The sequence below is a fragment of the Xenopus laevis genome, chromosome 8L, assembly GCF_017654675.1.
Source record: "Xenopus laevis strain J_2021 chromosome 8L, Xenopus_laevis_v10.1, whole genome shotgun sequence".
Taxonomy (NCBI): Eukaryota; Metazoa; Chordata; class Amphibia; order Anura; family Pipidae; genus Xenopus; species Xenopus laevis.
Window position 1 is genome coordinate 96,005,641 of NC_054385.1, and position 72,089 is coordinate 96,077,729.

The 72,089-nt window shown below is 40.1% G+C and overlaps 1 protein-coding gene across 1 annotated transcript; it reads right to left on the bottom strand.

Moving 5' to 3' along the window:
• Positions 1–16,371: 16,371 nt before the first annotated feature.
• On the bottom strand, positions 16,372–49,612 carry peli2.L (pellino E3 ubiquitin protein ligase family member 2 L homeolog). Its single transcript, XM_018230751.2, has 6 exons — positions 49,003–49,612; positions 31,368–31,497; positions 23,576–23,677; positions 21,704–21,898; positions 19,777–19,965; positions 16,372–17,412 (listed from the first exon to the last, which is right to left on the bottom strand). Exons 1-6 carry the CDS (start codon positions 49,077–49,079, stop codon positions 16,846–16,848), a joined length of 1,260 nt encoding a protein of 419 aa, XP_018086240.1. The 5' UTR covers positions 49,080–49,612; the 3' UTR covers positions 16,372–16,845.
• Positions 49,613–72,089: the final 22,477 nt, after the last annotated feature.

The window sequence follows — 72,089 nt, forward strand, 5'->3', positions numbered from 1 at the left end:
GGTGGGCGGATCAAACGCGGGACTATAAATAGAGTGGCTGTCCTGGGTTGTGTAGGAATCAGGGTTGGGAGGTCTCCGGTAAGGGTCGGATGCGGTTCCAATTTTTTCTGACATGTACATCACTAAACCAAAAGTCCATTCCTCAGTTGCAGGAAAACACTACTCGGACATACATGATGTACTGCTTTACTATGGAACAATGGCTACTGCAAGTGGAGGATTTTAAAAGATGTCAATATCACTATAGCATAGACAATTATTCCAATTCTAAGCTACTCTTATTGGCAGAAAAATGGGACCACCAATGCTAAACTGCATGCAGCTCTTTTATGGAATTATCCACTGTAACCATCAGAGTGCTGTGGCCCTGGTGGACCTTGATACTGGAATAGGCAGACAAATGAGGACCATGCAATGGTCACCTCCAGCCTGAAGATGGCAGCCTTAGAAAGTTCAGAAAACAACAAGGCTGATGCCATGTCACTCACTAAGTAGAGATGGGAAAGAGAAAGGCAAGGCAAAAAGACAAGAAAAGAGCACGCACAGATCTGGCAACAAGGAAAGATAGATCCCCTCGGATCCTTAGGATCCTGTTCCAATAGGCCTTCACTCCACCATTGCAGATCTAGAGCCCAGTAAGAAGCCAGAAGGTTCATTTATCATTAGTCAGGGCCTTTCTCTGAGCAAAGTAGTTTAGTCAAAGTCAAAGTAAACTTTATTGTCATCTCAGCAGTATACGAATACACAGTGAGACGAGACGACATGACTCCAGCTAGTACATATCACAAAAAGGCACTTTAGGGCTAGTCCACATGAGGAGATACGGGAGATTTTGTCACCTGGCGACTAATCGCCTCGTCTTTTGAGTGACTATCTCCCCGAACTGTCTCAGCGTTTTTCCCCATAGGCTACAATGAAAAGTCGCCTGCGCTAATGCTCACTGAGGCAACACTGCGACTATACAAAACGCATCGCCGCATGTGCATTAGCGCAGGCGACTTTTCATTGTAGCCTATGGGGAAAAATGCTGAGGCAGTTCGGGGAGATGGTCGCTCAAAAGATGAAGCAATTAGTCGCCAGGCGACAAAATCTCCCCGAATCTCCTCGTGTGGCCTTACCCTAAAAATACATAATAAATATGTAAACATGAAATGTGCAATATATTGCCAGAAATTTTATATATACATAGTAAATACATGTAAACCTTTAGAATTGTGCAAATAAATTAACAGTTCACAAAGTTAAGTTCACAGTTCAGGTGTGTCTGGAATGTAGTGAGAGGGTAGGCAGTGAGTTGAGGAGTCTGATAGCTTGCGGAAAAAAGCTTTAATGCTGCGAAAGCGCCTGCCGGATGGGAGCAGCATGAACAGTCCATGTGAGGGGTGTGTGGAGTCCAGTGCAATGCAGGAGGCCTTTCTTGCACAGAGCTTGTGGAAGATGTCCTACAGGTTCTAGTGCCTGTTAGGGTGAGTCACCCCTGCTGAGGTTCTATCCAAGAGGAGAGCCAGTATTAATACTGCAATTCTTGGGAATACCAGATGGAGATTCATTCAAGGATTACAAACCTAATGTACTAGATTTCATGGTTGTATGTGGCTACTATACTGCTTTGTTCTTTACTGATATCCTTTGTAGTTCTTTTATGGTTCTGATTTGCATGTTCTTAAAATAGAGAATTCTGCATTCACTCACATTATAACACAAGAAGTGTGGCATTTTTACTTTATACCAGGAACCCATACCTTTGCAGGCTACCCAGAAGGTAACAGATCATTTGGTACAGTACTTATGAGCACTGAAGATTCCCTACCCATTCTCAACCTGTACTGGTTTTTTTGAGACCAACATCTCTCCAGAAGAGTTCTCAGAAACAATGCTTGGTTCCTGCACTTTTTTTCTGGCTGTTGGGAGACCCTTTCCTGTCTGTTGGTGGTATAGCTGCCTTATCTTTGCTCATCCCAAGATTTCATGCTGTAGATGAGGGCATGCTTACAGTCTGTGTTGATGGATGCTATCTCATGGCAGACAATGACTGCCCTATGTGCTTAGGCCTAGTATGTCCCATCTTTAAAGACAAATAAATTTAAATCACTGGCAGTCAAATGGCAAATAAATACCAGCTATACTGAAAGATAAACAGTAACATTATTATCCCCTGGGGTCAAATTACATTTCCCTTACTCCAACCAGTTCATAACTTCACTAAGCACACCCGCGTTGGCTGAAGATCTGACAGGTTCTGTAAAGTTCCTGCTTCCACCAATATATCTTTGGGAAACACATGAGACAGCCATGAACTCAATATGAGATAATGATAATTCCCTTTCATGTAAAGTGTGAACAAAGAACTCAGCTCAGCTGGCCTGAGAGGCAAAAGTTCCATATAAAGGTTAACAGAGCATGTAATATCCCACCTGGAGGCCTTCAAAATAATCCCTTGTATTGTTAAATATCAGTTTTAAAGGGTCTAATTGCAAAAACATCTTGGTAATGTAGACCACCCACTACTGCTACTAAATGGCGTTATGTTTCTAACACTACTATAAAGGGCTATGGAAAAAGCTGACGAAACCTGCATTTCCAACTGAACTGAAATATATAAAAATTGCAACATACAAGCTCTCCATTATGCCCTATCACTACACATACTGTACCTGTAACTATGCAATGCCAGCCAGTTTCAAATCTGTATTGTGATGAACCCTATACCCCACACACAGGGGCAAGAGGCAGAGGTTTGGAGAAGATGTGAAAAGAAAGATATTAGTACAGGTATGTGACCAGAATGCTCGGGACCTGGGGGTTTCCAAATAACAGATCTTTCTGTAAATTGGATCATCATACATTAAGTCTACTAGAAAATCAAACCCAATAGGCTGGTTTTGCTTCCAATTTGGATCAAGTACAATGTACTGTACACTTTAAATGAGACTGTGAAATGGGTAAACCCATCTTTCTTCCTTTTTTATCTTCTCTAGCTTTCTTTCTTCTTCTATCTTTATCCGACAAATTATGAAAAAGTTAATAGAAAGAAAAAAGAAAATCTTTAAAAAAAAAAAAGGAAAATAAGGAAATAATTTAAAAAAAAAAATTGGATTATTTGGTTAAAATGGAGTCAATGGGCGATGGCATTTCTGTAATTTTGAGCTTTCTGGATAAAGGGTTTCGGGATAACAGGTCCCATATGTACAGTATATGTTACTATCACATTTACAGGTGTATATTGTACATCAGTAAAAAAGATCTCTGTTAATTGACTTGTTACATAATATTGAATTTCTTTGTTGCTCTTCTGCTGGACTCTGTAGGCTTGCTATGGGAGAAGGGTGGGATGCCTGGCTATTTAGTATATTATATGCAGGGAACTTATTGTACAGACATTAACTTTACACTTATTTCCATTTAATTACTCTGTATAAGGATACAGTGCCTTACCTCTGCTTGGGGTTAAATATTTCCACTGTTCCAATGCAGAGCCCACTGAGCACCGGTGTATATACCTTATTTAACTATAGATACCTTATTTAACTCTAAACATCCATGAAGGTGTGTATTTTCCCTTTACAGTTGTCAATGCCAGGCTCCCATGTAGCACAGAACACTGCTTGCTCCTCTATATTTAACCTAACATGAAGTCACCTTGGCCGCTCTGTGCTTTCCCTTCCAGGAAATGTGTTGCTTTATTGACTTTCTCTTCAGACTGCCACATGCTCTCACATTGTTCCGAGCAGCATTATGACCGCCTGGATTAGCAGGAAAAATAACAACATATGGAGTATCAGCAGGGTCATCAGAACCATTTTTGAAACATGTAGAAATTGTTCAAAAAGAAAACGCAGCAATGCAGCATATTGAGAGCACGAGTTTTACCGTTCCCGTTTATTCTCTAGGTGCACATGAAATAAAAAGATACATAAAGTGTACACTGATTATATGTAAAACAGGGCTTTGTAGCTTTTAGAAATATTTGGCCTTCTCTGCAGCGTGGGTGGTACCTGGAACATATATGACTTTTATACTGGCCTAACGATTCTTACCTACATCCATGTACCCTGGATATTGTTTGGTTTGCCCCTTGGGCATGTTTGAAAATGTCAGTCAATGTACCATCATAGAGTGTATGGTGCATTGACCAGGGTTACCATCAGGGGGTACAGAGGGTACTCCAGTGAGGGGCCCCAAGAGATATGAAGAAGTAAACTGTGGATCACAAAGGTGGAGCTTATATGGAGTGAAAAGGTTTGAGTGGATTATGGGGAATTTTGATATAATGGAGTGTGACTGAGGAAGATCAGGGCATGGCCATGTGCATGTGTGACGTGTGTGTGGTATCCTTTTTTATTGGGGCTCCATTCTATTTGTTGGTGGGGTAGGGTTGCCACCTTTTCCCCCCAAATGTATTGGCCAGTGTGGAGGTAGGGTGGTGATGTCACAGAGGGTGGGAAGAAGGGTGGTTCAGGGGGGTGGAGTGGGCATATCAGGGACAGGGAATGGGCATGTCAGGGACAATGTGTGCGTAGGGGTCCATGTGGAGGTGCTGGTCCTGGAATGTGGGTCAGTTATTTAAAAGTAATTGGAAACGGAAAATTACAAGCCCTGGCCCTACAAGGTGATTTACTGAATAGACCAGTGAATTACCAGCCGAATGACAAACCTATGGTGGGGTCTTCTGCCCAGGGGGCCCAGGTGACTGGTGGACTAATAATGGGGCCCCCTAGGAGGGAGGGCCATGCTAACATAGTAGTATGAGGCCCCACAATTACTGATGGAGGTCCTGATGTCTGTAGATGAAGAAGGGAAGAAGAGTGGCAGTTCCTTTTCGCTTCCTGCTGATCACTCAGGCTATTGGCCAGAACAAGTGTAACAATGGAAACGTGGCCATACCATTATCACTGATCCACGAGTAACATAACGTAAGCTACACTGTGCCCATTGCATGGCTTTTAAGAAAAAGCCTGGGGACAACAGGTAGATTGTATGTTGGCTGACTATGATAAGTTAGGACTTAACATTGCTCTCTACCACCCCAATAAGAACCCTGCTTATTAAAATGCTGAGGGGTGATGCTTATATACACAGATAAATGATTCCTGTCATTCCAGCTTGTGATTTCTGACAAGAGAGAGAATGAGACAAGATTGGAGTTTTCAGCATTATATTGAACTGTGTGCTCAGGAGAAGGTGTCCTGGTAAGTTTGGGATAATTCTCCTGTTTTAGGAAATTAATCCCTTTCCAACAAATCGGCATGTGCCTTCTGGTAATGATTACATCCATATGAGGTTTGATGTTCCATCTTCTGATTGGTGAGATTTGCGTCCTCCAAGTGCAGACTCGTGAGCCGAATAGATTTGTTGAATAGCTGATTACAAGATGTAAATTCTATACTGATAATGGATTTTCCTTTTGGGTCAGCCCGGTTTACAATTTCCAGTCAATGGTGAGATCGATACAGACTTGAAGACAGAAGATACAGCTTTAGAAAAATCAGTCAATAAGGTTGTAACACTCTGACTTCTGCATATTGTTGATATATAAAATATTAATATACCTTTGTCTAACTAGAAGGGTAAAGCTCTTTACGGATGTTGTTCATCATTCCCATCAGTCCCTGTCCCAGTGGAGCTTACAGTCTAAAGTACAGTCTAAGGCCCTTTTACTGGCCGGTTGGGGGGGGGGCAAAGATACAGGTGGCAATCTGTGATATAAAAGGGGTGGACTCCGTGGCGTAACTAGATATTACTCGGCCCCACAGCAAATTATTTTTTTGGGCCCCAAAATGTCTAGTTTGACCTGTATTACCAATATTTATTGAAATTGTATATGAATGAAGGCCTATACCTCTTGGGCCCCCCCGCACCCGACCCTAACCCACCCTCTCTTAGCCTGCGCCCACCCGCATATGACTTCCGGGTTGATTTCATAGATCCGCCCCGCCAATGACATCCAAAAAGGGGCGAGGCGAGCAGGCGCACGGCTATAAAGCCAAAGCTGGCATCTGAAGAGGAGTGCGGGGTCGGCCCGAACCCGCCCGACCCGCGGCTAAACCCGAGGGTATCAACCCGGCCCACACATCACTAACAGACAGCTTGAGGACTGATTATGGACAGATCGGAGAACAAAAAAGTTAAGAATGGGGACAAAAGTGAGCAGGCCAGAGGCTCACCTTAAGTGTTTTATAAATATACCACCAATTACACTGGCAGTAGATTTGTAATGTCGGCCAAACCTTGGCAGGTTCCTACATTGACTAGGCTGGTAAAATACTGGCTCGGTGGCAACGCTGTTGCAAATATAGATTCGTGTAGCTTAGTTAGGATCAAGTACAAGGTATTTTTGTGTTGTTACAGAGAAACAAAACATTTAATTATTTGATTAAAATGGAGTCTATGGGAGGTGGCCTTACCGTAATTCAGAGCTTTCTGGATAACACTTATTTTGTAGGTTTTCCTTTTAAATTGATGGGAATAACTGCAGGCAGCACTCAATGGGGCAGTTGCAAATATACACAAAAGAGCAGGAGGGCTCAGAAAAAGAAATCACATTAGTTGGTTGGTGAGTTACTGCTGCATGTTTGCTGTTTATGCTCCTTGGCAAATGTTAGTTTGACTCCATAACAGAAATGGCACATTGTCAGGGCCCGGCATGGCTGCATGTAGCTGCAGTATACAAATAATGCTCAGCCTTGCCAAAAAGAGTCAACACTTTGGCACATTTTGTGTTTGAACAGATGGCTGGGGAATGGGGCCTGCGACGGATAAAATGCACATATTTTCCAATACATAAGAAGATCTGTTCAATTCTTGGATACAGGATTTTATTTTCTCTTCCATGGGTTGTAAATTGATTTTGTCCTATATCTCCACTGCATCATAAAACAGTCAAGGGCAAGAAGACTTTTCATTTCCACTGAAAGAACAGGGTCATCAGCAGAGCACTAATCAGGCCCGGACTGGCAATCTGTGGGTTCTGGCAAATGCCAGAGGGTCTGCTATAAGGTGCCATAGAAAGTCAGTATTTAGTGGGCTGGTGGGGGATGTTTGGGCCTCTGTGTACCTGAAATGCCAGGGCCTATTTTAATTCTCAGTCCAGACCTGGCACTAATGACAAGCAGGGAGTCTCACAAATACTAGCCCAAGCCCAGCTTTCAGCGGCCAATTCACATGCATAGGAGCAAGATATTGAGTATCTGAGCAAGGCTACAGCCTCCTTGTTGCACCCCCATATGCAGTAAAGCAGTACCTTAAGGAGAGTGTGACATTACTATTTTAATAACTAGATATTTAATTCTTTACTGTCTTTTCTCATTGTATGGAACAGTGCTACTGGCCCTTTAAATAATGGATGGGCCAGTAGCACATCCTCTTCCTATATGTCTGCCTTTATCTCTACATTCCAATACTAATTTCCACCCCTTTAAAAAGTAAACTTGCTCCCACACTTTTTTCTTTAACACCAACAGCCCAAAAAGCCAGTTAAGAGCTGCACTTAACATGTTCTATCCAGTGCAATAGACAGTCACAGGGGTGTAATCACAAAGGGAGGGAGGGCCAGGAGTATAGGGGGCCCAGTAAGGGCATCATTCATTTTCAATAGTTATTTATTAACAATTTTAGAACTACAAGATGGATATCACAGTCAGAAATATGCATTATTATTTCCATCAATCCATTTGAAGAGCAATTTCAATATATATCGGTAGAGTAGATCAACTTACCGATGTTTTGGGGGCCCTAATTTGAATTTGCATTGGGGCCCAGTAACATCTAGGCACACTCTATAACAGTACAGTAAAGGATTCATCTGTTCCATCAGACATTTCATACCTTGGTAGGAGTAAGAACATCTCGCCCTAGATTTATTTACATACTGCACAAAGTGTTCTTTATTGTGGGCATGAAAATGTGTTGCCACCTACAGCAGCCTCTAAAGATAAAAACGCTGTGTGTTTGTGTTGACATAAGGAGCAGCTGAGCAGATAACCAACATCAGTGAACGTTGTGTTTAAACCCACCAAATACATTGCGTCTTTGAAGTGTTTGCACCTGGGGCTCTGCCATTTGTCCTATTCAGTAAGACTGTCACCTGCCGACTGCCACCTGCCTTTCAGTTGTTTTGACCTAATTTTATATAAATAGATATATATATAATTTCAGAAAGAAACTGGAGTTAATTTACCAACATGCCAGTGCAGCTATTCTAGCAACTAGATCTTCCCATTAGTTGTCTAATTTACAGTTGACTGATAAAAAACTAAATGTTGATATTTGTAACTGTAAATCAGTCCCTACTTAGTAAGCTTTGCATTATCAATGAACGTCTCCCAGATTAGCAGGCAGAGCTTTGTGCTTATACTTCCACTTCCTGCAGACGCAGACTCGAATTCTATAAAAGACAAACTCATGAATATTAAATACCGGGATAAATGGAGTGTGTGATTAGATTCTTTCAGAAGATCAAACGGTGGGACTATGGTGTGGCTAAACACGACCATTACTTTCTCTTTCCTCATTTATTATTGAAGTGTTATATAATGTTTCTAAAATTTAGTTTGGGCTTTTCTTAAAGAGCAATTAAAACCCACTCTCTCATTTTGTTTATACTAATGGTCTGGGCTGGACCCTTAATAAAGACAGTTGTTATAATGCCCTACACATGAGCCCACTTCCATTGTTAGAAAATGTATGGGGGAAACCAGTTACCCCAAAAAAAATTTTTAGGTCTTTTGCAGGCTATCACTCTGAAAAAAGGAAAGGTCGCCAGTGTTTTTTGAACTTTGATGCTTTTTCCGCTCACAGAATATGATGTAAGTAACAGAAGATTGAGGAAAATCCGTAAAATCCGCAATTTACTAAATTTGTGGAGTAACGTCCATTCTCCAGAGCGAATTGTCACCAGACCATAGAGTACGAATGAATGCTAACGATGGTCCCGTCCGCTAGCGAATTGGCGCCTGCACCTGTTAGTGAACTGGCGATGTCCCTGCTGGTGGCGACGCTGGTGAAAAGTCGATATCGTTGGCCACTTTGCCCTTTAGTGAATCTGCCCCATAGAAGCAATCATTGGTTGAAAGGATCTAACAAGATAATTCTGTTATGAGAATATTGGCTAATATTGGCAACAGCCATGGCCAATCTGGCAGAAATTGCTGAAAATAGCTGACACTGTACTTTCTATTGGACAGTGCCCGTAGCATGAATTTTCATACTCCATTGGTTGCAATATCCGTTAGGAGCAATAGCTGGGCTTTAAGCCTTTCTGCAATGGCTCTTATTTGCAACACAGAAGAAGAATTGTTCTGCCGCTCCCTATACTGTATATATATTACACAAAAGCCATGAATATCCTGTAAATTATATCCTTATAAACGGTGAGTTCTGATGTCATCAGTTATAAACGGTGAGTTCTGATGTAATTTCTGTCACATGACTCACTGAAATTTGTGTATTATAATAAATAAAGTACCCCCAGTTGCAAAATATGAGGATATTAGAAGTTACCTTGGAGTTCCATGACCTGTATAAAAACACTCTGCCTTCGGCCTCGTGTTTTAATATGGTCATGAAACTCCTCGGTAACTTATAATATCCTTATATTTTACAAGAGGGGGTACTTTATTCACTATATAGCATTATGGCAGCCTACATCTAGCTGCAGACCCGGGCGGAAATGAAATGGGCAAGAAGACAAGCTTCTATATAATGCATTCCCAGATGTCTGCTAAAGTGAAATATTGAATTAATTTACTTATGTGATGGCTTAATCCAGCTATAACATTTTAAATGGCCATTTCCGAACACTCAGTCAGTGTTTTCAAGTGCAGTTAAGCACACACAGGCATGTTATTTCTGAGTCAAAAAAATCACTTAAAATGCTAGAGGAAAAGATCCTTTCACCATGTTCCCCAAACGGCAGTAGCATATCAAAGCATAGAGAATATTTCTCTGATCACAGATCATAAAGCTGGTTAGAGGCATGTGAAGTGCAAGGGGGAAGCGTCGGAGCTGTTCAATAAGTAATTAAGAAAACAAACCCCACTATGGATTTTTGTTCAGTAACACATTGAGTAAGCAGTGAAAGTATATCGTCTCTATCCAAACACACTCACACACACAAAATGTGTTCCAAATCAGTGCTTAAAGTCTATGTGCCTGTCCCCCTTGCTTTTCTAGATAGGTGGCCATATATAAAATGTTCCAAAGCTTATTGATGAGCAACATGAGCAGTAAAAAACTGTATTAACTATTGATTGAGCATGAAATTCTAAATGGAAGCCTAGATGGCTAAAATGATGTGTCAATAGGTGTGAGTGTGCATTGTTATGTCAGTCAGTGTAGAAGTGAGCTCCACTGCTAATGATCATCACCATCAGCAGGTCATAAAGAACCAATTCAGCCCCCATCTCGGATATGGGTGATCAGCCATCTTGATTGACCATTTAACACAGGGCTGTCCAACAAGTGACAGATAGGAGAGATGTTGCTCTCAGTCTACTCATCCACTTCATAGACTTCTTTTCATGACCACATCATTTTACTGTAATTTGACCCTCAAACGTTTCATCAATTAGGTCGGTGGTTCCAAAACTGTGTGGACTTGGAGCAGAGGCAGGAGGGGCCTCTACTTCAGCCCAGGGCCAGTTAGGGTGAGAACTGGGGAGAATGGTCACTTTCTCTTCTAGATACACCTGAAAGGCCAGCTTGAGTGCTAGATAGCTTGAGATTTAGGTTGAGCATTTATTTGTTGCCTCAGTATTCTAAAACTACCGAACATTTCCTAAATCTGCACTGATTTCATGAGCTACAGGGAACCCTGACCAAATGCTGCAATTTCAAGCAGGGTTTGAACTGCAGTAACTATATTTGACAACCACTACTACTTCTGGTAGCAACGCAGCAGGAAACATCTGTACAGGTGAGGTTATCCAGATCCAAACAAGTAAAAATAATAGCATTGACGGGTATACCCGGCATATAACTAACATTGACCAAATTCACCTATATCAAATGTATAGATTAGAGATCCCCAACCTATATTAACATGTGAGCCACATTCGGTTGTAGAAAGAGTTAGGGGGCAACAAAAGCATGAAAAATGTCCCTGGGGTGCTAAATAAGTGTTGTGATTGCCAATTTGTTAGCCTCTATGTGGACTGGCAGCCTACAGGTGGCTCTGTTTGGCAGTAGACAAGTTTTTATACAGGGGTTGGTGAGGAATATGTTGCTCAAGAGCCACTGGTTGGGGATTACTGGTATAGATATTGCAAATAACAGACCCCAATAATAGGCATAGAATTGGGGTTCTGGATCAATAATGGTACAAGTGTGCTGAACACATACAGTTATACCAAAGTGGTCAGACACCTGACTGCATAACATTTCATTCCAAAAGCCAGGGTATTGGCATTTTATTCTTCTAGAACATCTTTTCCCTAGACAATAGAATATTATTGGTGAGATTTGCTTCAATCTAACCACAACAACTTTACAGAGGCTGGACAAGGAAGCCTGGCTTGCACTCAGCATTCAGATTCATCCCACAGATGTTCAGTTGGGTTGAAATCAGGGCTCTGTGCTGGCCAGCCAAATTCTTCCACTCCCATCTCAGCAAACCCATTCTGTAGGGACCTTGCTTTGTGAATAGGAGCATTATTGTGCTGAAACAGGAAAGAGTCTGCCACAAATTAGGAAGCATGGAATGGTCAAGAAAACTCCTAGAATAAATCCTTAACCAACAGACAGTTTATAGCATATTAAGTGGCCTATTAAAGAATCTAACCAAATTGGAATACACGTATCAGTAAACATTGCCCTTTTATATTTTACCTTGCGCTGCCATTTTGTGATGGTCTTTGTGCTGCCTTAGGGGTTGCCTGACCAGAAATACTGCAGCTCTAACTGAAACAGGAAAAAGTGTGGGAGCAAAACACAGAAGTTTGGCCAGTAATTGGACCATTTGACCCAACATGTATGGTTTGTTTTGTGCACCGTGAATCGCAGGATCCCAGTTCTTAAAATGGCAATTTTTTATTTAGAATGGCACAAACTACTTAATGGCACAACTCCTACTACTCAATGGCACAAACTACAGTACTTAAAAGGTATATTTCTACGAAAATGGTTGATTTAAAAGAATCAGGGTTTTACATATGAGCCGTTTTATGCCATATCTTTTTATAGACTCCTACATTGTTCATGGGTTTAGTTTTTTTCCTAAGGTTTGTTTATATTCTTCCTCCTTCAAATCTCACTGTTGGGATTATACATTCATTCAAGCAGGTAGCATTCTCCCAGCATCCTCCAAACCCAGGCACGGACAATGGGGAAAACACAACTTGTGTAGTCCTGTTGATACACCACTTCAGTTGAAACTTGCCATTGAATATGGTAATAATGTTTGTGTGGAGTTATTTGCACATAAAAATCATGTGGCGTTGCATCTGAGGACATGTAATCTTAGAAGAGGATGTTCGGATCCTTTTGGCCATATAGTGTAAAATAGCAGGTTCAACAAAACAGGCACATGTAATGTAGATACAGGGTGCAACAAGATCATACATTTTTCTACATGCACAGAATGTATATTTCATAATAAAAAAAACTGCATAAACATTAGCCTCTTGCACTTGCATAGGAAATGTGTAACCAAATGGTTTCTTTTTTTCGGTCCTGCACTATAGAGGAGATCTGGGTTATCTTTATAAAGTAGCAACAAGCATTTTTATGCAGTTTGGTTAATGTCCATTCTATATTTCACTCCCAAGAACAACGTATATGGCTGATCTGCTTAATCAGGCGATAATGATATGAAGGGTTATGATAGCCACTTGTATGTATGTAGCTTCAGCAATGACTAGTACTACTACCTCGTTCGGTTGGTGCAAAGCTGCTTAATTAGCAATGGTTACGTTTATTGTTGTTCAGTAGTAAGATTTGAGCTAATTCCAGTTAGCATTAACAGATTTTAAATCTGGTATCTGAGCAGATCGGATCGCTTTCTATTCGGTCTTTGTATTAGCTTCATAGCAATCACTTGCTTGGTGGTGTGTAAAAACAGTAATAGCACTTTACAACAGCTTGTCTTGTAATGCTTAGTACACCTAGGGGGTAAAATATGTGACTCCATGTTCTTACACATGAACAGTCAGGAAAGGAGAAGGAAGGTTGAGGTTGGGTCCACAGTGTTGACTGTAAGTTTAAGATCCTGTTCAAAAAGCAGGAAAAACTTTATTTACAAAACTATTTTTAGGACTCTATCAAGAGTGTAACACAAGGTTTCTCCAACCTGTCCAATAAATGGTAACTGTCTTCTAAATTAACAGCAGAGAGACATAAGCAAAACATTGGGCAAATTCGGCCACTTGTTGCAGTTGGTTGATGCTGGGGGGAAAAGAAAAACAGTGTCCATCAAGTTCAATCATTTTGTCCAATTAAATCAATCCTAACATCTAGATAATTCATTGGAAATCAAAAGAATAATCCTCCAATAGTTGGAGGATTCATTTATCATTATTCATGGAGAAATTACAGGAAAAAAACCTAAATATTTGCACATTATGATGAAATGACTATTTTGGAGTATCCAAGTGCCTGTATAAACGGAATACAAAGACTTAAAATCATGTGAAATAAGTTACAGGGTTTTTGTTTTTTTGTTGCTTTTTTTTATTTGCATATAAGATTAAGATTCAGTTTATGATTCGTGCATATCCTTTATGAAAGATTTGGTATTTGTCCGAATCCAGAAAAAGCGGATTTGGTGCATTCCAAATGGGCTGAATGCACAGAAACTGTTCAAGCAAAAATGTATAAGGTAGTAGCCCTTTTAAGTACAATGCATAGGATATCCTCCTATTCGTTGATTCTTTAAAGGGATATTGTCATGGAAAAAATGTTTTTTGCCACAAAACACATCAGTTAATAGTGCTGCTCCAGCAGAATTCTGCACTGCAATCGGTTTCTCAAAAGTGCAAACGTTTTTTTTTTAATATCTAAATTTGAAATCGGACATGGGGCTAGACCAGCTGCCCCCAGTCATGTGACCTGTGCTCTGATAACATTCAGTCACTCTTTACTGCTGTACTGCAGCAGTAAATATCAGTGATATCACCCACCTCCCCTTCCCCCCACCAGCAGCCTAACAACAGAACAAAATACCCAAACAGCTCACTGGTAGTTATAAGAACAATACTTAATAGTAAAAATCCAGGTTCCACTGAGACACATTCAGTTACATTGAGTAGGAGAAACAACAGCCTGCCAGAAAGCAGTTCCATCCTGAAGTGCTGGCTCTTTCTGAAAGCACATGACCAGGCAAAATGACCTGAGATTGCGCCTACACACCAATATTACAACTGAAAAAAATACACTTGCTGGTTAAGGAATTACATTTTATATTGTAGAGTGAATTATTTGCAGTTTAAAAAGTATAATTTAGAAATAAAAACAACACCATAAAAATCATCACAATCCCTTTTGATTGAGTTTCCAGAACACAGGTACATTTTCATAGCTTCCTTTTAATTTGAGATTATTTATTGTAATGAATAGAAAATTCTGCTGAGGGTTTCTTTTAATGCTTTATTGTTGGACATTTGCTAAATGTAATGAGAATTATCTGGCAGTGGTCTAGTTAAAGGTTTGCATTATCGGTAAACGTGAGGGGCAGTTTACACTTATGGTCAACATGTGTTTAATAAATAAGATTTGCATTGGATACGCTTTCCACTTATTGAATTAAAGGGCAAGAAAAGCCCAAAACAACATCTAAATACAAAATACTGCCCACACCAACTATGGAACCTAACTACTCTGTTCACAATTATCAAAACCTATTACAGGAGGCTTATTGCAACTGGCGGCTAGTAACCCTAGTGGGTGCTGCCCGGGAGGCTCAGATGAAAAGTACCCCATCCAGCAGAGTACTCTATCTGCCGCTAGCACATTTGGCTGTTGCCTAGTTGCAAGCATAAGAGCATAGAGGAGGCAATACTGGAGAATTTCATGCAGAACCAATTTACAGCCTTAAGGTGGCCATAGACGTAGAAATCCGCTCGTTTGGAAATGTCGTCAAATGAACGGATCTCTCCCCGATATGCCCACATTGAAGTGGGTGATATTGGGCTGATCGGATCATGGGCCCTATGGCCCAACGATCGAATCATAATGCATCCGATACAGGCGGGTGGATCGCTGGACAGCATACAATCACAGATGTGGCCTCAATCTGTAACCTGCCCGATTGAGATCTGGCCTACTTTCAGCCAGATATCGATCGGGGAAGCCCGTCGGATGGCCCCACACATGGGCCAATAAGCTGTTGGCAGCTTTTATAGGCCTGTGTATGGGGCCTTTAGCTGCTTTCCAGTCCTACCAGGGGTGGTGCTTGCACTGTATATTTTAGCATAGCCAAGAATTTTGCGACTAGATAAACTATTGCAATAACCCTCTAACACCAGCAATTCAAATACGGTTTTGAACATTCACAAAATAGGCAAAGGCAACTTCATTAAATTGCTGTGGTTTTCTTAAAGCGATACTGACACTTTCCTATAAAAATCATAGGAACGTGTCAGTATCAAGTAGATGCTGCTCCCAGAATAGTTCACCTCAAAGCCCTCTCAAAGCTTCCCCCAGCCCCGCGAACCTGTGTGCAGCCGACCCGCTGACACTAAAAGATCTTCCGCGTTGCTTCAGTGACACTGGGCTTGGGGCGGAGCGTTCTCAATGTGCCGCCCCCAGCCCAGCAGCACTGAAACGCTATAGAAGATCATTTAGCAGTGTCGGAGGATCAGGTTAACGCAGGTTTGCGGGGGCTGGAGGCAGCTTTGAGGGGCCATTGATGTGAACTATTCCGGGAGCAGCATCTATTTGATACTGACACGTTCCTATGACAGCAGAAGAGAGAAAAAACTGCAGCACCTCTTATTTGCAAAATGTGAAAGTTTATTTTTATTGGTCAGTAAACAACAGGCCTGTTGGTGCTGCAGTTTTTTCTCTCTTCTGCTGTATATCTGGCCCATGGCAAGGGTCTGTACACTCCTCTGCACTCTGACCCAAAGGGACTCTTGAGAGGTGGTTGAAGCACACACATCTGTAGCCTATGATCTTTATAGGAACGTGTCAGTATCTCTTTAAGGCAAGAAACTATATTTATATCAAAAGAATTGCTTTAATATACTCATTTGGGGGGGGGGTGTCTCATTGATTCCGTAAAGATGCAGATGGCATGTGGTTAATAGAAATCAATTCTAACCATCAGTAAAAAAAAAAAAAAAAAAAGAATTAGACAGAGCATAAAACAAACCTGTATAATAAATCCCAAAAGAAGAGACATCTGACCAGTCTGACAGAGTGTAAAGAATAAGACTAAGCTGCCTCCAAATATATTTATTTATGCCAACAATAACAAAACTACCTGCTGGATTTTGCAGCTCCAGGCTGATTTTTTTTTTGGTATCCTTTAAGCCAAAGAGAAACTACATTCTGGAGTTTATGCCCTGTAAAGTAATGGCATAAACCAAATCAACGGTGTTAATGACAGATGGAAAACAGCAAAGCATTTCTCTTTCAAACAAAGGATTTGTATTAAAAGTGTTTTACAAACATAATCTAGTCAACAAAAAAAAAAAAAGGAAATCAATAGCTTCAATGAATAAGCTGCTGGTATGCATGCCATAGCATTGACATCAGATCTATTCCAAAACTTTGGAATAATTTGCTTCCCGTTAATAAAATTATAAAAAAGGTAAATTCTAATATTAGTGGTGAAAACTTCACAGTATTTTTTTTTTTTTTAGATTTTCTTTTATTTATTAACAAAATTGTTATCGCCTCTTATAAATAACATTAGTCAACAGGGCCCTGGAAAATAAGTTTGACGCAGCTTTCTTCACCAGTCAATTGTATTGCGCAGAAAGGGCAAGCAGCATGAAACGCGTGTGTACCATGTGGGAGCGGAATCAGCGACCAGTATTTGGCAGATTTTTCTGAGCAGACGTGTCCACAAGGTTTGAAAGCATGAGTAGGAGGTCCAGCATCTACATAAAATCCTGCTTCACAACCAAGCCATAGAGGCACATAGGGACCAATTGTTCTACACATGGGACATTCGCGTTCATTGGCTTCTGTGTCACTGCGATGACCCCAGTTATGATAGCCGTGCACATGACCACACTTGAGGTAAGCCCAAGGCTGCTTCTCTTCTACAACATCTTTGCGGTTGATACTGGGAAAAGCTAAAGTGTTTAATCCAACAGGGCACTGAGGCCTGGCAGCATTTATTTCCTGTCTCAAAGCTTCAATGTGTTTTTGAGTCGGTGTATGGAGCAAACCATCTGCTGTTCGCCAAAGAAGGGTGGCACCACATAAGTCAACAAGAGAACCATCCTGAAGAACATTGGTTTCATTCTCCACCTAAGAAAAGAAAAGAACATCAGCATAGTTTGTAATGACTTCAAAGCAACTGCCACATTTGTAGGTTTTTAGCTTCATTATTTGAACTAGGGATGCACCAAATGCCGAAATTCAGCCAAATCCAAGCCTTTTTTAGCAGGATTCAGCCAATTCCAAGAGGCCGAACTGACTAAGAACCCTATATAACAGTAGAAATTTGCTGTGCGTGCGTCAGATTTTTCCAGCTGTGCCTTGTGAATTAAGGTTTGGTAGCAAAATCCATTCCCAAGGATTTAGGGGCTTGGCCTAACCTCTAACTACAGGGTTTAATCTAAACATAAAATCAGCTACAGTAAAAGTGGCCATAGATGTAGAGATCCGCTTGTTTGGATGTCCACATCGAATTCAGCAATATTGAGCTGATCCGATTTTGGGCCCCAGGGCCCGACGATCGGATTATAATGTATCTGATTTGGGTGGTCAGATCACAGGAACGCATACAGCAGGGGTCCCCAACCTTTTTTACCCATGAGCCACATTCAAACGTAAAAAGAGTTGGGGAGCAACACAAGCATGAAAAAGTCCCTTGGGTGCCAAATTTGGGCTGTGATTGGCTATTTGGTATCCCCTATGTGGACTGGCAGTCTACAGGAGACTCTACTTGGCAGTATACTTAGTTGTGAGAGCAACATCCAAGGGGTTGGAGAGCAACATGTTGCTCACGAGATACTGGTTGGGGATCACTGGCATACAGGCATAGATGCGGCCGCAATCCGACTGGATTTTTTAACCTGCCCGATAAAGATAATATCGATTGGGGAAGCCCTTTGGATGGCCCTAAACACGGGCCAATAAGCTGCCGACTCGGTCTGTCGGCAGCTTTTATCAGCCTGTGTATGGGGGGCCTTAAGGATAAAGGTAACATCAGACCTGATACCCATGTTTGTTTAGGCTTATTTGTAACCATACCGATAGTTCTGCAAAGAGTAGAAAACTGATCATTTTGAAAAGATATATATTTTTAAAAGAGTGAGACCATCATAGTTTACCAGAAGGTACTCCCCAGCTCTCTAATCACTTGAATAAGATTTTTATGGATATAAATAGAGTTTCCTTCATTTAATAAATATACCCCAAAAACCCTATATGGGGGGAATAAATAAATAATAATAAAAAAATAAAAAAAAGCATAAAACCTCCCTCTAAAAGTGTTGGCAAACTGTGTATTCACTACTTGGCCAAAGGCTGGCGTTAGCTGTGCCACACAGAAAGCAGGGAGAGTCAATCCTCTATAACTGAACTCCCCAAACGTCCAACATGATGTGAGGACTATTCTGATATAATCCCAGTCACTTGCTGTGGAGAGCAAAAGAGAAAACCCTGGTGGCTGGTGTGAAGGCAGTCTAGATCCAGATAACAGGAAAACCCAATGCACAAATCCTTCTCACCTCGTGGGCCAACTGGAGAGCCAGCTATCATATCTTAATCAGCTTGTGTGTAAGAAGCTTAATAATGTATAAATCTCTAGTCTAGGCTTGGTCTCCACTGACACATATTCGTGCAGGGAGTATATTTCATTTACTTGAGTGAATGGAACAATTAGCTGAAGTGCAGGCTGGTAAAGTTTTGGAAACTGAATCCACAGCCAGGCTTGTTTTCTGTTATTGCCAATCAAACCTCATCAAATGTATGCGCCTGAGGAGCACAACTTTATGTGCCAGTGGATTAACAAAAAAAAATAAATAAAAGCAACTAATGCTGAGCCCACAAAGGCTGAGAATGGGTTGGATATCAGAGAACTTCTGCAAAATGGGCTAATTTATCATTGCTTAAGTTACAACACTTGCATGTCGTATAATTACATTTGCTACATATGTGTAGGGATTCTTTTTACTGTAAAGAGTGAAACAAAATTGCATTTATACAGCTTATATTGGTTGCAAATTGAATCCACCTTTAATCCAGGGATCATCACCATCTATTTTTATAGCGCAAGAAGCACTTTACATTCGTTTATAACGAGCAGGGTCTTACAGTAATAACTTAAATACACTTGTAAGACACTATACATTAATACCCTTTTTGTAAGTTTCACATTTTGGTAGCGCATGGTTTATGGTATCTATTGCACTTTGGGTAGGATTGCCCATGGAAACCCCTAAGCAATTAGGTTTGAGTGGTCTACTACCATTTACAAAACAAAATCAAAGATCTGACTGGTTGTTACTAATAACTGCACTGGTGCAATTTAGCACCTAAATCAACCCTATTAAGTATGCTTCTAACATTTAAAAAGCACGAAACAAAAACATAATCCAAATAATAATCAGTGCCTAATGCAGGAGGAGTGTTTGATGGAAATAGAACATATCCAAAATGACTTACAAGTTTGCCTCTTTGTTGAGCAGATCTGGTTTCTCTTAATGTATAGACATCTCCACAGACTGAAATTTCCCGCCATACACCAGGCCTGGATTCTTCAGTAAACCCTCCCTTCGGATGCATCACAAGAACCCCATTGGTAGTTAGTCCATCCATATGACCATCAGGATTCTTCCACTTGGCAGCTTTCTCCTAAAAGAAATACATATCAAGTGTTATTTTCTTTCCCACATCTCTAAAAGCAACATGGACTAAACACAAAGTTGATCCAGCCCTCACCTTGTTAATTACAAATTAAAACACAACCTCTCCATTTTGTTATTTACTTATATTGCACCATCCAGTTACATGGTCTTAAAGGGTTAAAGACTAAAAAAATGATCAGGGGGCTCTGCTGACAAGGACCTAACATTTATTTTTATTATTAATTGGCTGTTAGGCCTTAGACTGAGGGCAAATGTAGTGTTGGCTCTGCTGCTTTCAGCCCACATTTTTTTCTGCAGAAGGATCTGACCCCCTCCCCAGCTCCATTTATCTGCACTGAAAAGTACAGCTTCCCCTTTAGTGCAAATACACAGAGCGGAGGTCAGGCCGAAAATGCCTTAGTGCTTTAGTGTTTTTTTGGTCAATCTCTATTCCGTGGACGTGTGCTCAAATGGAAGCTGTACTTTTTAGGGCAGATAAACGGAGCTGGGAAAGGTAGTGGCTCTGCTTCTCTCAGCCTACAAAAAAAAAGCAGGATGAGAGCAGCAGAGCCAACGCATTGTGCATCCTAAACATCCAAAAGTCGACCGTGAAGCTTAATACATTCTCTGACCCGGAGTCAAGTGTCAGAATCTAAACATAACCATAATTACAAAGCAAGCAGGTCAACAAAAATCTAATAGAACTGCTTGTAAACTGGTCAGGTAGGCAAAGCAAGCCCTCTATATCATTGAAAAGGCCCTGCAAGAAGATTTTGCTGAAAAGGGAGTAGATTTGCACTACCCCACTGTGCAGCTTGATCTGCAAGGACTCGATCTGTGATCACATGACAAATGCCAAGGACTGTTATATGCAACAACACTTAGATAAGCCAGATCACAATTGCAACCATGTGCTGTGAACTGATAAAACAAAAAAGTAACTCTTTGGTTCATGCACCAAAGCTATGTTATGTCTGGATGAAAAAAGAAGGATTACAAGAACAGAACACCTTGCTGTCTGTAAAAGGGGCAGTACACCCCTTGCCATTTGTTTTCATTAAAAAAAAATCTATTTTTTTTGTTATTCCTTGATATAAACAGGATGATTAAAGCTACTCCATGTTTGGTCCTAGATAAAGAGGTAACTTCATACAAACGTAGGGGTGGTGTTTCAGCCTCCCTTTAGACCTCAATTCGGGAGGGATAAACACCATCCTGAAATATTTTGATTTCCTCCCTCTCTGCGTCCATAAAAGGATAGTCCCACTTATATTTCTAGCAGATTTGGGGAGATTAGTTGCCCGTTAACAAATCTCTTTTTCTTCAAGGCGACTAATCTCCCCGAACTGACTCCCAGAATGTAAATAGCCAGCGGGATGGCACTCAGAGCACTTCGTTTTCCAAAGTCACCCGAAGTTGCCTCATGAGGAAACTTCAGGCGACTTCGGAAAACGAATCGCTCCAAGTGCCTTCCCGTCAGCGATTTACATTTTAGCTGGCGGGAAGGCAGTTCGGGGAGATTAGTCAAGAAGAGGAGAGTTGACACCAGGTGACTAATCTCCCCAAATCTGTCTGTGTGCCCTGACCCTCAGCAGAAAGGCAAACAAGGGCAAAGGATATACTGAATAGATTATTATACAAATCATGTAGCATTACAACAGTGGCAAAATGAAAAAAAAAAATGTCTTAACATGTGGTGGTGGTGATGAAGTTTGGTCATATTATTTTTTACAGTACATACTTACACCAAGAAATATATTTTTAGAGGAGTCAAATCCTGCAGCAAATATTCTAGCGGTGTACGGTGGGTTCCTATCGCAGACTATCCTGCAAGCAAATCTGGAGATTGTACTTTGTGTGATCTGTGTTTCATCATTCTGGTTGCCAGAAATCGTGTCAGTTACTACAAAGTCAATGGGGCTTTCTGTTGACCTTCCAATCTAGAAACAATAAATAAAAGGCATGCTTTAACTTGAATAATGTATCTAAAGACTTACATATTGCGATGGTTTAAAGAGTATGGAATGTTTAACCATTACTTGCATTCTATAAGTAACTAGCAGAATAAAGAAAACACTTCAGTAAATGAGAGGTGGAAGCACAATAAAAGTCGATGCTTCTTAATATAATTAACATTCTAGAACAGTTAGGATTAAATATAAAAATCTAAAGCAAGCCTAGGTGCTCAACATTTTGGCTACTATAGCCAAAACTAGCGATTTCAACGTCTGAGAACAAGGATTTTTAACAGGAGCTAGAGAATGACAAAGATGTCTCAGCTTGGCGATCTCTCAAGAAGAACCGTGGCTAATATATATATATATATGAAAAAGTGTTTCATGTCTTCAACAAAGACATAGCAACGTCCGAGAGACCACTAAAAACTGGCAGTAGAAAAGCATCATGCATGCAGATATGCAGAAGGAGATGCAGACATGCATGATGCTTTCCTGCTGTCCAGAACCCAGAGCAATTCTGATAGTTTTAAGTAAGGCAGCCTTAAAAGGTCCAAAATACATGAAAACTATACATAGCAATGAAAAAGAAATTACATTTATTAGGTTTTTTTTTTGTTAGCAAACACCATATGCACAGTTTTTCAGGCATCTGATATAATAAAGCACACTGTTTAAATCAACACAACAGTCCAGATTGTGAGTATCTCTAAGAGACCTAAGAGGCATGAAGCATATGTGAGCCATACACTAATTCATTGCTGTACATATGGAGTGGTTAGATATATGAAACGCTTGAATAAAAAAAGTTTTCATTTAAATGTAGACTAATTAACATTAGGAGATTTTTGGAATTGTGTACATGGCAACTTTTACCCCTTATGTGATATAAGGCACTAAGTTTGCCCAGGAGCAGTAACCCATAGCAACCAATAAAAAGTTTGCATTTAAACAGGTGACCAATGAATCGTACCGACTGATTGTTTGCTATGGGTTACTGCCACTGGGCAAACATAGTGGGGCTCATTTATCAACACTGGGCAAATTTGCACATGGGCAGTTGCCTATAGCAACCAATCAGTATTAGCTTTTTGAAACCAGCTGCAAGTAGAACAATGAATGCAGCAATCTGATTGGTTGCCATGGGTTACTGCCAATGGGCAAATTTGCCCAGTGTTGATAAATGACCCCGAGTGCCTTTTATTACATAACCCAGGGATCCCCAACCCTTTGAACCCGTGAGCAACATTCAGATGTTAAAGTAGCTCGGGAACAACGCTAGCAGGAAAAATGTAAAATTATATGTTTTTATGCAATAAACACTTGCCACAATTCAGTAATTCAAAAATAAGGCTTGGTTTGAGGTCACTGGGAGCAACATCCAAGGGGTTGGACATGTTGCTCACGAGCTACTGGTTGGGGATCACTGACATAACCCGATAGTATCTTTTATTTGACCAGTACACAAGCAGCACATATCTATTATTATCTGCTAGACAACAATGGTTTTGAGCTGTGCAAAATGCTGCTCTTTAAAAATCAGTTACTGAAAGTCTTGCACTCAGAAGCCAATGTAACATATCAGGTTTGTCCTAATACACAAAAATCTGTTCAGTTGATCAGAGTCAATAATTTGCACAAATGAAGTACCGGCTTTTGTACCTGAAACATATCCGTGTCCTTGTCATGGGTGTATTCCACCACAACAGTCTGACTTCTGGATAATGTGAATGAGATGCTGTGTTGGCCTCTGCTGCTGATTGCCTGTAAAAAAAAAAAACAACAACTCATTGGCGTCAACAAATATTTTGGGAAACCCCATGTGTGTACATAAGCAACTAATTCAACATGATTCTCTTAAAAGAATACAAACTTTGCTTTGTCTGAAATCAATGTGAAATAATGTATAAAGTCATTTATTATTGTTCACAAATATTTATATAGCACCAACATATTCTACTATGACGTTCAATAGAAAAGTGTATACATCAAGCAAAACAGAGCACAAACACAGTATACACAGTACCAACCAATACAATGGTGCTCCCCTTTGGAATTTACAATCTAGTTTTTGGAAACAAAGGTTTTACTTTACGGCTTTTAAAGTTATTGCCATTCTTGCACGGTGAATATAATCCCTGGTTTTCAACTTTTTATGCCTTTTTCTGGCAAACAGCAGAAGCCTGCCTTGCTTTATGGCAGGGATTTTACTTGTACTCCCAAGATCAGAGCCAGCGCTGCTTGTGATAAATTAAAATGTGTTTAACTGATTGTCTATTGACATGTATGCCATGAATTCAATATATTGTGTTTTTAATGTTTTTTAAGCAAGTAACTTTGTTAAAAGGCAGATTTTACAGCTCATGAGTGCAAGCAGCCAGAATTATAGGCACAAAAAGGAAAGAAAGAGACAATAAATGCAAGTAAATAGTTGTACGGGTATGGGATCCGTTTCTGGAAACCCATTATCCAGAATGCTCCGAATTAAACAAAGGCCATCTCCCATAGATTCAATGTAATCCAAATTTTAAGAAAATATTTCCTTTTTCTCTGTAATAATAAAACAGTAGCTTGTACATGATTCCAACTAAGATGTAATTTATCCTTAATGGAAGCAAAACCAGCCTATTGGGTTTATTCAATATTTACATGATTTTCTAGTAGATTTAAGGTATGAAGATCAATTATGGAAAGTTTCGTTATCCGGAAAACCCCGGGTCCCGATTATTCTGGATAACAGGTCCCATACATATGCTAGTAAAAGTGCTAAAAAAAATAAATTAAATTAAATTAAAACAAAATAAAATAAAAAGGATTCCTTACAAAGGCATTTTTGCTTGACTGTGTGATTTGGTTGTTTTGTCACCCTCTTCTGAGGGTTAAAAAGTGCTCAAAACTACATTTTCTCCAGGATGATTGCAAATAAACTATGTTACGTCAAAAACTATTTTCAATGTATACAATGAAAGGGAGAATTTTACATCGTAATAAAAGGGTGCAACATAAGTCCAACTTATTCTCAGTGCCACTACTGTTTATTTAATCAATAGGAACAGTCAGGTCATAAGAATAGTTTCCATTCATGGTCATCTATTATGCACCATTTCCTAGAAGTGATTAAGAATTTATATCTTTTTTACATGACAATTTCTATTTATCAGCACGAGAAAAGTTAATGCACACAGCGCTGAGAGCAATAAACTCACGTAATCAGCTTGGGACTGCATTGTGTCTTTTATCGGATTGACTACAGCTATTCATTTCAAATTGTATAGAGAGTTGGTAAATTAGGAAGCCAAAAGCACAGTCAACAACTTCACCCACTGAATATTCGGAAGTATTTTTGTGTATATATTTATCTAAAGAGCAGGAGTGCATAATATATGGGTACTGTAGAGAGCACAGAAAAAATGCCAATTACCGGCACCTCCCATGTCTCATATCAATATGCACACTAGGGGGCAGATTTTCGAGACGCAACGCAAAGGAGTATATGCCCAAGAATATTTTTTTAACCTCAAATTGTTATGATTAAAGGGATAGCACACCCTCTTTTGAACATTGGTGCAAAGAATAGGGCTTGAGCTGAACATAATTTTTGGCTATTCTTCTGAATTAAGAAATATCTGAATTAAGAATATCTGTAAACGAAACTAAAGCCTCATTCTTCTTCCTGATCCCAAAGAGCAAAAGCTAAACAAATCAGCAGCCCACTGAGTCTCTGTACAAATAAACCCTTCATTTCCCCAGTTACAGCCTGTTCTCTATTTAGATAAAGAGGGGTTCGTTGTACACAGGTTTTTCAGTAGGCTGTTTAACCTTCTTCTTTGGGATCAGGGGGCTTTAGTTTCATTTTCTTGCCCTGTTTTGAATGAAACAATGACATTACTACTTTGTCTTGGCCACAAAAAACAAGTTGGATGAATTGTCTTTGTTTTCCTTGAACTTGAAAACTAATAAATCTGACCCTAAGGGCAGCAGCACACGGGCAGATTTGGTGAAATTTAGTCGACTGGCGACTAATCGACTCTTCTGTGGGGCGACAATCTCCCTGAACTGCCTTCCCAGTCTTCCCTGCTTCGCCAATGCACCCGCGACGTTACGATTTCCGAAGTCGCCTGAAGTTTCCTCATGAGGCAAATTGAAATTGAACTTTTGATGTTACTGTTCCTTTAAGGGGCAGATTTCCTGACCAGTGAAATAGGGGGATCTAGTGGGATAGTACAACATTTTTTGAATGACAGAAAAATATTCAACAAGTTGCCACAATTATCAGTGCACTTACTGCTTTCATGGATGGGTCAGTTTGTCAGAGTATGTTCAGCTGTTATATAGAATTCAGCCTGGATAGAATGAGAGCCTTTCTCAATGCATTTCAATAAACAAGTGCCCTGCAAAGTGGCTGCAGCCAGATAAAGGACTTAAATAGTACTTCCAAGAGCAATGATACGCGTAGAGATTTGTCACCTGCAAGCATTAAAGTGCCTGAAAATGTATTTCAATACAGAAGAATGGTGATTATGGCAGATCCCCACATGTAAAGTGTTTTCAGTGATCCCCTTTTTTTTTTTTGGATTAAAAGGTATTTTTAGGCATTTTGTCACCTGCAGGAGAAGCAATAACCAGTGGGTGACATAATCACTGTGTGTTGTTGCCCTTGGGAGTATTTCTTTAACAGACTACAGCCACTTTGCATAATAAATTATTTGTGAGAGAATATGTCTTAATACATGGTCTTTGGAGAGAATGCCAATTCATTTTTAAACAGTTAGGTTGAGATTGCTGCATAGACACTCTAAGACTTCTATTATTAATAAGCTATTTATAAAGCACCAACATTCTCTTGCCCAAAGTTGCCTCAGTGAGGCAACTTCGGGTGACTATAGAAAACGCATCGCCGCGTGTGCATTAGCGCAGGTGACTTTTTATTGCAGCCTATGGGGAAAAACGCTGAGGCAGTTCGCTCAAAAGATGAGGCGATTAGTCGCCAGGCAACAAAATCTCCCCGAATCTCCTCGTGTGGCTTTACCTTAGGCTAAGGGCACACTAGGCGATAGCGCCGCGATTTGACTCGCGGCGACTTTTCGCCGCGACTTTTAATCCGCAATCGCTGTGGAAACTTTGGCGCTGGCGTCTATGGGGAATCGCGAGTGTAAAAACACACGCGGCGATCTTTTTTCTATTGTCGCTCGAAATCGCCTCGCTAGGCGATTTCGAGCGACAATAGAAAAAAGATCGCCGCGTGTGTTTTTGCGCTGGCGATTTGACGCGATTCCCCATAGACGCCAGCGCCAAAGTTTCCACAGCGATTGCGGATTAAAAGTCGCCGCGAAAAGTCGCCGCGAGTCAAATCGCGGCGCTATTGCCTAGTGTGCCCTTAGCCTTAAGGGCTAGTCCACACGGGGAGATAGCGACGCGTTTGCGGTCGCGGCGACAAAGCGCCGCGACAGTCGCCGCGACCGGCGCAAGCGACAGTTTTGTATGGGCGCCTATGTAAAAACGCCTGTGCTAACCACACGAGGCGATGCGCTTTTCAACAGTCGCCTGAAAAAGCCTGGCGAGGCATTTTCAGGCGACTGTTGAAAAGCGCATCGCCTCGTGTGGTTAGCACAGGCGTTATTACATAGGCGCCCATACAAAACTGTCGCCTGCGCCGGTCGCGGCGACTGTCGCGGCGCTTTGTCGCCGCGACCGCAAACGCGTCGCTATCTCCCCGTGTGGACTAGCCCTAAGTGCTGTTCTTAGATCTTCCAGGGAGCTGTTATCTTGTGTTAGGGAGCTGCTATCTTGTTACCTTCCCATTGTTCTGTTGTTAGGCTGCTGGGGGGGGGGTATCACTCCAACTTGTAGTACAGCAGTAAAAAGTGACTGAAGTTTATCAGAGCACAAGTCACATGACTGGAGGCAGCTGGGAAATTGACAATATGTCTAGCCCCATATCAGATTTCAAAATTGAATAACAAAATCGGTTTGCTCTTTTAAAAAATGGATTTCAGTGCAGAATTCTGCTGGAGCAGCACTATTAACTGTTTTGAAAAAAACATGTTTTCCCGTGAAAGTATCCCTTTAAATTGGCCAGAGCACAAGCCTACCAGGGTGTAATAAGACCCATCAGTCTGCTGGCCCAAACCAAATCTGGACATGGAAGGCCACCTCTAGACAAGACAGAAATCATCTATGGAGATTGGACAGCTCAGCAATCCCTAACAATAAGCAAGCCACATGTGTTGCTACTTATTTGCTTTTACCTTTCATATCTGTGGCTTTCTTGTACCACTTAAGGGTCTGTCAAAGTGTGATCAAATGCTTGGCCCCGTTTTGTTTGTTTAAAAGTCCCATATATTGAATGTTGTTAATTACTAAATAGAGTTAACCTATCTTAACTGCACATGATAATGCACAGAAGTGGCCTGTAAACACAAAGTGGGGCAGATGTATCAAAATGTGAAATTAGAATTCACCAGAGAAAAACTCACTCACATTCTATTCATTCCAATGTGATTTTTAGAATCGTATTTATTAAATGGTGAACTCCATTGATAGCTACGATTCTAAAAATTCCATAGGAATGAATAGAATGTGAGTGAGTTCTTTCTCTGGTGAGCTCTAAATTCACACTTTGATAAATCTGCCCCATAATCTTATGTAACACTTTACAAACAGCAACTGCTGGAGTTTCCACAGCCCCAGTGGCACCTTCGGTCTAGGATTCACAGCCATTTGTTATTGCTGCAGTGATCAAAACACTGTCTATACCAGCAGCTGCTTGCCAATCCCATCAATAGGAAACTATGAAGCATTATTACAAAGTTATATCAAGTGACCAAAGGAATATGTGGAAAAGGTGTGTTTGGCCTTTAACGCCTACCTAGAGATGTCTGCTCCAAGAAAGGTGTTGCTAAACAGAGAGCATGTTTTCTTTGTTTAACAAATCTTGCTGTTGAGTTCAGGGAGCTGGAATATATTGCAAGGGACAAATGGGCCAAATTCACATATAGGGCATATTTATCAAAGTGTGAAAATAAAGCTCATCATAATTAGCCAGAGGGACATTTTAATATGCTCAGTTTATGCTAAACATAGAAGGGTGAAGACACACAGCGCTTCTAGTAGCAGCTACTTTTTGTGGATACCAAACGACTAAAAAATATCCTGCCATAGACAATACGGAGAATTACCTCTGCTAAAACACATGTATCTTAGCAAAGCCAATTATCACTTTTGTCCATTTTGTATCAACGACAAATAACTGCTACTGGTAGTGATGTGTCTTCACCCTAACATAGCTTGTTTTATTGTTTTCCAATGTTCCCTCTAAAGCTGGCCATAGACGCAAAGATCCGATCGTACCAATCAACGTACGATCGGACTTTCCCATCTCCCGACCCTCCACTAACCATTCAGATCAAAGTCTTACCATTCCAATAAAATAAGAAAAGAACACCCAATGTTCTGCCCCTGACAGCAATCGTAGGATACTTATGTCTGACAACACTAGTGACAGTCTCCCACTGAAAATCGTACGATCGGCAATATACGCAGAGATATTATCGGCAGGCGACAGAAATTTTCTAACCTGTCTGATCGACCGATCTCCGACGGACGAAAAATGTCGGGACTCTCCACACATGGTCCGAAATCGTACGAATCCACGATTCGTACGATCGGATCGTTGCGTCTATGGCCAGCTTAAGGTGTGCACACAAATTTTGAGGCCAACGCTCACAACAAATTGAGGTAAGAACAAAGAAATTTGTGTGAAAACACAACATTTTGCATGTATTCTGACCTTTGCACACAGTTTTTAAAAATGCACACAAAAGGTTAAGAATTTTTTTTGTGCACATAGTAGAGGGAATTAGAGGAAACATTGTAAAACATTTAATGTATTTTCACCACTGCGAATTGTAGCTAGGGTTGCCACCTTCTCCGGAAAAAAAATACCGGCCTTCCAATTTATTTAAAATATTTCCATGTTAATAGCATTGGGATCAACAATCATTTTTACCGGCCAGGCCGGTAAAATACTGGCCAGGTGGCAACCCTACTTTTGGCTGATACCAAAAGCCTGTGACTCTTTGTTTCACTCCCCCTATAGCAACTGAAATGCCTACTGAACCCCCACACTGGCCAAGGGAGGTTATCAGATCTCAATCAACTGTACTCATCTCAAGCATTCAAAATAGTTAAGGGCTCAACCAAAGAAAGAAGTCATCAAATATGATCAAAATAATGAGAAAAACCTCTTCTGTTAACTATGGAGAAATTCCACATTCAACATTTTTACAGCCACAAATTGCTGATATGTTAACAATTCTCTGTCACAGTTGACTGGGAAACAGTCACATATAGGCAGATTATCTCCAAAATAAAAATTTATTTTGCTAAAAAAGGTAATAATGGGAAGTTGAACTATTATGTTGTAGAAAAGGGGCTAAACAATTTCAACTGACTGCCCCATAACTGTGTACACTATAGTGGAAAATGTTTTCGTATACACTAGTGATGCAGTCAGTCAAGTATTCAGCAGAATCCCAGTACTTTTTGCAGGATTCAGATGAATTTTTAGGGCCTGATTTTGATTCAGTAGATAGAACTCATGTGACATCTGGGCAAGTGAACGGGACAATTTTTGGTTCACAGAAGGTGTTTTTCCCCCAACTTTGAATATGCAAATACATGTTACGTTCAGTATTCAAATCATTGAATACAGTTAAAATTTGCCAAGGATAATATTCAAGCTCCCCTCAAAGCCAAGTAGTACAGCAGATCCGAAACATTAAGAATATAATTTACAGAATATTCCTGGCTCTTGTGCATTACATATCCTGCTTTAACTGTATTCCAGAAGATTACAGTTTAGAAATATATACAATACACTTAGGGTCCCTATTTATTATGCGGTGTAAAACAAAATTCTCAGAAATAAATTGTGTAAAAAGCAGTGTAAAACGAATGGCGAATTTATCAAGGTGTGTTTTATTTTAAACAGTGTGAACACCATATTTCACGCTATTAATTTACACAGCTTCAGACCTTTGAAGTAGGGATGCACCGAATCCAGGATTCGGTTCGGGATTCGGCCTTTTTCAGCAGGATTCAGATTCCGCAGAATCCTTCTGCCCGGCAAATCCGAATAATTTGCATATGCTAAGTAAAAAATGTTTCCCCTTTCCACCCCTAATTTACATATGCAAATTAGGATTCGGTTCGATATTCGGCCGAATCTTTCGGAAAAGATTCGGGGGTTTGGCCGAAACCAAAATAGTGGATTCGGTGCATCCCTACTTTGAAGTCACTCTAAGAAAAAGACGCATAAAAAAATTTTATGCTGATTTTTGACGAAGCCTGGCGATGTCTGGCGAATTTGGTCTACAGTTTTTTACATCGGATATTAAACCTCCCCCTTAATTGTAACAACTACAACAGAGGGTAAATAAAGGACATTACTCACCTTGGAAGCCTGTGGTGTTGAAATCACATGTACACTGCTGGCCCTCACCCCATTAGATTTGGGGCGTTTGAAGAGTGCAAATCTGCTTTTCCGCCTTCCTCGATCCCCATTTGGGAGACAGCCATTGTACCTGTAAATAAATACATTTTTTTTAATGATATGATTGCAGTTCTATAGACGTATATAAAGGAAGGATCAAAAAAAAATGTGTGTTCATTTAGGCCATGTCCCCATGTACACAAGACTGCCTCATCAAAGTCATGTAAACTGGGTGCTATGTTTCACTGTACGTTTCAGTTTGCAGAGTTGGTTGCACAGCTTATAATATACAACGGCTTTATTTCTCTGCATATTTCCAAGGCTACACATGTGAGCTACCATATTCCTTGCATCTCTGAGGGTATTCTCTAAGCAAAATTGGAAGATATTAGGGATACATCGAATCAACTATTTTGGATTCGACCAAGGCTTTTAAACCAGTAAAACACAACTACTGCACAGAAAATGAAGAGTTATTCTACCTGCTATATTGTTACTTGTCTATACCATAAAGTTGAAGTCTTCTCTGGTTAATAAACCTAACAGGCAACCGGTTTCCCTTTGCAAGAATACCAGCAATTTGATTAGTATTTGTAAATGCATAATAGCTCAAAATTAAAAAGGCCACAGTATGCCAGGCAAAAAAAGCCTACAAAAATAAAAAAAAAAACAAAACAGGAAGATCAGCTTCATTAATTGACAAAGGTGTCTATTGTATCTCTTATGAACTTTTCTGTAGCCTTTGATACTCCCACATACAGAGCTGCAGAGACTTGCAAAATGGAAGAGAACATTGAAAACGGAAAAGAAACAAATGCCCCATGTCTATGATTTTATTTTTAACATTTCTTGGAAATCCCCGGATTGCCCTGCCAAGCAAATTGTGTTGAAATGACCATTGTATGTACCAAAATTATATTGAAAAAAAAAAAAAAGTCTCAAAAAAGAACACTGGATAGAAGCCTTAATAAAAGGGCAATATTATTTGCAAGGGCCTCGTCACACTAGAGGCTGAAACACCATGGACTTTGATAAAATTCTGCCAACTGCAGTGATAAGCACATAAAGCAACACAAGGGTTCAGGGTTGCAGGTGTGTTTTGTTGATGGAAAGCTGGCTATATATATATATATCCCCAAAATCAGATGGCACACAAAGTTTTATAGGATTTTAAAGGGGACCCGTCACCCAAAAAAATTATTCAAAATCCTTTTTTATCACATTAGTCCAGCAAACTGAACTTTAATAACACTATATAAATTATTTGAATCTTGTTCCCTTCAGTCTGGAAATTCATAATTATAGCAAGCAGGCAGGAGCCATTTTGTGAACATTGTTATTAAGACAAGCCTTGCATCTTCTCAGAATCTTATTTATGAACCAGAATGGGGGACCCGATGTCCATCCCCCATGCACTGGCTACACAATTAAATGGTAAAGAGAATGGGGGTATATGTGGAGAGCAGTGACATGTAGGAAGTGCTGAATGGAAAGTGAAAGTAATTGTCTGCCCATGGCATAGAGGAGGGGCAGACAATATTTGATTGACAGCTGAGATTTTTAAATGAGCTTACAACAGCTATGAATGCTTTAATAAAACATAGAAATTGTTTTAATGTTTAATTTGAAAAGGACTTTTATTATACAGATTTTTATGCCTGGGTGACAGGTTAACTTTAAGTGTGCTCTGGATAAAAGTTGGTACATTGATTGGGCAGGTCTGAAACTGAATTTGCGGATACTCTATATCTGGATGAAGGGGTGTAGCCGAAGCCCCTCTTAAATGTTCTAATTGTTCAGGCTATCGGCACAAAGAATCAGAACAATAAAAATATTGCCATACAGTGCATGACCCATCATACTGTATCTGTCCATTAGCAGCATGACTAGCTTTAATTATGCAGATAATCAAAACTCTTATTGTATAGCAGGCCTTCACTAGTTATAGAATAAATATACTCCAGGCAATACAGAGATATTATCATTAGCCGAAAGAAATCATGTAACCTGTTTAAATGACCAATTGCCAAGGAGCAAAAAACGTCAGGACGATCCACACACAGTCGGAAAGTTGCACAAAACGATTTGTACGACTTTATCTTTAGTTCTATGGCCATCTTAAAACTCCCAATTTAAATAAGCCTACTTGCATATCTGCACTTCTTTCACATGATTAAATTTAATCCCAATCACAAATTTCTTTGCATTGACAAGAGGAGCAAAGATCATGGGAGGAAGGGTTGTTGGATACAGTCATCCCAAGACTATCAGAAACCTACACACACACACACACACATACACACAAAATGGCACTATATGTAGGGGCAGATTTATTCAATGTTCGAATGTGAAAAAGAAACCTCACAAATTTGAATTTAAAAGCACCAACTCGAATGTAAAAAAAAAAAAAAAAAAACATTTAAAATACATAAAAATTTATCAATGCAAAGGTCAGATCCTAACGTTAAACTTTAAATAAAGGCTATAATGAAAACTGTTTCTATTCTAAAAATGGACAGTGCTGCCTATACAAGCAGCTCTATACAGATGTACATACATTAGACAATAATTAATCTTTATCTCAGACTATTTGTCCTCTACAATGAATATCATTACCAAATGTCAAAGAATTGCCTCTGTTAATTATCATTAGACTGGCATAGTGACCCATCACTGAACTCCTGTGTGTCAGCAAAGAGCGGCCAGTACACATAATAGGTTCGTCTTTTCATTATTGAGCTCAACAGGGGAGGAAAAGAAAAAATGCAAGTGCTGCAGATTGACCTCTATGGTTGGCTGCAGATGTCTGACAATCTGTGGATCCGAAAGTGAGCTGGTAAATTCTGGCCCCTGTGATGAAAACACAGATGGGACCCAACAGCCGACAGTAGGAAAGCGAGGTGACTCATGATCAGCATTACACCCGTCCGTGGCAAGTTCTTTGATTTTTAATAAGGACCAGTAACGTCACAAAGTAACATTATTTTGTGTTCACTGCATATAACAAGTCCTAATACGGTCACATAGTAGTTAATGTTTAGTTCAGTACTATAATAAAAAAAATACATATTGCCTAATTAACACAATAAAAGGTATGTTCGGCACAAGTCCTAATTACTGAACTAATGTTAAAAAGGGGGTAAAAAACTCCTGTAAAGGGATTATTAAAGAGGAATTATTCTGAGCCATCCCACGCCATTTGCGACATTAGAATCACTACCAGTAAATTATATAACTTGCAGTGATTCGGCTTAGATGCGGGAAAGTGCCTTCCTTAGCAATTTCCCACTGGTAAATCGAATCGCTACGAGTCCTTGATGAATATTAAACTAACAGAGCCCTCATCAACAGCACTGTTGCCCCCTAAGATAGAGAGCTGCATTGGGTTGGGAACCTGCGGGTACCCTGCCTTGGTACCCGGGTAAAGTGCAGCTGTGAACCCCCCACCTACCCCTGATGGCAATATTTTCCCCTTTCCAGACTGATCCACTTTCTGAGTGATGGCACTTATGGGTTCCTATGTAGGATGGCATACCTCCCAACTGTCCCGTCCTGACTGCTCAACCCACATTCCCTTGTTTGTACTGGAAAGTCCTGATTTTCTCTGCACTGAACAGCCGTAAAAAGTAATAATGTTTCTAACTTAATTGGCTTTTGCCAGAGAGCCCAGAACAGCCACAGCAGCAGATAAGATACTCTTGTAACAATCTTGAGAAAAGCAAATAAGTAATTGTAACAATATGAGATAACCGATCCCTTGGGAGAAGTTAGACTCACAGCTTAAAGGGTAATTCAACTGTAATAACTGAACAAAAAACACAAATACACGCCAAATTTTGTAAAATGAACATGGTAATTAGGGGGTGTGGTCACAAAAACGGGCATGGCCAAAAAAATTGCCAAGCTCCGTGTGACAGCTTTCCCCCTGCCCTCTTTTTATTTTCAAAATTTTGGGAGGTATGGAGTGGTAAGTTAACCCCTTGTGAGTAGGCTTGGGTAGCAGATCCAGGTCTGGAACCACAGAGGACTTATGTAATAAAAGGCACTAAGTTTGCCCAGGGGCAGTAACTCATAGCAACCAATCAGCATGTGCATTTACTGGTCACCTGCATAAAAGCAAGCATCTTATTAATTGCTGTGGGTTACTGCTCCTGGGCAAACCTAGTGCCTTTTATTATATTTACAGCAGTTAAACAGCACAGTGTTGAATAAAGATTGTGTAGTGAAAGCTGCTCAGCACCAACTGGGGTAGTGCACCATTCAAGCAATAGTAGCAGGTGTCAAATTCAACAGAAACAGTATAGGCAAATAGTACGAATGTGATAACTGGTTCATGAACAAAATATTGCATGTGCTATAGCCGTAACATGACATAATATTCTATAATGCTCTTCAAAATATACTGGCTATTTCATGAGTATAAGCAAAGTAATTAGTATGTGTATAGGAACAATCATGAAAAAAAAGCATCCTGTAAGAGTTTATTCATATTGGGCCACTTTCCAAAAATGTAAGACCTATGAATAATGTTGATGCAGAATTTACGTGCTACTTTGTTGACTTAATGCTAGTCTTACACTGCAGACAAGGGGAAACTAGAGCAACTAGAAATTGGCATGCAGGACCTTGCAATTTAAAAAAAGAACTTTCCAAACAAAAACATACCAAAATAGGAAGAGTGCAACCACTTAGAGCAGTGCCATCTACATTTTCCAGGCAGTAAGCCAATCATCCTATAGATGACAAATCTGTGCACCAGATAATATTATACAAAAAGGTCTACAGACCCAATGGGCAGGCTGGGGACAATAAAGATTCCCCTGAAAGCCATATACCGTTCATGGTCCTCAGGTTAAAAGACATGGATAGGACCAAAGGTAATAGACAGCTTTACTAAAATGGATACATACTTTTTGATCCCACCGTTCCATCAGAAAGACAATTGCAGCAAGATTAAGAGAAAGTTTCATAAACCTTAGTGATGGAGGACGTCACTGTCTCTGTCCTTCCCTCTCATTCAAACAACCGGCAAAATATTTTCTTTTCATTTACTCACATTAGAGACTACATGCAATAAACAAAGCAATAGGTGCATGCGAACAGACGGGCAACAGTGATGATGACAGCAGAACAATGTCGGAGAATTGTGATATATATGAACGGCATGGACTGTTGGAAAAGGACTGTTTTGAAAATAAACAAATATAGTATTTCAGTTGGGGCATTTACCCTCACTTTAATGGCTATAAGGAGGAATTCTCTGCCCATTTGACCACTCATGCACTGGGTCAATTTAGACGTATTAGATCCGTGGTTATCACACGCAGGCCATCAGACAAGGGCCTCATCAACAAAACTTATTAAGGGCTCTTACTGACGAGCGGTTGTAGCTGCGCTCCTGCGTTCCGTTTTTCTGCATTCAGCTGCAGGGGAGCGCAAGAATAGACGCATTACATTTTTTCCAATGGGGTTGTACTCACACAGGCGCGTGTAGGCGCCGAACGTAGGTTGAGACGCAACAGACTGCATTTTTCCTGCATGTGAGTGCAGCCCCATTGGAAAAAACGTAATGTGTCTATTCCTGCGCTCCCCTGCGGCTGAACGCAGAGAAAACAGAACGCAGGGGAGCGCAGCTACAACCGCTCGTCAGTAAGAGCCCTAAAGGTCAGCTTAAGAGAGCAGCAATAACTCCCAGCTTTACCTATTAAGTGGGGTAATAATTCAGTATAAAGCATTCTCAGAGGCCCGGCTATAATAAAATTTCAAAGAATTTTATGGAATCCAAAGATAAGTAACATAAAAAAATTGAAATCACTTTGATCTAAAATAGTATTCATTCATTCCTATCCTGTAAATGTCAAAATGTTTTCCCAGTTTTTATTGCAGTGTGCTTGTCATCAGACCTGTGATGTTTAGCCATCTTTTATCTGTTGGCAAAGCAAAGTTGTCCTTTCTATGAAACTTTAGATAATACATATTATGCCCCAAAAAGCTTAAAATTATTTAAAACAAAAACATGACAGAATTTTGGAAAGAGCAGATTACAACTTTGTATGTCATTTTTATTTTCTAGTGTTACTGGCCCTTTAAGCAGACTGGTGACTATAAAATCACTTAAGAGGGCTACATCTGGTCCTCAGGCCACCAGATGGACAGCCTTGATCTACAGCAACACAGCAGGAAGTAATAATGCCAATGTTAATTGTTTCCCCTGGCTTGTACACCATATGCAACATGACTGATCTTAACTTGTATTCTAGTATAAAAATATTTTTGGAACATGCAGTATAGAAGCAAGCTGCACTTTAGCATTACAGGCCTTCCATGATGTTAAATATGTGAAGATTTATTTTTAAGTAAGTAGCATGACCAAAAAGCTGCTGAAGGTTATTTTTAAAGAAACATTTGTAAACATGGATAGCTCTAGCCTACGTAAGCAGTGCCAACACTTCAGTATGCTTAAATAACATCCAGACAAGAAACACTATATTTGGTAAGCAGCTGCAACAGTGACTTGTCTGCCAGCTAACCTACTCTAGACATTGGGTGGCAGAAAAGCAGAGGTTTCTAACATAAATATCAGCTTTCTCCTCTGTTTAAGCAATGGGGAAAAATAACCAGGCAATGGTCTTTGTCAGAACTGGTCGGTCTTTGTCAGAACTGGGCCGGTCGGGACACCGGGAAAAACCTGGTGGGCCCCTCCGGCCCAGACCCGATCGCATAAAGCAACTGATAAAGGTGCACGTGTGCATGGTATGGGGGGGAGGGAGGGACTAGGGGAGAGAAAACTTTGCTTATGGGGGGGCCACGGGATGGTGCGGAGTCCCTGAGGCTGCAGGCAGGTTTTGAAAGTTTGAACACATTTATTACAGTTTTGCAAATGAAGGTGAATTGCCCCTAAAGCTGCAAGTCACAGTTTCCCCAAGAGATCTGCTTATCTTAAATTGTTACAAAAGTATCTAAATATCTATTCTGGGCTCTCTGCCAAAAGCCAATTAAGCTAGAAACTTTGATCTATTTCTGGCTGTTCAGTGCAGGAGATCAAAGAGAAAGTCGGGACATTTCAGTAACCAATGCGGGTTGAGCTGTCAAAATTGAGACTGTCCCATGAAAGATGGGACAGTTGGGAAATATGGCTTTGTATTACCGCCAGAATGGGGAGCTTGATGCCTATGCTTAGGATACACAATTAGATGGTGAGGAGGGAGGGGGAATAAGAGGAGTGCAGTGGCATCTAGTAAATGCAGAATGGAAACAGAAAGTAACTGCCTGCTGTCAGTCATATATTGCCTGCCCTACCTCTATGTCTCGGTCAGTAAGAGAACTGGGAGCTACAAAATCACCAGTCTACACCCCACCACATGGACTCCTAAGGACACCTTTAGTCAGTATACATAGTTTAAATACCAGTTAGAATTCTCCACTATAATAAATAATGAATATTGGAGCTTTGTCACAGGGACACACAACAGACATTGAATAATGAGTTTTTTTCAACTAACAAAGTTATTTCCATAGCGGAGAGTCACTTTGGTGTAATATTACTGCTAGATAAAACCATGCAATCATATTTTATGATAATTTGGACATCAGAGGGCCTTGTTTGATGACAAACCTCAGGTGAGGTATCCTTGGAGTAGTGATATGCACGTCTATCCACATAAACAGACACAACAGATACACAAGGCTCCACAAACAAAATAAACAAAGCCAATAAACATTTAAAAATGTAAAACCCACATGGGGTATATTTAGCTTTTAACCTATTTCGTCACTCATGTAAAGACATAGAATGTTCTGTCCACCGCGTGGCACTGTGCCTTTCTCGAATTATTTATCTGTAAGCAGCTCTGTCAGATGATCTCTCAGCAGATTTATAAACAGAGGCTCCATTTATTGGGGGCAGCAATGGTCTCTGCAATCATGCCGAAGGCAAAGTGGATATTTCCAAATACAGCAGGCCATAATAAAAACTGGAAAATATTCCATAAACAACTCTGGGCTAGGTAACAAAAAGTTACATAAGTACTTCAAAATCTCTTTCAAGTGAAACTGTATAAATGGCTCCCATTTCAAAACATCAAAAACTCTTATCTTAAAGTTTCTAACATTGAACAACTTAAGGGCAGGACTCCACAGACGATTCCGCCGCGATCCGACATGCTGTGAAAAAATGCAGGCGTCACGTCGGATGCGACGGAAATAAGGTAATTCTATTGTCGGATTGTGGCGCAGTGTTGATGCGACACAACACAAATGTCGCAGTGTGGCACAGAATGTCATTTCAGCAGTTTGATAAATGCTGAGCTATCTCTGGGGTGCAGGCAAAGTCTCTGAGGTGAAGGAACTACTAGTTCTTTTGATGCTAGTTTTAGGTGGAGCTGTTTAGTTGAATTCCTCAGCACATTTTATGATTCTATGATTACAGTATGAGAGAAAGTTGTGCATCCAGTTCTGCCCTTGGGCTAGCACGTGGGGCCAGTACAGGCAGCTCTCTGCCTGACAAGTGTTTAGGCCAAGAATCATTAGTACCGGCACTTTGTTTATCAAGCACTAAAATATGTCCCAGGAGAAACACCCTATGTGCCATTGCACTTAAACTACAAGTCCACCCCCAAAATTAAAATTTCGCTTATAAAAGAAAACATAATTCTATGCAAGTTATTTAGATATGTAATAATTATTAAAAGCAATGTTTGTCCCTTTGTATTCTCTGCTCTGGAGACTGTTGATACAATGTAAGTCAAGACAGCTGACAGACCTGTCCTTGCTGGGGAGCAAAGTCTTTTGCAATACTGTTTAAAAAGTAACAACCGGGAGTTGACTTTCAATAGCGAGTTTTCTTACAAATAACGTTAAAAACACTAAAACGTTTAATAAATGTATATTGGAATGTTGCTTAGAATTACTGTATGTGTTTTTTTATAAAGCATTTTTTTTTATTTTGGGGTTGGACTTGCCCTTTAAGTACAATGGCACATAGGGTGTTTCTTCTGGTACATATTTCAGTCGCTTGAGAAACAAAGTGCCAGTAAGGCAAACATATAGGACTGATCCCACACATTATCATATTGTATCCAGTATCTGGCCGACGAGCTTAATAAATGGATACATACTGTACAAGGGCCTGTACACTGTATGGTCACCATTCTATTGTTCTGGTGGCGACAGCTCAAACAATTGGAATAGTCGTAAGAGCAGAGCTGTGGCTTTTCTTTTCTCTTCCTTATCTACTGATGCACCATACACTGGCCAACATGGTGCATTTTTAACCTGTCCACATGATGAACTGACCACTATCCATAGTACATATATAGGTCAGAATCATATGACCAGCAAACAAGTATTGTACCTATATAGTGAGTAGATTTATGCAGCAGTTTGTTAAAGGACCAGTAAAATCAAAAACATTCATATGTTTTAAAGTAATAAAAATATAATGCAGTGTTGCCCTGCACTAGTAAAACTGTTGTGTTTGCTTCAGAAACACTACTATTGGTTATATAAATAAGCTGTATCAATGGGAGCAGCTATTAAAAGGAGAAAAGGCTCAAGTTACACAGCAGATAAGCTCTGTAGAACATGTGATCTGTTATCCATTTTTTAGCCTGTACCATATAGCCTTTTTTCAATTTCCACCATTGCTAATCAGCAGCTTGTTTATATGAACTATAGTAGTGTTTCTGAAGCAAACAGATCAGTTTTACCAGTGCAGGGCAACTATACAAGATATTTTCATTACTTTAAAACACCATCAGTTTTTTTGTGTTAATGGTCCTTTAAGGATTTTGTTGTCATAAAGACAAGTAATACTGTGTGTACACAGTTATGGCCTCATACCAGCACACCTCCCAGAACAGAATTAAAATGCATAGAACCTATTAAATATGTATGTTTCATCTTAATGTCTGCTCTGGCCTTGTTTTTGGTCAGATGGGCTCTCCTGCCTTCCATCCAGTCCAGCATTAGTCTAGTCTAGAGGGAGAAGGACCAGGGAGTGAAATCCAGTGGTATAAATGCAAAACAGTGCATAAAAATGTCTTTCTTTTTAACCAGCTAGAATCTTGCAATAAGAAGCATCTGCAAACACAAATGTTAGTATTTGTTAATCTGCAACCACATCAACACATGTTCACTTGCACAAATACGATGGCATAGTTAACTCTCAAGTAACAGATCTCGGGGCAGATAAAGACATATCCTCTGCAGCTAAAGGAAAGCTTCTTTTCACCACTAACTCAAGTTCAAGTAGTCAGTCATATTCTTTACCTAATATGAGCAGAATTAGGTCATTCAGAGTAGTTTCTATGCATAGCTTTAGGTCAGACACTCATTGGTTGCTAAACTGCCCTGCACTACATTATCCACTTGTAGTCAGTACATAACTAGCAAGAATCACTGGTGACTGCTGCATTCCCCAACTTTCTTCCTATGCCAGCTGACAAAGCTCCAGCATCCCTTCAGGCTGGCCATGCCCTTGCAAAAAAAGGGAAAAATATAATCCCTATGAAATACATAGTAGAGCACTACACAATTTATAAAAGCACCCTCAGGCCATCCCATCAATTCAAGCAAGCGTTGACCTCCAGACAAACTGCCAATATAGCCCCAGTACATGAAAGGCAAAAGTAATTCCAAAATGCTTTATATTTTAACCATTTTGAATGGTGGACTAAAAAGTATTCATACAACAACCCCACCCCCCCCACCCCCAGCCAAAACTGCAACTGCAAACAAAAAAACATAGCTGACCAGTTTAAATGGTACAATTAAGGTATACAAAAAAGTGTCATCATAAATATATACCATGACAGCCCAGCAAAGAAATGCAAGTATTCTGTATTTTCTTTACAATTTATTCACCACTGCATTGAGATTTATAGAAAAGCTATTTCGTGCAAAATAACGTTTTATGGAAAATGGCGAATAGTAACAATGTTTTAAGTCGCTGGACTTCTTCATCTCAGTGTAAACACAGGCAAGTCACTTAAAAAGGGTCACTTTCTAATAAACATAAGAAAACCTAATGATCCTGCTGCTAAAAGAAATTGCAGCATAAAGTATATTGCCCCTTAGGGCAATGGGACATTGGACATTTTGTTGCCTGCACTAAGTTGTCTCAAAACAACGAAAAACACCTCTGCATTTAAGTCAATTGAAACCAGTTTACTCCCGTAATCATGTGAAATTGCCTCCTCAGGCAAAGTTGCACAACTATGCAAGTAAACTGCTTTACAGGCAACAAATCTAATTGGTTTTAATACTAAGGTGTTTTGTTACCTGCACTGGAGGCAATTTAGTACAGGCAACCAAACTTCCCATTACCTTTAAATAGGGATGCACCGAATCCAGGATTTGGTTCGGGATTCGGCCTTTTTCAGCATGATTAGGAATCCTTCTGCCCAGCCGAACCGAATCCTATATGCAAATGATGGGCAGGGAGGAAAATCGGGTGATGTTTTCCCCTTCTCACCCCTAATCTGCATATGCAAATTAGGATTCGGATTGGTATTCGGCCGAATCTTTCGCAAAGGATTCGGGGGTTCGGCCGAATCCAAAATAGTGGATTTGGTGCATCTCTACCTTTAGGGTTAGCTCACACAAGGAGATTCGGGGAGATTTTGTCGTCTGGCAACTAATCGCCTCGTCTTCTGAGCGACAATCTCCCCAAACTGCCTCAGCGTGTTTTCCCATAGGCTATAATGAAAGTCACCTGCGCTAATGCACATGCGGCAATGCGTTTTCCATAGCCGCCCGAAGTTGCCTCCGTGACAACAAAAGTTCACGGACAATTTGTTAAGCAAACCACACTGCCTTCTCTGATTTTCCCAGTATCCCTTGCTCTTCCCTGGGACAGCATATTATAAGTAAAGCATATTAATTACTATACTGTGCTTGCAGCAGCCTGAATCAGCTCAAATTAAGCCTGGTTCAACAATGTTTTCAATTAAGTCACCTTACCAGTTTCTAAGAGATTGAAGCTAAAGGCCTCATGCTTCCCATACACAAAGCACATCACCTGGCATCACCATGTAAAGTTTTATACACATCTAGAGAATTAGTGCAAAACCATTGCACTTATTCCTGTACGGAATCAGGCACAGAGACTGCGTCTGTGAGCTGTAAAGTCTTATCTAGCAACCAGCTGTTCAGTGATCTCAGTGCAGCAGGAAGTGACACAGCAGCTAGTGAGTGGCTGACAGGAAGAGGAAGTCGCAGATCCTCGCAGAAGAGAAAAGCCTGGCAGAGAAAACCACACAGTGGACAGAGAGAGAGCAGAGAACTGCTGGTGGGCCCAGAGAGCTGAGAGGCTTCACCAAAAGAAGACATTTGGATCGGGCTGGCATAGGGAAACCAGATACTGTGCCTTGGAGGTACAGAGAGTGTGAAAGTAATCCAGACTGGAGGAGCAGCCAGCAGGAGATTGCTATATAAGCATCCAAAGGGGCCATTAGCCACACTGTATTTCTGAATGTGCTGGACTCGCCTGAAAAGAAACTGTAGAGCATCCAAAGAGGATTTGGAGTGAGTATCCTGTTTAAAGGGGCAGTACACTAAAGAAGCACTTGAAGATACAGAGACTGTTTTGTGGACATTAAAGGTCTTTTCCTTCTTTTATTTAGGTAGCGCAAGCGAGTTAAGATAGTGAGGCCCCTATTCCCACCTGGTTAGGAATGATATTTGTACTAGTTGGCCATTTACTTTAGATAAAGAGTTATTCAGTTTAACCAATTCAGTGTGTGCTTTATTACGGTGTTCCTAGTGAGGCCATCCGTAGGTGCATTCCAAGATCCTGCGCTAGTAAGTATCAGGTACTCAGTCTCTCCCAATAGCAGTACAGAGTGGCTCAGGTTTGTCCCGTGCCATCAGGTAAGCGTCACAAAAGGGTTAACATACATTTTGGACATAAGGCTGAGGGCACACAAAAAATTGGCCTCACTGCTTTCAGGCTGCAGGGGGGTTTTATGCAGGTTGAGAGAAGCTGATCCTCTCCACTCCAGCTCAGTTAATCTGCGCTGAAAGTTTCATGTACCCTAGGTGGCCATACACGGGTCGATAAAAGCTGCCGACAGACTGTGTCGGCAGCTTATTGGCCGTGTATGGGGGCCCCCGACGGGCTTCCCCGATCGAGATCTGGCCGAAAGTCGGCCAGATCTCGATCGGATGGGTTTAAAAATCCCGTCGGATCGCGGCCTCATCTGTTCGTTGATGCGGTCCCGCGATCCGACCGCCCGTTTGAGAATGCTAGGATCCGATCGTTGGGCCCTAGGGCCCACGATCGGATCTGCCCGATATTGCCCACCTCGCGACATCGCCAAACGAGCGGATCTATCCATGTATGGGGACCTTAAGCCTTAGTGATGCACGTAAAGCACAGCAGCTGTTTCAAAAGGCCACGTAAAAAAACAGCAATCCTGCTGTAAAAAAAACTGTTATTCATCTGTTTTTGGCAAAAAATACAGTAATCTGGTGGCATAAAATAGGGATAAATGGGTGGAGCAGTGCACATGTGCCACGCCCAAAGACACTTGATGAAAGAGTCATGCAGGAGGGTTGTGGGACTCTATCTCCAGTGGCATACGTGTGCTAGCTGTGGGAAAAGGCACAGGAGCCCTATGACTATGGAAATAAAGTAGAACCAGAATGTTGCCTTTTTACGAGCCCTATGAACCTGTTTCAACACAGGCTGGGGATTTGTATTCTCGGCACCTTCTAGCTGTTATACAAATGGGCAATTTAGTGTGAAAAGCAAGTTTAGCCGTTATGCTGGGGGCTTGCTGGAACTTGCATTTGTATAGTTCCACAACTTTGAAATAATGTAAGCTATGTAATAAAGACTTGCAATCCTAGCAGATCTTCTATATTTATATTGATTTACAATTCTTATACACTGGAACATGTGTTACTGTATTATCATATTTAGTTTGCCTCTTTAACATATCAGTAGTTACAGGTATTACAGGAAAAAGGGTGTCAAATTTAACCAAGATTCCAGGTGTTCATGATCCCTGGTTGCTAAAAGCCATAGCATACACAGTGTATTAGCATACACAGTGTATTTGCCTACACTACTTGATGGCACTACTCACCCAAGACCACTAAGGCTTCAGCTGAATGGAAAGTGTGGCAAATCACCCTGCACACTACTTACAGTCAGTATTATCTGCCACTAGTAGAAACCAGCATTACTTTCCATTCAACTGAATAGCAAGCAATATAGGAAGAGAATCCACTTTTTGAGTCACAAGTAGCAGCAATCAAAAGGACAATACTAGGTAAAGGCCCACCTACCTAGGTGACTAATAACACTGCACCATTCTATAATATTGCTTATCAACTCAGGGTGCTTTAGTTTTTTTTTTTAAAAGAAAATCTATTACTCTAAAGTTGAAACATTACATTTCTCAGTCAAAGCTACAATCACTATAAAAAGAGGAATCGCTGCAAAACAGTATTGCAGGGCTCTCAATGACACCAAGATATTAAATGAAATACATAGGAATCTCTCTCTCATTCTTAATAAAAGTCTCGGTGGGGTCTGAAACATTGGTCCTTAAATATTTGTATTGCTTTTAAGTCCTAAGCCTGCTGTATGTATATTACCAGCACCCATGCAAATGTTCTTTGTTTTACTGCTGAGCTTTGTTTTCATGCCCACCCTACTTCTATATTCTAGTTAATAGCGGTCGGCCTGAAGGTGTTATTAAAGGGGTTATTCGCCTTTCCACACTTTTTTTAAGTTCAGTTTGTTTCAGACAATACACTAGAAATAAAGTTTTTTTCCAAACACTTTGTATGTGTGACCATTTTTCTAATATTGAATTGTAAGTCTAATTTTTCACCTTTGTATACCAGCTCTGGGAGGGGGTTGACAACTTTGTAAACTGTTCTAAATTGATACATTTCTTATATTTGTCCCTGCTGAGCAAGAATCCCTGGTGCAGAAAAATGTATTAACTAAATGTTGCAAATTTGTAACAGTTTAGAATCTGCAACTGAATTACTGAGCTGCCAGACTCAAAACACCATTTTAAAACTTATTTTGGAACAAAGATAAAAAATGGAAAGCAATGGAAAAAAGTATTTATTTCTGGAGAACAATCTGAACACAACTCAACTTAAAAAAAGTGTCTGGAAGGTGAACAACCCCTTTAAACTGAATTCCTGTAATCTCCACCACTGCATGACTTTTCCAGGATTCCATTTCACTTTTGAAAAGCTGCTGGTCATGCAATAGCAGATGGGGGGGGGGCTACATAAAATACCTTAGTGGTAAATAAAATACCAGAGCACATTCACTCATCAAAGGCCAAGCCTAAAATATTTGGTAAATTCCTTCTTAACTTTCATTCCCACAAGTCCTCAAAAGGGAGACAAACTGCAGCATCATTTCATCTGACTGTCACTTAGGAAATCTCTTCTAAATCTAATCTGACGTGCTCAGGGCCAGGCCTTGAGCCCTTTAAGTAAATCATAAATATACAATGTCCCAGCTGTCACGTACATATCTATTAAGCAGCTTGCACAGCCCTGCAAAATCGGTTACTGCTTTATAATTTATGGTAATGATGACAATCTGCATATATGCACGCTGCAGAGTTTAGCATTTACCCATTCGAAGTACCCCCTCACTATTTATCTTGGATCAATCCTGCCACCAGACTGTTCCAATCAGAGAAAGGGGGGAAACACACACACAAAGCAGGTTACCGTGCGTGGGATTTTGTCATTTCCCCAGCAGCTTACCGAACCAATGACAGAAAAGGAAAGGCAGGCAGTAAAAAAAAAAAAAAAAAAATGGCCAATTAAATTCCATTTCTACTGAACAGCATTTATATGTAATGGTTTGTATTCCCTCTTTGTGGTAGAGCAATATGGAAAAAGTCTGCAGCATTACGTATATGTAAACAATAACATGCAGCAGAAATGGCAATCCAGATGTTCGAGGATCTCACACAGGAAATACTGGATTTCATAGAATAAGGAAGGGGCATGACCAACCCCCTGGGATGGAGACCGAACACACAGCAAACACAATGACTTCCTGTTTGCTGATAACCACTCCAATCACCCCACGAAAACTGCCCTGAACCTTTACTCTAGAACAGCTTTCCTATCATTTGCACACATATGAATAATAAATTCAAGTAAAGCGTTTTTGATATGTTTCCATATGAAGTATTGATTTGACAACACTAAACCTGAAAGCCGAGTAACATCAGCTGGAGTTAATAGGAAAAGTACTACTAAAGGGCTGCAGGTTGACGCACTATGAAATAAATAAAAAAATTAACCCTTGCAATATGAAATAAGGCAGAACAATGAGCAGCTGTTGGTTGGGGTTATGAAGTAAAACCAAGGGTTAACACACAATATAATACTCTACATGAGTTTCTACAGGCACAGAGATTGCAAATTCCCCACTTTCTGGTTGTTGTACAAGGATTTCTCAACACATGGGGGTGGGGTTGTTTGCCTAATATCTGGGCCAAAAACATATTTATCTTTATAGATCATAGATGTCAAATAGTTAACCCTTGTTGTTTCAATACAACCTCATGCATGTGGCTTTTAGTTTAAACTGAATTGTGCATTTCAACAACTTGACTGATGAAGGTGGCCTAGTCCATTCTTGAGGCTGCAAATCAAAGTGATCCAACGTGCAGCACGGCACAACACAACTTTGCAACTGGAGGCTGACATGCAGCCCAGAAATGTTTCTGCACAGAATTCTATATATATCATCATCAGGCCCACGAGCATGGTACAGCTCATGATAACACCACCCACCGCAGTAAAGCTGGACAGCACTGAAATACAACATCAGCAGGGAATTATAGTTCAACCATATAAAGACTAACGGCTGGAACCCCTGTATTTGAAAGGTTTTATGAGCAGGCCCATTATCGTTTAGCCTCAAATATATGTACGTCTGATCCACATTAAACAGCAAACTCACGGATATGCAGATCCCTTCTTCTGTGCACTGGGTATAGTACTGAGCCAGTTCTACTGCCCTATAAGTGTCCCACAAACTTTTATTGAACTGTGCAATGATCAGAGTGGTTAAGAACTAGGCCTCCTAAGTGCCAGCTGTTATACACAGGTCTCAGCTTCACTAGGCAGGGCAAATCCAGACGCTGACTCAATAGGATATAAACCCCTCGCATCAAATCTTCTGCCTGGCTGTAGCCTGTATATGTTTCTAATAAATCCACCCTTATTATACCATACTGGGGATGTCGCTTTGAGTAATACTGAGGCTGTGCCCTATCCTGTGCTTGCTGCTGCTGCTACTGGCTGTGTGTCTGGCCCAGTGTTTACAAGGGAGGGACCCCCAGCAATACAGGGTGGCTTGCTCACACATGAATGAGGAATGGGCAACTGGCTAAGCTGCTGCACTTGGGATGTAGAGAAGTTGCAGTTCAACAACAGCTGGATTGCTGCAGCTCCATGATGTGTATAGTGAAAGGCGTAAGCAACATTGTAACAATCCATTTGCCCATAGAATATGGCCTTTGCCAGTGTACGTGCCCCGCTGGGAGTGTTGCCGTGTGTGCTGTGCCCGGTGTCAGTGTGTGTGTGTGCTACTCACCCCAGCACCACCAGCTCCCCGTATCTGACGGGCTCCTTACTGGGGGCGCAGTGCTCCTCCTGATTCGGGGAAAACATGGAGAAGACGGTCCCCGTCACCCTCTGCCAATGCACGGTCCCCGGCCAGCAGTACAATCCCTCGGGGAGCTCCACTTCCGCACCCCCTCTACTCCATGGCAGCTCATATACACACCGGATGCCGCAGCTCACCAGCCCGGGTGGCGGATAAATCCGAGGAGCAAAGAGGCTTCCCTGTGGCGCAGATTATGGTCTCCCCTCCCTTGCCAGTAGTTTCGTCCAGCTCCAGTTGACTGCAAAGGTTATAATCCCTCCAAAGCGCCGCGGCCTGTCTCCAGCAGCCCAAAAGAAAACAACAGCACTCCCGAGGAACAAGCCGCGCGCGTCTGCCTCCTGCCCTGCAACCGACGCGATAGCAACAGAGAGAGGCTGCGAATGACTCGCGGGACCGACCTCCTTCCTCCTCCCCCTCTAGACAACAAATGGAACCCTGCTGCTTTCCAAGTGCCGTGGCAACAGGACTCTGGATTAGGCGTTGGGAGAGAAGTGGGAGGAGTTTGCATAATCAAACACAAAACATTCCCTGCCCTGTATCTAGCTCGCTGCTTTCAGGAAAACAAGCTGCCGTAAATGATAGGTCCTCTCTGACCAAGAAGCGCACGGATTAGATAAAACATGCTCCAACCGGTGACACACACTGCCAGTCAGCCCCCCCTCGATTATTTGAAGAGTGGAAGCGTCCATACTGTTATGTAAACATAGAGTAAAGGGGATAGGGAGCTCTTAAAGGTGCAGTTCTATTTTTATCCGCAAAGGTGACGTTACTGATCTATTGGTACTAGGCGTCCTCAGAACGGCCGCAGAGTGAAAAGTAGCCTGAACGCTCCCAGTTGTATCTTACAGCAAATACATCTGTCGCCTAATGTTGTCTTGTTTATTCTCCTTAATAATTCAAATAAAAAGTGCAAATGATTCATTGATTAATCAGAATCCTAACCCCAAGGTGACAACCTAGTTCTAGTAGGATACTGTCATGGGAAAACACATCAGTTAATAGTGCTACTCCAGCAGAATTCTGCACTGAAATCCATTTCTCAAAAGAGCAAACAGACTTTGTTATATTCAATTTTTGAAATCTGACATGAGGCTAGACATATTGTCAATTTCCCAGCTGCCCCCAGTCATGTGACTTGTGCTCTGATAAACTTCAATCACTCTTTACTGCTCTACTGCAAGTTGAGTGATATCACCCCCCCCCCCAGCAGCCTAACAACAGAACAATGGGAAGGTAACCAGATAGCAGCTCCCTAACACAAGATAACAGCTCCCTGGTAGATCTAAGAACAGCACTTAAGGGTAGGGACACACTGGACGATTTGTCGCCAACGTTTTAAAAAAAGTAAATCGCGGCGACAAGACGATCGTCTTTTTTGAACAGACGATTCACAGTGACTATTGGCACAGAGCGATTTGTATCCCATTACTCTGTGCGGTACGTGCTCCACCAAAACCGGAAACGGTTTGTGCTTCCCGCTGTAACCTGGCGTCTTTACGTTCTTGCGTTCTTGCGTCATTGCGTTCGCATTGTAATTTGAATACAATTGCTGCTACTTATCTGTATGTGTGTGCGTGTCTAGGAGATTTCAGTGCTTTTCTAAGTACATGCTATTTCTGATAAATCGCTCGGAAAAGGGTCTCAGTGCGTTTTGGAGCTACAGGCGATTCACAAACGCGCTGTGGGCACAGGAGCTGGCGTCTTTCATTTGGTTTTGTTCAGAGACAAAACGAGCGATATGTCGCCGCGATTTGCTTTTTAAAAACGTTGGCAACAAATCGTCCAGTGTGTCCTTACCCTTAGGCTAGTCCACACAAGGAGATTCGGGGAGATTTTGTCTCCCTGAACTGCCTCATCGTTTTTTCCCCATAGACTACAATGAAAAGTCGCCTGCGCAGATGCACACGCGGCGATGCATTTTCTATAGTCGCCCGAAGTTGCCTCACTGAGTTAGGGGAAGAATGGAAAAGCGCTGATATGTTTGGCAGATTATTTGAAACTTTGGCAAAAGTTTGTGAAAAATAATACAATTTTCATGAAAATTTTGTCATAAATATTAGGAAAAAGTCAACTTGCAGGAAAAACATGAAGGGAAACAATTTGATCTTTACGTTATTGTAAAGTTAATCAATCCATGAAAATCATTTCTCTTTACATACTGCAGATGCAACTTATTCACCACTCAACAGGTTGTATCCTGGCAGTCTTTATGCTATCATGGGCAAAAGGCAAAGACCTGATTTCCGTACTTCCGTATTTTATAGGCTCATGAGCGCAATGGCGCGAAATTCAAACAGGATTTAAAGGGACATTTTCTTCTATGTCATTGCCCGTGATAGGATTTGTTCCTGGTGCTGTTAGCTGTTGCTATTCTGTTTGAACCTGATCCTGATTATCTGTTTTGACCCCTGCCTGGCTGTTTGACTACTCTGATCCCTGGAACCTGACCCTTGCCTGAAACCAGTGTCGGACTGGGACACTAGGGGCCCACCCAAAAACCTCTGACTAGGGGCCCACCAATTAATCTTAGACCAGGGGCCCACTCTTAGTAATATTATTCTTTCTCTCCTCACTCAACCTCTATTCTCCTAGTATCTTTTCTTTACATACTATAATCTATTATTCCATCTATTTCTCATAGAAATAATGAATGGCCATGAAATAGGCGAAATGTCTAGCAGCATAAGGGCCCACTGACACCTTGGCCCACCGGGACTTTTCCTGGTATCCCTGTGGGCCAGTCCGACACTGCCTGAAACCGACCTTGATTCTGCTTAACCCTCCTGTTTGACGTTCTGGTTTGACCTCTGCCTGTTATTTGACTCAGATTCTGCCTCATCCCATCTGATTGATTACCCAGTTTGACCCTTGCCTGCCTGACGACTCTAGCTATCTGCCTGCCTGGACCCGGCCTGTATGACCACGAATCTGTCTTACGTTATTGCACCACGACCTTCAGCCTAACTGACTTTAACAACTGTCGTGCCCCTCTGCTTGCCAGAACTCCTCGCCTTGCTCCTCTCGAAAAGTCCAGGTGGCATCTGAGTACGCTGAGGGCTCCTCCCGAAGCCAAAGGCGGTCACACTACTGGTGAAGCCGAGCCGAGACCAGGGAGCTTGGCACTAGTTGTGGTTTAGGGGTGTGACAGTGACACCTATTTTCTGAAGCTCTATAAATAGACAATAGAATTAGGTAGTGATACTAAAAATCAATGGCAGTATACCAAAACTCAGGAAGACAAATACATGTTATTCCATTTCTCCTCTTCAAAAATTTGTACAATTAATCTATTGTAACAATAACTACACCTGTGTTAGATTTATAGATTTAGGCTAATGTCAGAGCTAGTGAAGAGCCCTCACAACTAGCTTTTATGAGAACTGCTTACAAATATGGGTTTGAGTGATTTTCTGCCAGAAAGTGCTCACCAGTGCATGTGTATGAGTATTTCTTACTATGCTGTTTTACTTCCCATTACCTGTGTTTGAGACATTCATCAAGAGAAAAGAGTGTCTTACAGATTTTCTCTCTGATTTCCCAGTTGAGGAGTTTGGAGGGTAAAGTAGTACAAGCAGGCCCGGATTTGTGGAAAGGCCACTTAGGACCAGGCTTAGGTCAGCAGGATTTTGGGCGGTGGCATGCTGCCCAACCACTCCCACATTGGTTCAAAAGCACTGGGGATGCGCAGGAGATACAATAATTTTTTAAATTTCCCCATTTCTCCGGTCCCGATGATGAAAATTTGCAGGAATAAAGGGGAGGGGACAGGGGTGACAAATGGCAGTGGGCCTAGGGGCACCTGCTATGTAAATCCAGCCCTGCGTACAAGGAAGGACTGCTGTTAATTGTGATACAATTGGAATGGATGGTGGGTGAAAATAAGAAGTCAGATTATGTTTACAAATGTGAAAATTAGTGATTTATATGACTACTTAAAAAGGGTAAGCTTGCTTGTTTTGTGGTTGCATGTTGTGTTGTATTTCCTGGTTCTAATACACTCTGCTACCTTCCTGTCAAAAAACAGTGGCCCTTCAAACCGAAAGCATGGTTAGTTAATTTACCAATTATATAAACGGCACATGTAAAGCACTAGGCACATGCATATTCTCTAAAATCAAATGTCTAAATGCAGAGGCATCACTTCAGGAATCCCAACAGTAGTGATATAAACTGTACTGTATAAAAGCAGCTGCAGTGGCCTGCTCACATTACCATCATGGAGATACAGTATATTGTTTCTGTACAAGTTCAGGTCTCCCTATAGGGGTTAGTCTGTTGTGGTAGATGGTTCATAAGACTAAGAAAAGGACAACAATAACTGAAATTATGAGTTTAGGTGGCAAAAATGGAAACAGTTTAATTAGGGACAAGAGCTGCTTCTACAGTCAGCAGGAAAGTGATATCTTCCTGGGTGGGCACAGTTCAAGACAACTGGCAAAGGGTATCGTTATTGTAAGAAAACCCTATTGCTGCATTTTTTCGCTGTTAAATGCTTGTGTTTAGTTTTGATTAACTATTGCAGTCTTTGCAATTGGTAAATACTTTTTTTTTCCAGGTGCTGTATGTTCCAGGGGTGGCAGATACTAGTATGGTTACTTAAAGGGCAAGTCAACCCTCCCAATAAATGTGCCTTATAAAAGAGATGCATTTAAAGTTATTTGTAAAAACAATTGCTATTGAAAGCAGCATTTCATTAACTCCTGGTTGTTACTTTTAAAACAATGTTGCAGAAGTTTTCGTTCCCCAGCAAATACAGGTCTGTTAATCAGCTGCCTTGTCTCACATTGTATCAACAATCTGAGCCACCAGGACAGATAAGATAAGAATTATTATAAGAATTATGTTTTCTTTTAATAGGCAAAAAATAATTTTTTGGCTTGACATTCCCTTTAAAATTGTAATTTTATTTTGTGTTCAGCTTCATGTGAACCAAGAATGTAGTTTCAGCAGAACGTGTAGGGAGACTCAGATTAAAAACATATTTGATGACAAAACTAAACTGTTTCAGGCACACTAACTGCATGAAGTTCCATCATAATCAGTGTTATGGAATTGGACATGGGCACCACTGCAGGGCCCCTGCAGAGAAGTTTCAGAAGAGAATAGAAAGAGTAGGGCATTGCAGATATAGTAGGTTTAGATGGCACGTATATTACAAAAATCCAGTCTCTGTAAATGTAGGTCACTAATAATATACAGTTTTGTACTTGGTTGCTCTGCTGCTTAAGGAGACATAGGGGCAGATTCCCTAACCGGTGAAAATTCACCAGCGATGGCTGCAAAGCAAACACTTTGCCAGGCATAAATTCACTAGGGCAACACCAGTTCAATAGGGCGAAGTTGTGTCCAGGGCGCCGAATTTTTTTACAAGCGTTCAATCAAAGCGAAGATGCGCCAGCGTTGTCTAATTTGCATACAGCGGGAAAGTATAAAGTTACATGGCTGTATATGTTGCAGCAAATACATTAAATTACACAAGTCCAGGGAACCTTAATAAATAAAATAGAGTTGTTATAATGCCCTACACATGAGCCCAGTGTATAGTTTATGTTCCATATGTTAGAAAATAGAGGGGGGAACCCGGCTATCACTCAGAAAAAAGGCAAAGACACCAGGGTTTTTTGGGACATAGAAAAATTTTGCACTAATGATTGAAGAAGTCTTATGCACTTCATTGCACTTCGCCTGGTCTGAGCTGGAGAAGGCAAGTCTGGCGAATGAGGTAACATTCAGTACAATCCGCATCTTAGTAAATTTGCGGAGTTACGTCCATTCACCAGAGCGAAAATTCGCCTGGCATTAGACTGCGAAGCAACGGTAGCGTCTATCTCCTTCGCTAGCAAAGGGACACCTGCGCCAGTTAGGAAACAGCAAAGTTCTGAAATGACGTCACACTGGTCCAATTTTTGCTAGCATTAGTCACTTGGCCCTTTAGGGAATCTGCCCCATAGACTTCAATGTTATAAAGGCTATAGCAATTACTTCGGCCATTAGTGGGTGCTTGGATTTTTATTTCAATAACTGTAGATGGGCCATGGCTTTAAATGGGATTGTTCACCTTCCAAACACTTTTTTTCAGTTTAGTTGTTTTCAGATTGTTCCCCAGAAATAAAGACTTTTTATAAATACTTTCCATTATTTATTTTTCACTGTTTTTCCAAAATCTAAGTTTAAAGTTGAATGTTCCTGTCTCTGGTGTTTGAGTCTGGCAGCTCAATAATTCAGATTCAGATTCTGAACTGTTACAATTTTGCAACATTAAGTTGATCCATTTCTCAGCAGGATCTGGAGTATTAGCAACTATTATATCAATTCTAACTGCTGCCTTTAATGAAACCCAGAGATTTTGCTCAGCAAGGACTGAAGATAAGGAATGTATCAACTAAATGTATCAATTTAGAACAGTTTACAGGGTTGACGACCCCCCCTTCCCAGAGCTACTTTAGAAGGTGTAAAATGAAACGTTACACTTCAATATTACAAAAATGGTGACACATAGAAAATAGAGAAGTAATTGGAAAAACTCATTATTTCTGGTGAACTGTCTGAAAACAACTAGTTGTTTGAAGGTGAATAACCCCTTTAATGCTTCTACTTTAAACAACAGGGCTCCAAAAAGTCTTCTTACGACAGGTTACACCACAAATAAAGGCATTCATCTTAGCAGCCCCATAAGACATTACTTTTATGGTTACTGACCAGATTGCAATGAACCCTTTAAAGGATTACTATTTCAAAGAAAATCATCAGTACTTTCATATTTAAAAATATGGAAGCATAAGCCCCAATGCGAGATAATAGTGCAAGAAGAAGAGTATATTTAAAGAAACAGCAGCTAGGCATGCATATAGTCTAGATCCATTCACTTTTAAGTAATTTTTCCACATTATCATTTGTGAGCCCATAAATCTTTATATTTTTTTGTGACGTTTTACACTCAATAGGCTGCCATAATGTTGTTTCAAGCATTAGAAAAGCTGAAATGGAGATTGTGGAAAATATCCACAAAGGCTTGAAAACTGTAGTATTTTTATGGCATTATTCCTAAAATTACATTATATCACATGCCTAATTTCTTGCTCTGAATATTTTTGAATGTATTTATGCCTCCACAAATATAGAAAATTCACAATTGAGTTTCTAAATAAAGGAATTTCTTCCTATACATTATCCTATAAAGAAAATATGGTAGAAAGGTCAGAAGAAAGCTGGACTTCTGTATAACAAATGAATAAGGTCACCAGAGCAACAAACAGTTGGACATAAGGGAGACTATGGTACAGGTCTATGTCATTCTTTAAGGCCAGAATTTAACTTTACTATATCCTAAATTAATGTAAATACCACCAAATCCTGGTCTATAATAATAATAATGAACAGTAGATTAAATCTGGGTCCTTTTAAGAACTATAGGACAGCATGTTCTTGGATGTAAATGCCGAAATGCTGATGCACTTTCACAATTTAACACAAATAGTTCTCTGCAAGATCAGCCATGTATAAGCCTCTTCATCATCCTCATTGAACATATTTTAAATTCTGTGCTTCAATAGTGTGGCATGCAGGGTTGCTTAGGCCCCACCAAAGAACCTGACACCCAGGGACCTTTGTGGTGGATATATATGATTGGTAATTGTTCCATGGTGGGGCCCGCTGTGAAAGTCCTTAGTATGCCTACAGGCTAGTGGGAGTGGGAATGATGGGTGTATCCAGCTTACATGCAAAGGGTGACTGTGAACTAGTATAGGATCTGTTACATGTCCTGTTGACATAACACTAATTAATTCAGTTGGGTAATTAATGCAATTCATAAGCTGGACATAAGTAACTGAAACAACTGAAAAAGCTGCTCTGATGAGTAGTGAAACATCTTCAATGATTCATCCGCAAGTCCAGTTGCTCTAGATCAGGAGTGCCCACACTTTATTAATGCGAGATCTACTTAGTGATGATGTCCCATTATGATCTACATCCATGAAAGCATTGTTAGCATTCTCTTCCATGGAAAATATTACTTAAATATTATATTGATTTAAGAGCTTTTATATTGCAATATTTAACAAACAACTATTTCTATGTAATGTAACATAATAAATATCTGAATGAAAATCATGAAATAGGACCATTATTTGGACAAGCTGTTTGTTGACATTGTCTTCAGATCTACTGATCACCAGCTAAAAATCCACTACACAAATCTTCTGAAAACATTAGAATCACCTCAAGTAAATGACATTACTTGTACCATTTCGGCTTAATTGTGGGAAAATGACAAGTTTGGTTCTCCTCTTTGAATTTGTTCGTTTAATTAATGTCCCTTTTACACACTTGTGACCAAAACTGCACTGTATGTGTGTGTACAGAAAGAAACCTCTCCTCCTTTGAATCAATATACTTTCAATATAGCATAATACATTGTTGACCCTTCCTACTGCTGACTTCTAGGTCCACCTCGAACAAGGATTTGCCTTATTCCCATTAACATTAACATTTATCAATGCTGAATCAAAAAAACCCAATACCATGGTATTTCTAAAACATGTATAATTCTAAAAACTGCAAATGTTTAGTAGAAGAAAATAAAAATATTTAAAAAGGGGAAAATTTGGGCTGTTCATATTCCCTTTCACAATAGCTTCAGATCTTAATACTGAAAGTCTCTAATTCTATTGTGAAAGTGGCTCAGAACAGAAGTGTATGAACATTGCAATATCCTGTTTGCTTACCAAGACTGAACACAGTAGATAAGAAAACCACTTGTATGATAATGAATTTCATGTACGCAATAATACTGTAACCCAGAATGGATTCCAGGCCCAAGCTAATAAAACGCCATACTTTGAAGACTTTTTACAGTCAGCCACTTCCTCTAGTAAAATGATGAGTGGCATGCAACATTGCCTGAAATATGAGCATTTCTCTTGAATTTCATACAAAATAAAATAACAGAGAGAAACTAGTAAAGGAAACTAAAATGGGAATGCATGATTACAATATACCACATGTGGCCTCTAAAACCCCAGGGTTACATGCCATGGTTTAGGAGAACAATTGCAAATTTCTCTGTAATTAGGCAGTCAAGAAGACACAGTCAAGTGCATATTTTATTAAATGGGCATGAATAAATATATGTGTGAGTGGATGGAAATCAAGCTACTTTCCACTCATCTGGGGATTATTTTATTTATTTCTTTGAACATACAGGGAAAAAACTTCAGTGCCCCAAACAATATCCACAATATACATGAATGATACTGTATAAGTGTAACACAGTATATGTTAAAAACCTGTAAAAGAAAAAGAGGGCAAACGGGTTAAGGAACGTTCTCTAAATTAAATTAAATGGTGATGAATTTGCCTTTTAGCGAAAGGCCCCAATGTGTCATGTGCAAAATTCTTTGATGATGCTTGTTGTTTTATAGCCCTAGTTAAAAGCCAATTGCTAAACCATAAAAGGACCACTGTTTCTAACAGAAAAGAAGTATAGTCACATGACTGCCAACCAGGAAATGCATTTTCTCCTGAAGCACAAAACATGACAATATTTTTTTTTCCTGAAGCACAATCACTTTATAGGGCTCATTTACAATGCCCCACATAGTGTACAAAAAAAGGCCACAATAGTGCCCCTCTTGTGCATCATTCAGAGCCTTCTGGCCCTGCTCTCTTCACTGACTGATCTTTCATTTGGCACAGCAGGAAGCTTCACACATGAGCAATAAAGGCATGCTCTTGCGCCTATGAAAGAGTCTTACCAAATTGGCACAAGTATATCAGTAAATATGGCCCTTCTTTAACCTGGAACCAACATTTTGTGATTTATGTGTGACACTCTCAGATCACCCGACTAACTAAAAGTTTGTATATGAGGCAGTTTTTTACATATGTAGTTTTATGTAATGCATTTTTCAAGATATCTACAATGTTTCTTATTAAGTGTCTCTAAGTTTTCCTAACCAGGTTCAATCAGCAGCAGTAAATACAAACTCACTCTGAATCTAATGTTATGATGACAAAACGCCATGTGTGTGTCATAAACCTAAATCCCTCAACACTCTTTCTCAGAATGAATTTGTGAGTCTTTGAACTTTTCACCCAGGCTGATAACGACTGGAGCTATGGGTCATCTGGAATAATAATCACCTCCTCCTCATAAAAAACATAAGATAACATCCAAATCAGAAAGATGCAACACTAGCAAGGGTATAAGATGTCCGCTGTAGAGAAAGGGACGATTCATGACAGATAGTTGTTAAGCTCTTAGCATGACATGACCCGTTGCACATAAAAAGAATAAACCATCATTCAGAGGCAAAACTGTAAAGCGTTTATTTACATTTATTTTATTTTTCATTTATAAAAAAATATTGCTGTGTTAATTAGACTAACAATGGCATGGCTATACCAGAATTGTACAAAGTGTGAATGTTTAATTAGAATATTATGAATAAAAACATATTTTCTTGTGCTGTGGTTCAGAATTCCTTTCTCAGTAATATTATAGATTCACAAAAACATCAAAAGTGTTTGTTAACAGAAGATGGACTTTAGTGATGCATTGGCAAATTAAATTGTTTTAGCTCCTGACCTGTCAAGACCACAAATTGCCCTAGCAGGTAAAAAAGTTTTCTCATCCCTGTGCAAGAGTGTTCCTCTGTATAAGAACTTCCTTGCACAGTTGCTATAAATAACATTTTGGCATACAAATCTGATTTTAAATTTGATCTAAATTTGTTCTAATGTACTGGGAATGTGCAGGGGATTTCAAAGCTCTTTGGTTTCAAAAGTTGTTTTCAAAACTTGACATAGTACTAAGGTGCTGAGTATGATTTCTACCTGGCCACTCTATTTAATATTTACGCACACTCCAAAAATATACAGACAGGTTATTGATTCCTAATCAACCTGACCCTATTCGTGTGTGAGTACAAACATATAAAGGGCTGGTAAAAACTGCTGACAGACAAAGTCAGCAACTTATTGCCCAGTGTATGGGGCCCTCTGTTGGGCTTCTTCGGCTTATATCTCAGTTGGATAGAGAGCCACATAGGTTTGTTGATGCAGTCTGTGCACCCACCGTCTGCATTCAAGGCTCTTTGATCTGAATTGGGCCCTAGGGCCCATGATGGGATCAGCCAGATATCACTCACCTCAAGGTGGGCATATGGGGTGGAGAGATCTGCTCGTTTGGCAACCTCATTAAACGTGCAGATCTTTGCTTGTATTGTCAGCTTTACACCTTCACCAGGCCAGGCCCCCTGTAAAAAAAATCTTTGTGAGGGCCTGGTACACATTTGACCTAAATCCCTTGATTCACCGTTCCCCCTTGCTATGCTGCACTACAAACTTTGTAGTTGGAAGGGGTTGGGGAGGAGGAAACTACCATACAGCAGAATCCATGATCCGGGCCCCCTTGTACATCCCAGTAACAGGGTCTGCTGTATGTTTTGTATGCCACTAATGTAACATGTAAACATGTAAATGCATCATGGTAATTTTGCAAGCTCATACTAGTTCAAAGGGACATGGCACAAGCCAAGACAAGAATGAAACAGACCGGAACACTCAAGGCAGCAAAGATAACCATCATTTTATGCACAAATCCACATGTAAGACAATAGGTTTTGCTGCTTAGTTTTAAGCAAGAAAAGCTTCTGTTGAGGTGATATCTAAATCACACCATAACATTTATGGGTTTTGCTATTGCCACAATCCACTTTCCCAGCAGATGCAGGTGAACCACATCTGGGTTAGATTTAACTTTAATCAATCTTAATCTAACTTAATCTTATCAGTATGTTATGCTATCTCATATTTCATGTGGATTTTTATTTAGAACTAATTCAAATTTTCACACCCTTGAACAAGGGGTTACACTGGGTCACTTTTGTTCCCAAACATGAAGGCACCAAAAATCATGGAAAGGCAGTGGAGATACTAGGAATCAAGATGACAATGTAACAGGCCATAAGGTTGTTGAAACGTCTACGGTCAAATACTAGAGGATTAGGCTGTTGAACAAGAACACACTTGGGACAGGACTAGTGGAGCAGGGCCTGTAGCAGAGGGATAGGCACATGAATATTGTCACAACAAGTCAGCAGCTTTATCGGCACGTTGCTCATTTCTGTGGATGGCTTATCATGACAGATGTCATGATAATATGATATTGCTAAATATCTGCTGAGAGATATATTTTTATTAAGTTATTTATAATATTTAAGTAATGCAATGTGCTACAGAGCTTGTTTATCATTAACTTAAGTCTCTGGTCCAGTAGGTCTTATAATCTAATATCTCTTTGACATTCACAATAAGGTTCATTTTCATCAGGTCACTAAGCTTTTGATATTGTGTTAGAGTTAACCTAATATAGCTATTTACATACAACAAGCTGTTTACTGTGTGTATGTAAAATTTGAAAAAACTTTATAGTATTCGAACATATACATAATGCATGCAGGTTAAGAACAGAGACCTTAAAATGTGTGTATACTATCGTTAATTGATTGAAAGTTGATGTCATTAATTTTGGTTTAATGGAATTAGGGGAAGGGGTTTGTCCTCTTTTATTGCATTTTGCATATGAATAGGGACTTGGGGACTTTTACAAATAGGTTTTGATCCGCAGGATATTTTTCCTGCCTGAATTTGACTTGCTGCCTGAGCTGACCTTTGCCTGCCTTTGACCTGAACCTCTGTTGCCTGCCCCAATCTCATATTTACTTGGTTACAATTTCAAACTATCCCGTGCTTGGCTTGGCATCATCAGCTGCTCTTTACTCAGACCCAGCTTGATAGTAAGTGTGATACCTGGTTTCTATTTGGGACACTAAACATGGATGTAATGATGTCAGAGTGCCTGACCTGGTCAAGGTGTAAAGCTGACAATACAAGCAAAGATCTGCACGTTTAATGAGGTTGCCAAACAAGCAGATCTCTCCCCCATATGCCCACATTGAGGTGAGTGACATCTGGCTGATCCCATCATAATTCGGATCAAAGAGCTTGGAATGCAGGCGGTGGGTGCACGGACTGCATCAATGAACCTATGCGGCAATGTTTCATGCTCATTGAAGGGCTCCATCATGGCTTAAGGTTAAAGTCACATATAGCAGTTTCTGTACTGTAATTTTTATATTGATAGAGAAATGCCAACCCTTCCATGGTTCCAAATTTCACATTGATATTTCATTGGTAAAAGCACAGACATTTCTCAAAAAGTGGAGGCTCCGCTATATGTGACATAAGCCTAATTCCATGTAATTTTTTTTAAAAAACTTATTGTATCTTCAGGTCCCCACTGGCAAGTACAATTTAAGATATGCCTTGTATATGCTACTGAAGGACTGTTTAAGGGGTTATTCCCCTTTAAATTAACTTTTAGTATGATGTAGAGAGTGATATTCTGAGATAACGTGCAATTTTTTATTATTTTTACTCAGCATTTTATTTAGCAGCTTTCCAGTTTGCACTTTTAGCAATCTGGTTGCTATGGTCCAAATTATCCTTGCAACCGTGCATTGATTCGAATGAGAGAATGGAATATGAATAGGAGACGCCCGAATAGAAAGATTAGCAATAAAAAATAGCAATAATAATTATATTTTAGCCTTAGAGAGGATTTATTTTTAAATGGGGTCAGTGACCCCCATTTAAAAGCTAGAATGAGTCAGAAGAAGTTGGCCAATAATTCAAAAGCTATAAGAAATAAATAACGAAGACCAACTGAAAAGTTGCTTAGAATTGGCCATTCTGTAAGATAACAAAAGTAAACTTAAAGGTGAAACACCCCTTTCATTTAATAAATACACTGCAGTTGTATTACAAGTATAATGCAGTTTGTAATATAGCTACACTCTCATGCATCATCATGCGTTTTAATAATATGTTTGGTTTGGTTATAAAATTTGTAATTGTCTGCTTTGATGTGTTGGGATTTTATACAATGAAGTACAGTATTTTGTGACATCGGGATTTGTCCAGCCTGGTACCATTATGCAAATGATTAGAAATCTACATAATCTAACAAGGCTGAGCATTCATCATGAATATGTAGCTTGTTATAAGTACAGTCCTCATTACCTTAATGGAGATCTCTCTGGAAGCCAAAATGTTACATGTGAATTGTTTTTAGAATCGTGACGTGGCTACTCAACTAAAAATAAAATCATATATTTAACATACTTGTTACGATCTTCCCATATCTCTGTATCAGGAAACATAGGCAGCATACATTCCTTTGTGCCTAAAGTCAGCAGAACAGCTGGAAGGATAGGTAATTAAATTATGCTAATTGTGGCAGAGGTTACTTAAACTGATTTGTTGGATTTTCCACCCAGCCTTAAGGTGGCCATACACGGATAGATCCGCTCGTTTGGCGATGTCGCCAAACGAGCGGATCTCCCTCCGATATGCCCACCTTGAGGTGGGCAATATCGGGCTGATCCGATCGTGGGCCCTAGGGCCCAACGATCGGATCGTAGCGTTCGCCAAACGGGCGGTCGGATCGCGGGACCGCATCAACGAACAGATGCGGCCGCGATCCGACGGGATTTTTAATCCCATCCGATCGAGATCTGCCCGACTTTCGGCCAGATCTCGATCGGGGAAGCCCGTCGGGGGCCCCCATACACGGGCCAATAAGCTGCCGACACGGTCTGTCGGCAGCTTTTATCGGCCCGTGTATGGCCACCTTTACATTACACTTGATGATTGTTTAATGACCTTCTAAAGCCCACCCTTAGAAAGCTATAAAAGACAAAATTACCAGATGCAGACCATTCTCTGTTCAGAGCATTTGACCTATTGCCCTGTCCTAACAAAGCAGGGAAAGGCCTGGCCAACCCAACTCTTGGAACAGATATGTGAATAGAGCATTTTTCTCCCATTTAATATTACGGAAATGGAAACTGTTATCCAGAATGCTCGGGATCTGGGGATTTCCGCAAAAAGCATTTTCTCCATATCTTGGCTAATGAAAAATGATTGATTAAACCAAATATTGGTGTTTTTCCTCCAGTAAGGATTAATTATAAGTTAGCTGAGATCAAGTGCAAGGTACTGTTTTATTATTACAGAGAAAAAGGAAATCATTTTTTAAAAATTTGAATTATTTTATTAAAATGGAGCCTCTGGGAAATGATCTTTCCCTACTTCGGAGCTTTCTGGATAACGGATCCCAACCCTATACTAATAATTTTCTGGAGCAATTAAAAGAAAAAGTAGCAGAGCATTAGTAGAATATGCACAGTGCTATGCAATAGGTTGGCGCTATATAAATACATGTTAATAATAATAATATGTTAATGATTAGAGAAAAAGAATACAAAGCTGTCTTACTCTCCAGTTGTTGGAAAGTTCTACTCCCATCATCCTCAGTGCACTCTAGGGTACAGATCCTGTACCATGACTGTCGGAGTACTGTCACAAAAAGAGAAAAAGAGAATGAATATATAATGAAATTAATATATCCATTATTAAAGTCTCATCCTGCGAAGGATGCAGGGAGGAGCAGTTCAGTGACTGCTAGAACAATTAACTATAACTGTTTATGGATTAGATAGAAGGAAAGGAAAAACATGTCTTTATCATATGAGTAGAAAATATAAGATTGAATCCAACTGTATGCATTGTTTTTTTTTTTTTTTTAAATAAAGCCTTAAGTTGGCCATAGACGTGCAGATAAACCGTCGATCTTATATGCGTCTATGGCCCGCTTTAGTTCTTGTATCAGAATCACGCATTTGAAGGCAATTGCTTTCCTATGCTTACATTTTTTAAATGTTAGTTCACCCCTATGATGGTGCAGAACAGTAGGCTAATGTTACAGAAAAACACAGGCAGAGAAAATACTGCTCATGTAAAGCAGCAGTGCAGTTAACCATAGCAACCAATCAGATATTTCCTTTATTTTTTAACTTGTACTTGGTGCAACAAATTATTACACAAATTAGCAAATAAGCCCTTAGGAATGGATGATTTACGAGACAGAGAAATCCTTCCTCCTGTGTTTCTTAACCAGGACTGGACTGAGCATCAAAATATCCTTATAATTTACAAAAGGGGGTACTTTATTCACTATATATATATTGATAAAGGTCCCAGACGTGGACCGAAACGTCGATTAAATAAAGAAAGTAAATTTTGAAAGAAAAATCCTGGTGTGCATCAGCATTCTATTACTATATAAGCCGTTCTATTTTGCACCCAGGTGAAAGCTTTTTTGAAGTGTGTGCTCAAGCCTTCATATATATATATATATAGAATTCTTCATGGAGATGTTGAGCTTCATACTACATAGAAACTATTTTCAATTTCGGGACAAATATTACTTGCAGGTGCGGGGGACGCTCATGGGGTCCAGGGTCGCCCCGTCATATGCCAACTCCTTTATGAGTTGGTTTGAGGAGGAGCATGTCTATCAAAATGTACTCTTCACTAGGCACTGTTGTGCCTGGTGGAGGTACATCGATGACGTGTTCCTCCTATGGCGGGGTGACCTGGACTCCTTGGCCGTCTTCCGTGAGGCAATTAATGGGGCCCATAATGACATTAAATTCACGATGACAGCTGATCTTCAAGTAGTTACTTTCTTAGATGTATTGGTTACACGAACCGAGACAGGGTTTGATACTCGTATCTATACAAAACCCACGGATCGAAATCAACTTCTTTCTTATGACAGCTTCCATCCCCCCTCAGTTAAGAGATCGATTCCTATCAGCCAGTTTACCAGAGTGAGTAGAATTACAAATAATCCAGTGGTCCTGGAACAAGACTTAGAAATAATGTCTAGGAAACTTACAGATAGGGGATACCCGAATCAGCTAATACAAAAAAATCAACAGGCTGCTAAGGAAAGGATTCTTGGATGTACATCAAGAGATCGGCGTACTACAGATAACAGATTAGCTTATGTATCCCAGTATAATTCTGCCAGTTCCAAATTTAAATGCATATTAGATAAACATTGGCACTTATTAAAAGATGCATATCCTTCAATTCCAGAGTTTCAACAACTATGATGTCCTATCGCAGAGGAGCAACCATAGGGAGTAGATTAGTGAATGCAGACATACGGAAACCACCTAATAAGGCAATGTTTTGGGGTCCCAAGAAAGAGGGCATGTATAGATGTAAGGGTTGTGCCCAGTGTCGATTTGTATTGGTAGGTCCTGATTTTGACCATCCACATAGGGATCAGAAGTATCAAATTAGGGGTTATAATACGTGTGATACCAATTTTGTTGTATACATGCTGGTGTGCCCATGTGGGTTGGTCTATGTTGGAGAAACCACCCAGAAGGTGAAGGATAGGTTTTCTCAACATAGATCAACTATACACGTGGGCAATAGATCATTGCCAGTCTCTAGACATTGTTTAGAACAAGGACATACATCAGAGGAGCTGAAATTCAGAGTTATCCAACACGTCCCACCTCTGAAAATAGGAGGAGATCGTGTTCTAGCATTAAAAAGAGCAGAAGTTAAATGGATTGACAGGCTAGGGACTCTCAGTCCAAGGGGTCTAAATCGTGATTTTGACTTGCATTTATTTCTGTAAAGTACTCATTTAGGGTGAGTAGTAATATTTCGGGCAACTAATATTATTTTGTGTATAAGTATTTTTGTATTTTTTAAAAAAATTTTTTTCTTTTTTGCCATTCATCTGTTAACTTTTGCTTTTCATTTTGGCATAATCTGCTCAAACAACTACAATCATCAGATATAGTGAAAAATGCCCATGTAATTTGCTGTTACTGATATATTTCTTTTCTTTGGTAACTATGGACTTTGCATAGTAACGGGAGGGTGGAGATATGTGGTGACTGACGTGCAGATCCGGCCTCCAGGTGAGGAAGCATCATCACAGTTACTTACCACGTATGCCCCGCCTAACGAGGAAGCAGAAAGTGTGTGCAATGGAGTCCTACACGCTACTACACGATACATACGCTTGAGAAAGGGAACGGATGTGTCCCGAAACGTCGCGTGAGTGTGGATGGATATAGCGTTTATGCTGGACTTTTAACAGATAAGTGTCTTGATACAAATGACGCTGCTACTATGAAGAATGCCATTTTGTGATACATTTTAACAAGCTAATAAAAGCTATGTTTTAAATATGGAGTGCGATCTGGTTGGACCAATATATATATATATATATATATATATATATATATATACACACACACACACATACATATTGAACAGCGACAGCAATTAGCCTAATAATAACTGAAATAATTTAACAACAGGCGCTGCATCCTATCCCTATTGTTTTCTATTAAAATATTGTCTACAAAAAGTTGTGGTTATTGTGTTCAGTTAATAGGCAGTTTCATATTACTTCTTATTCAAACACTTTTTTGTGTTACATAAGGCTTTTATGTATAATGACTAATAAAAGCCAGTCCTGTAGCATTACACTCAAGTGAACTCATTTGTTGTTTTACGCCACAAAGAATGCATAATCAAAGCATTTATTGTTTCCTGGAATCATGGGACATATCAAGAGGCATTCACCCACAAAGCCATGCCTGAAGCTTACTACTTGGAATGTAATGGAATCACCAAAAAGTAACAAGCATATTTAGTTCATAGGAAGATTAGTGATTCCTCAGTTTCCTATGTTAAAGGGGAACTGCGGCTTTCAAACCACAATTTGATAAAGAGGCCCACATAACACAGAAACCCCTAATATACCCATCACAGTTATCGGTTTCTTCAAAAAGTATGAATACATGCCATTTTCTATGCTGAAATCCAGCAGTTTAACAGTTTTTTTCTTTCTACGTCATTTGAAATCCTGGCAGGGAAGGAGGGACTAAAACACTGATGTTACAAATTGTAACAACTTCTCCACAGCTTACAGACAGCATGCAGGAACTACATAACCCACAATGCATTGCACTGTGATGTTCTGTTCCTTATTGAAATCACATGTGCAGGCAATTGTGGGGTTTGGAGGATGCAGGCTGAGGACAGTTGATACAAAGTAACAGTAGTCAGACAGCTCAGCAAAGTAGTCAGAGAGATCAGCTAGAGAGCAGTGGACTAGGCTTAGGGTTCCAAACCATTACAAATCATGAAAAAATCAACATATTTTTTACTTTTCAAAAAACTTGAGTTATGTTTTTGTGGAGTTCCCCCAAATTAGTATGGAAAAAAGACACACGTCCATCAAGTTCAACATTATCAGTGAGGTCAGCACTATGTATCCACATATGTATTGACATGGGATGTGAGCACTGGTCTGCAATGCTGATGTGCTCCTACCTGCCTACATTACAACATAACCACACATGCCATTAAAGTAAGCATTTACTGATGGTGCAACACAATTCGCTCATATGACATTTATTTTATCTTCCTTTAGGATTGATACTTATGGATACATTCACTGGAATTCTATAGCTCCTGCTCAGGCCCGGACTGGCAATCTGTGGGTTCTGGCAAATGCCAGAGGGGCTGCTATAATGTCCTATAGAAAGTCACTATTTAGTGGGCTGTGGGAGCTGTTTGGGCCTCTGTGTGGGCTGATGGGCCTCTGTGTACCTGAAATTCCAGGGCCTATTTTAATTCTCAGTCCGGACCTGCTCCTGCTTGTTCCAGAGTGACCCTATGGCACAGTCTGTAAACTCCCTGTCCTGTCTCCATAATTAGTTCTCATCACAATCTTCCTGCTTCCTCTCGGGGATGGAGGTTCAAGTTAGATACATTTCAACTACTCAACCACCATACAAGTCACAGAAGCATCAACAAGCTAGTGGTTGAAATTTCAATTTGGGAAAATTCCAGTATACCCAGATTAATTTCTTAAAACGTGTTGTACTTTAAAGAGGCTATTGATCGTTCATGCATCGTAAACAGGTGGTTCACCTTTGAGTTAACATTTAGGGGCCGATTCACTAACTTCGAGTGAAGGATTCGAAGTTAAAAAACTTCGAATTTCGAAGTTTTTTTTGGGCTACTTCGACCTTCAACTACGACTACGACTTTGAATCGAAGGATTCGAACTAAAAATCGTTCGACTATTCGATAGTTGAAGTACTGTCTCTTTAAAAAAACTTCGACCCCCTAGTTCGCCATCTAAAAGCTACCGAAGTCAATGTTAGCCTATGGGGAAGGTCCCCATAGGCTAACTTTTTTTGATCGAAGGATATTCCTTCGATCGTTGGATTAAAATCCTTCGAATCGTTCGATTCGAAGGATTTAATCGTTCGATCGAAGGAATTATCCTTCGATTGTTCGATCGAACTATCTGCGCTAAATCCTTCGACTTTGATATTCGAAGTCGAAGGATTTTAATTCCTAGTCGAATATCGAGGGTTAATTAACTCTCGATATTCGACCCTTAGTGAATCGGCCCCCAAGTATGATGTAGAGAATTATATTCTGAGATACTTTGCAATCGGTTTTACTTTTGTATTATTTGTGTTTTTTGAGTTATTTAGCTTTTTATTCAGCAGCTCTCCAGTTTGCAATTCTGGTTGCTATGGTCGAAATTACCCTAGCAACTAAACACTGACTTGAATAAGAGGTTGGAATATGAATAAGAGAGGGCCTGAATAGAAAGATGATTCATAAAAAGTAGCAATAACAATACATTTGTAGTATTACAGAGCAATTGTTTTCTAGATGGGGTCATTGACCCCCATTTGAAAGCTGGAATGCGTCAGAAGAAGAAGGCAAATAATAAATAAATTAAAAAAAACAATTGAAAAGTTGCTTAGAACACTATAAAATACTAAATTCTATAACATACTAAAAATTAACGTAAAGGTGAACCACCCCTTTAAAGGAGAACTAAACCCCCTCCACGATGTTAAGTCCCCACTGGCCCCCTTCCGTTGGCCCCCCTTCCTGCCTCCACCCTGCACAGTCTTACCCCAGAATTTTTGAAATAGTGACCGCACATGCAGAGTGAGCGCAGCGGAGCTCACGGGCGCCATCTTCTTTTCTTCGGTAATCTTCGTCAAGTGAGTGGCGTAATGGTGCATTGGCAGATGGAGCAATCTTTCCGGCTATTGCACCAAAATGTTGTGTCCTTTCGTATTTTAGCATTAGCATTTTAGTAAATTGCCTATGTCCATTTACATTTTTGACAAAAATACCAAAAAAAATGTACAGTTCGCACTGTAGTAAATATGCCCCATAATCCTGGCTGCCTTCAACTGCATCTTATTAAAACAATCCTGAAAACCAACCTCTGCTGATTTCTTTTCTCAGACTGCCGACCAAACTCTTCTACAGTATAAATTATTTCTGCAGTTTTCATCCCCTGCTACAGTGGTTTCCACTTCCAATCTTCAATTCATCATCCACTTTTTAATCATCTTGGTATATACGCATTTTAAAAAAAATAAAATATATGTTTATAAACATAGAAAAAGTACAATTCTCATTTGGTTGGGTAAAACTGGAACATCAGACAGTGTTAGATATGAATCTGTATGGCCTTACAAAACTTAGAAGGTATATATTTTACAATGAAAGAGATATACCCTAGATCCTTCTCCTCTGTCTGGTGTCCTTGCAGACCAGGTCAAGATTTCATGTAATATCTTATTGTACCTTGAAGTACAGCCTTTCTGAGCTAAATTATCACAATTTAATGATAAGATGTTTGAATAGGCTTTTGTTTTTCAGCACTATTTTATTCAGTGACCCTGTGTGCAGAGAGGTACGCTTCTGACTACTTTTATAAGTTAATTGTTTCAATGATTTGTTGTAGTTGTATTATATGGATTTGTTGTAGTTTCAATTAAATATTTGTGTCCCTCTTATATCATTACAGGTATGAGATCTGTTATCTGGAATGCTTGGGAGCTGGGGTTTTCTGGATGACAGTTTCACTGTAATTTAATTCAACATACCTTAGTCTGCTTATTTTTTTAAATTACTTAAAATGGACTTTACAGGAGAGGGCCTTCCTGTAATTCTGAGCTTTCTGGTTATTGGGTTTCTGGATAAAAGATTCCATACCCGCATTAGTAATTCAATTACCCCACAACCAATGGAAACATCAGTTTTAAACATAATCAGGTCCGGAATTTTCAAAAGCAAGAGAGATCAAAGTACCATTGGTGCCTTAGAAATGTAGACATATCCTTTGTTTAGAGTGAGTATCATGGCTTTTGAATGACATAGTCATTTCCCCTGTTTAGACGGTGCTGTATCTTTTAAATACTTACTGGTAGGTTATCATCTTTGGTTGTTGGTGGAAAAGTTCAACAATCTGGAGGGCAACTCATTGGACATTTCTGCTCTTGTATCTCCACTCATGCTTATAAAGAACCCTCTGGTTTCACATATTGTATTTCTTAAGGCATTGCAACTGTATGCAAAGCAACTAGGAGAGGCTTTATGCAAGTCAGCACAAATTAGACATATGCTGTGCATATGTGCTATTAACATCTACTTTGGAACGTGGTGCAACTGTGTTTATTGGCAAGCAGAATGGGAAACTATTTAAAAGGCACAATAGTTCAAGAGCAGCACAGAATATGGGTTTCAAAAGCCAGCAGTGAGTTCATTAATAATCATTTGACAGTTTCCGTGTTATTTGTTTATTGAATAAGAAATGCTATAGAAGAATAAGGGCACCAATCCAGTATTTTTCCCTGTCACTACAATCATAGTAAGGTCCTTTCTTATGGAGATACTCAGCCAGCTGTTACTCCAAAGCACCTGTTTGTATGCGCAGACCTTCCCCAACACAGACAGAGCTTTCTGCATTCCGAACATTTCACTTTGCATGATTCTTGACTTTGTTTATTGACTCTGTCCTCTCACTGCTGGGAAGATCTCCAAATGTCTGCATAAGTCCAAACCTTCATGTAAGAATGCAATGCAGAAATGGGACATCCACTAGCACATCCTACTAGAACATATGGCAGTAATGCTTGAAAGCACTTTCTCTAAAGAGGAAAAACTGTAATGTAACCCAGCCAGAAATAAACAGAAACATAGGTGTCCTCAGGAAATTTTCCATGTGGTGGGGCACAGAC

What these genes read in the sequence shown, in the direction of transcription:
- peli2.L (XM_018230751.2), bottom strand. Translation starts at nt 49,079, where the DNA reads ATGTTTTCCCCGAATCAGGAGGAGCACTGCGCCCCCAGTAAGGAGCCC. An exon ending in CAACACCACAGGCTTCCAAG is followed by an intron (nt 23,678 to 31,367) that starts GTGAGTAATGTC and finishes TTTTTTTTACAG; the next exon opens with GCAATCAGCAGCAGAGGCCA. An exon ending in CTAAAAATATATTTCTTGGT is followed by an intron (nt 19,966 to 21,703) that starts GTAAGTATGTAC and finishes TATTTCTTTTAG; the next exon opens with GAGAAAGCTGCCAAGTGGAA.